Here is a 72089-nt window from a genome sequence, read left to right on the forward strand (position 1 = left end):
TGTTAATAGCTGATCATTTGACCATATTTTTGACACTTTGAGTTAGTGATAGATGATCCCTAAGTTATTCCATATGTTTGGGTTCCTTGACTTGTTTGATAGTGGGTCCTAATTCAAACAATTGAGCTTGTTATAATTTTTCCTTTTGTTCTCTTCTTTATTCTTTGAGTTTTGAACAATTGTGTTTCATGCCTTGAGATTTTGATTTTGTATCAACACTCTAATATGATTTCCACATACATTGCTTGCCTCATGATCACTAACTTGTTACATCTAACCTCCTAACATTTACTTTATGCACTTTACATTCATGTCATTTACATTTTTACCTTTCACTTTTTGCTTGTTTTTCTTTCTTATTTCCAAAGAACAAGAACATGATAAAATGACTGAAACCCTAAAAAACTTTAATTTGATCTTATGGAGCTTGTGTTACTATCTCTTGCTTGAGGTGTATTTTGGACTTTGGACCTTAAGCACTTATTGCTTTACCCTTGCTTGGAGTACATCTAATACTTAGTGGTGTCTGAGACTTTTTGATCCCTCTGAACTCTTTGATCTTCAATTCAAGAATTGGATGCTTCTTTGTGGTTCTGTGGCTTTATTGTTCATCTGGATATTTTGATATTCATCTTCTCATGTGATTTTATCTTGTGGCTCAATCCAAAGGGAAAGGAATACTTGTTTTGACCAATATCAAATGCCTTTTCATCTTGTGTTTAGTACACTTGCACATACAAAGGATTTCTCTTGGACTACCTTACAATGATACTTTTTATTTCATGTTATTTAATTTTTGCTTTAGGATAGTGTAGTTGTAAATTCATGACGATCAAGTCATGGATAAGCTTAACGTCAATAAAACCAGAGTCGCCACCGCGCTTTTATTGTTTCCAAAGGAAAAGGGAAAAGTACGAACAAAACGCAAAGATAAGAAGTTTTCAAATCAAAACGAATAAAATGCTAGAGATTACAGGTAAGGGGGTTGGTTACATAGAGGGAAGGTGTTAGCACCCAAAGTGTCCTAGGTACTCCTAGGGAGCCCTTTTTTATGTGCGTATGTATTTTTGGTATAAAAGATGTTTGAGAAAAATAGAGTGTGGGGATGGGAAAAGAATTCATTAATTATATTTTTGTGTTTGACAAGACCTTCGGAGTTGTGCCTACGTGCCAACATAAAAATGAGATATCAAAACCTCGTAGTTCATGGTAACAAATTCAAAATGAATGAGTTGCTTTTAATCAAAGTTTAAGTTAAAAGAGGCATAAAAGGGCCACAAGTTTGAATGGGTGTTAATTCTTTTTGTATTTTTAAATTTTAAGCCAAATATGGTTAAGTTCATTTGCAAGTTTGATTTAAGAAAAGAGTTTGAAAATTCAATGGCATAAGGCCGAAGTTTCTATTTTTATAGTAAACTCAAAGTTTCAAATCACAAACAAAGAAGGTTTTTGAAAAGGGGAAGAGTTTGAAATTTAAGAAGTGGGAGGAGATGAAGAGACTAATCCTAAGCATAAAATTAAAAGTTAAGAGTTGAAAACGTCTGACCAATGGGATGCAATTTAACAGACAAGAATGTCATATAAAAAACCCACTTTCCCTTTGGACTTTGAATCAAGCAATTATCAGCAAGCAATTAGCAATATTAGACATCATAAAGATCAAGGCATCAAATAAAGATAGCCACATCCAAGCAAGCAACTCCATAGCTAGTAGTCTTTTTTGTCTTCTCATGTATCAGATGAAATACTCATTGATTAACTCAAAATAAAACATTAGACACAAGATCAAAATAACAGTTGCATCAAGATCATGTAGCAGATAAGTTTAAGTGGATCCCAATACTTGTATCAGATGAAAGCTCAAATCACAATAACTTGGTCTCAAAATGTTGGCATTGGCCAAGTCCTTTTGCATAGGGAATGTTGCCTAATCCTAAGTCCAAAAGTTCAGATCAAACCCAACAGTCCACACAAACATTTTTAGGGTTTTTGTTGTTCATTAGGTATTTTAAGGTCCTAAGACCATAAACACAAACAAAATACACAAACAAATATATACAATCGCAATATATGGCTCAAATGAGCAAAGTGAAAATGACATAAACATAAACAAGTTAAATGATATGTAAATGACAATGAATGGTAAATGACTTGAAATTAAATTGCATAAACTAAATGACTTGAAAGTAAAGCAATATTAATAAGAATTAGTCAAATGTTAGTCAAAGTTAATTAAATGTTAGTAGTGTTTTGCTTTTCAATTGATTAAGTCATTCTTTGGAGAACACTCAACCATCTATTCACAAGCATGGATCCTTGAACTAAGACATCTTCTAAAGGAAGGAAAAAAGGCCAAGTTTCCACACAATACCATGAAAGATGGGAGACTTACAATCTCACTTACTAGAATGCTATTCCTTTAGGGTCAAATTTAGCTTTATGTTAAGCAATCGTAATTGGACTTATGTAGAAGTCATAACTATCTGAGGTCGGGCAATAAAAATTTAGGTGCTAATGCATGTTAGAGATTTGATATAATGAACCAAACTCCTAGAATATACCACACACTAAAATAAAATATCACAAGGGATTGACCTATCTCATCCATACTTATATTGGTTCATCTGACACAAGGTCATTGATAAACCAATTAGCCTTAGGATATTGAGACTTCATTGGTTAATGAAAAGGATGAGAAAGAATGGGGATGGAGATGAAGGAGGAGTGTAATGAGAGAAACACAAATTGGTCATGGGAGGAATTTTATCAAATTAAAATCATTCGTTCATTTTGGGAGATGAAATGTACATTTCATCAATCCCCTAAATCCAATGATTTTAATCCAACAAAAGTCGAATCAACCTTCACCAAGGCCCAAACAAATAGTCAAACATCACAAGACCATAAAAATGACTCAACATAATTTTTACACAATTAATCAATTAAAAATCAAATAAAAATGCATTAAAATACAATTTAACTTGGTAAAAACCTAAAATCTCTTCAAAACACCAAATAGATGGCCAAGAGATTTATCCTAGGTCAAACAAGGTCAAATGACCTTAGACAAAAAATTTCATGATTTTTTAAAAGTCAGAAGTATTTTTAAAGAATTAAAAATATGTACAAAAACATTTAATTCATGAAAAATATCAAATGAAATCCAAAAAATAATTTTAATTCAGAAAATCAAAGAGGAAAAATATTTTAAGATTTTTGGTGAAAGTCCCATATTTTTTGGATTAAAAATGAAATTAATATGAATTAAACAAAAATAAATAGATTAAATGAAAAATCAAAAACTAAAAATAAATTCAAAAAAACAAGGGCCGTCAGATCTCCCTCATTAATTGAGGTGGCAAATCTGATGGCCAAGCGCTCACTTCCATCATGTTCTGAAGTCAACGCGTGTACACGCGTGGTAACCAGGAAGAATGACTCAGATTAAAACGTTGGACCAAGGTCAGATGGTTGGAAATCAGCCAACACACCACCAGAGCCCTAACTCCGGTCATCTTCTCCAGTGAGGACCATCGGACTGGGCCAACCAAAACTTCATGAAAAATAAAAAATGAATACACTAATTTAAAGAGAAAATGCTCAAGAGCACAAATCTGACATCCATTTCTTCCAATTCCAAGTATATTGAAAGACACATGGATTTGAAATTTGAGCTTCATGATCTGAGTTGCTTCGATTTGACCTCAAAGCAACTCAATCTTGTTGCCTACATTGGTAGGACTTCAACAAACCAAAAATCACAAAGAATAGTGGAGAATTAAGAGATAATCAAAGAGATGAAGTTTCTGAATTTTCACCTTCGAGTTGCTTCAAATTTGCTTGATCTTGATCTGGATTTGCTTGATTCCTCCTCCTCTTGCTTGCAGTGATCAATTGAGATGAAAAAGGCAATGAATTCTTGGAGTTTGAACTTCAAAATAGAATGTGAAATTCAAACTCGATTTCAATTGAAATCTTCAAGAATTCTATGGAATGAGGGGTTTGAATTGTCTTCGCAAAGCTTGGGCAAGGTGTTGATGAAGTTCTGAGCTCATTGCTCTTGTCTTTATAGAGTTATCACTTGCTTTCCACACACTTCCATTTGAAAATCCAAAAATAGAAATTTGCATCATGATCTTGCATCGGTGTGTACAAAGCCCAAAGAATTATTGGAAAAGGTCCAAAATCATGCACATGAGATGCTGAAAGAAATGCATTAAGCCATGCAATGTTGAAATGAAATTGAACATGAGAAACTTCCAAATGGTACCATGCATTACACCCATGCGCAAGTCCTTCAATATTTATCCAAATGAGATGATCTTGGACTTTTTGGAAAGGTGAGATCAAGGGGAACAACTTTCATGTTGAACATGTTTCCATTTGAAGCTTGGATCATGATTAATTTTGAGGTGGAAGTTTGGAAAATCAAACATAAATGAAACTTTTCTAAGTATCAAGTCAAATGTTCACTTCTTCCACCTTGAATAACTTTTGTTATGGACATCAAATCGAAACATCTCCTTCATAAAAGTTGTAGATATTTCAAAACTCTTCAATTTGGTACCAAATTTGACCTCATTTGGATTTGGTATGAAGACTTTATGCATTTTAGAAGTTGAGGAAAATCACTTGTTCAATGTTAATGGCCCAAAATGACCTATAATGTTTCCTCTTGGCACATGCATTTGCAAGTTGAATTTAAACTTATTCTAAACACCAAAGTTGAAGAGTACATCTTGAATTTGATCATGGAACTTGAATGGATTTAATATTATAAAAATTTAGCAAGTTATGGTCTTGGGAAGTTGACCTCCTAACAAGGGTTCAGGAAAAATTACCTATAATCTTTCACCATACAAAATGACTTTCCAAGCAACCTAGCTCTAGACTTCAACATGAAAGTTGTTTGGAATGTCATTATGAGTAAATTTAAGCTTGGAATCATTTTCATATGACAAATATTATAGGAGATAGGGTCTAGGGGACCCCAGTTTTGACGAGTTGACTTTCTTTGGTCAACCACCATGAACCAACTTACAAACTTGAAGTTCTCTTGATCTTTTGGACTCATGGAGGATCATATATATGTAAGATGATGTAATATTAAGTATCCCTTTAAATATTTGATCAATTTATGAAGAAACTTGTTGAGGAAATCACACAAGATACCCAGATGAATTAGGGCTTCCAAGGCAAACAAGCTTCAAACTCTTGATGATTTCTTGATAAAAATGATATGTGAAGATCATGGGGACTCATGTATGATGTCTAAAGTCAATGTGAGTCCTTTCTTGATTATTCTCCTTGCATTGAGGATCTTAGACCCTAGATATGAGCTTGATGAGGCATTGGTGAGCATACACACTACCTACAAAAGAACAAAGATATACATAGACATATTTTTGGTATTATTGTTAGTAAATAATGAAAAAAAGTATGATACAATCAAATGTGCTTGGTGATCTCTCCCAATGCAATCCCAATTAATGATGGGTAAGGAGGATGCCAAGGTGTGATCCTAAAGCCAATGCATATGATGATATAGCATGAGGGATCTTAGGGTCAAATTTTGGGTCTTATAGATAGTCTCTTCCTCTCCTTCCCATTTCTTCAATTTTTAAAACTTCTCTCTATTTAAAAAACTTCTTATTTTCAAACTTCACACATTTTCTTAATAAACGTTGACTTTGTCAAGAGACCAGAAAATATTTTTTTCTCAATAAATGCTAAAATACTTAAGGATACTTAAACTTTTTTTCAAACTTCTAAAAAAGAAAAACTTCATCAAACTTCTTTTTGTGCCTTTGTGAACTTTCCTTTAAGATCCTTATTTTAGAAATATTGAATGTTAGTCTATTCTTGTAGTGATGCAAACCACTATACTTTACAATATTTCGAGAAATGATTGACATTTTCCACTTGAATGTTGAGACGTGATTATGAGAAAGTCCAAGTAAAAGTTATCCATATCAAGATGATGAAAATGTTCATTTCCTCATACTTTTGGGTAGTAAGCTGAGTTTTTCCACTCCAATATGACAAAATGCCTTTTCAAATTAAAATCATTCAACAAACAATCCAGCTTTTTCTAAAACACAGATTTGCAAGTGGTTCTTATGGAGTACCATAGATATGAGGGGTGATAATACCTTCCCCTTGCATAACCAACCCTTGTATCCAGATGTTCTCTTTTGTTTTACCTTTTTGTGGGTTTTGTTCGTCCTTTTTCCCATTCCATTTGGAAATAATAAAGTTCAGTGGTGACTCTTGCTTTTATGAGTTAAGTTAATCAATAGATTAATCTCAAAAAATTCCCGCCGCAACACATGTGAGTAAGCGGGTGAGAAGTGAAGTTTGAATGGTAAAAGATTTGAATACCTGATAATGTCGCGCTCTCTTCTTTAAATAAGAGAATTGGTTGGGAACTGAACGCGTGCGATGAGGCATACTATGCGATCAATTGTTGGATCAATTTGGACAGTTGGAATAATGCTTATGAGGGAGATATTCTACTCCGAGGGGGAGAAAGATCCACCTGTTCTTCGTTCGACATTGCTCCATCTATTATTGGGCTTATGTATCCTTGAGCTATGTGGACGACCCAAAGAAAATGCAAATAAGTGGAGGAAGTTCATTGGGAGACGAAAAGAGAAAACATTTAACATTCATTATTCATATCAAATACATTATTTAGTTAATATGATTTATATGCAAACATCATTTATAATATCACTTTTTTTAATCATGTATATTTATTAATTATGTCTAAATTATATAATATTGTTAAATTAATCTTCAAAACATGTTCAAACATATAACCACGACTTTATCATGTCTCATATATTGGGTGTGAACATGAAAGTATAAAAATGGTCTAGAGTGGGTTGAATATACCCAAATTAAAAAATTCAATCGTTGTTTTCTAAATTAGAGTGTTTTCAAAAATAGTTGCGAGTGGAAGGTTTGATGCGAAAATGAAAATTATACAGTTTGATTATTGATCAAGTCAACACGTATCATTTTACAAATATTATATATTTATATGATGAAATGCTTGGAATGGATTGATTCAATTGTGTAATGCACGAGAAGTGTTTACACAATGACTCAATAGATAGAGTTCTAAGTTCAATTCGATTCATATTATTATCAGCAATATAGCTTAACCAATTATCCAATTCCAAGAAAACCTAATGCTTACATAATAAATCGCTATCAATGAACAAACAATATAATACGATGAAATTGAAAAACCTAAGCATGCAAATACTACGGATTTAAATGCAAGAGTAAGAGAGAGAGAGAGAGAGAGAGAGAGAGAGAGAGAGAGAGAGAGATGACACTGAGATTTATAGTGCTTCGGCGTTCGTCCTCGCTTTGCCTACGTGCACTCCTCAATCGTTTCCTTTTGGAATCTGCATAGTTCCTTGTTATTTGACAAATATTTCCAAGAGTTCATTCAATCACCAATCCATAATACAAATGAGAAAATAAATCTCCTATATGGATCTTGACTTGTATACAATACACTTGCCAAACTCTTTTATATAACCTTTACTCAAATTATGTTTCTTGAATCTTCAAATATCATTGTTTATGATCCAAGCCTTCATACGTAGCAACAAACCCCTTGATCCTACTGATTCCTTGAGTGGTGAAATTTTCCAAAGATCTTAGAAGAACTCTGCCTTATCCGTAGCCTTCCACGCAGTCACTACTAAGGCAATTATGGAGAGAAAACATACTTCTTTTCAATGGAATGCGTCAACACCATTGACAAACACTTCGATCTTGCTAACAACTTGAAACACTCAACAAGATCTCTAAGAACGATTAGTTTCAACGACGCGCCTCCTTCAATCAATTATAGAACTCTTGTTATCAAGATCTGAACTCAATTGAAGTTGAAGATGCAAGAATTTTGTTGCAAGACTTTGAACATTCAAAACAGAGGAAATTGATTTTTCACTAAAACCACACTGAAAATTATGAACAGGATGATAAATATTATATGAGAAATGATGACAAAAAGGTTTTATGTGTTTGAGATTAAGCACACAAACTGGTTGAAAAAATCAGTTAGATTCTAATCAAGTATAATAAATGATTTGAATCAAATGAGCAAGTGTATTGGAATAAAAGGAAAACATACCGGTTGATTTGAATTAGGGAAAAATGATTTGAATCATGAGCCACGTTATTCAAATCATGTGCAAAAATTGATTCGAATCAAATGCCACAACATTGACGGTAAATTATTTAAAAAGCGAATGATTCGAATCATGTTCAAAAATTTATTCGAATCAAATCAAATAGAAAAGAGATTAATTACTATACACTGTCAGTGTAAAAAGTTTTACACCGTCGATTCATCACCATCATCCGTTTGTATTACTTTATAGATTTTTAAAATAAAAGTCAAACTTCTTTTAATGTTTGACGTCTATGACTAACTGACGGTGTAAAATCCTTTTACACTGTCAGTGTATTTCAATTAAACTCAATAGAAAATGGCATCAGGAAAATGATTTGATTCAAGTACAAAAAATGTTTGAATAAAATGACCAGGTTTCACCTCTGTTCAATTTGATAAGAATAAAAAATTGTGTAAAATTAATGATTCAAGTCAAACATGTAAAATCTTAATTTTTAAAATTTTTAAAATTTTTAAAGGCACTTTGATATTTACTTTAGATCAAACTTAAACTAAAAATATAAAATGTTTTCATTCCACTTACACATGCAATTGATCAAAAAATATCATGATCAAGATCAAATCTAACCAAAGTTTTATAAATGTTAAAAACGAATCTTTTTAAATTTGATTTCAAGAAATTCAATTATAAAGGTGATTCAACAAACTAAAACAAAAACTAAATTAAAAATAAAAGCGATAAAACAAGTAAGAAAATATTCGGATATAAATACTTTCCTTAAGTGAAATAGGATCATATAATTTAAATATATCATATATTTTATCATAATTCTTTCAAATATGTACAAAACTCATGAAATAACAAGATAATGATATCAGATTTCTCAATATGTATAGATCAAACATATGACCCGATAAATATCTATTTTATCACCATGATATTTTATTTTTAGTCACTAAAAAAAACTCTTTATTTATGCTGTATTTATTCTATCACGAGACAATATACTAATAGGCTGAATTTGACTCTAATCCTTTAAAACAACAACCTTTTATATTAGTTAGAAGTAGGGTGTTCGTTCCTCAGAGCAAACCCGAATTAAATTGAAATTTAAACTAAATTATAATGTTTAGGTAGTTTTTTTTTTTTAATTTAGGCAAAATTGAACTAAACTAAGACTATTTAATGTTAATTAATTCGAGCTTCGATTTCTAAAATTCCATTTGTGAATCCTTTTATTTGAGTCAATTATATTAATTTAGTTGATGTAGATCAGATATTTTTTAAAAATACTTTTGTACATTTGTTTTTAATATATCCGAACAATATAATCAAATCAATCTCTTGTATTTCGAATTGGTTCAATTTGGAATTTATCTTACAAATATGTAAATTTAATCTAAATCAATTCATATATTTCATATATTTATTATCAATTTGGACATTAAAACCTCTCGAAACCGAAAGAAACATGTACATAAATATCTCTAATTCGTTAGCTTTCCCATGCTTACTTTTTCTTGAAAAAATCCCATCAAAGATGATAATTTAGAAAACATAGTAGCATTGAATAAAAAAAACTTTTTTTTGTTTGTTTTTCTCTTAATGAACAATCTTTTGAAAAGTTTAAGTTTTAGAGGGTAGGGGTATATATTAGTTATTATGGGATACAATTTTCTAAATTATGTCTTATAATTTTTGTCAGATCAAACCCAGCCCAAGATGTAAATGTGTTTACATAATATAAACGGCCACATTATGCACCGGGCCAACCCAATAGGACAAACAATATTTTAAGGTGATTGTTCTTTTGAAAATTTTACCTTGTACCCCTACAATTAATCCCATACCCCTACAAAAATTTAAAAATTCCTATTTTACCCTTAATTGGTTTTAACCAATTTACCATTTCATTTTTACCATTCGGTTGAAAATTGCAAAAATTACACTTTCACACCCCTCGCACCGGAACTCCTGCAAAAAGACTTCCGGTATGTATTTTTCCAAACCGGAAGACTTTAGGAAAGACTTCCGGAACACAAAAAAAGCAAACCGGAACACTTAAGGAAAGAGTTCCGGTTCATATAGAAAAAAATATCAAAAAAATTTGCATACCGGAACTCTTCTCCAAAGAGTTCCGGTATGCATTATGTGTGTTCCGGAAGTCTTTCCTAAAGTCTTCCGGTACGTTTTTTTTTTAAATTTTTTTTTTTTTACAGAAATGGAAAATCTTCCCAAAATATGTGTAGATACTACTGATGCGTTTATGACGACGGAAAGATTTGATACACGAGAAGAGGTTATCAGATGGATTAAAAAGGTTGGAATCGACAATAAAGTAACTGTTATTATCAGTCGTTCAGATACTGAAACGGGGAAGAGAGGGAGAAGTAACAAAATAATATTTGGTTGTGATAAAGGTGGGAAACACAAGATTAGTGATAGTGGTACCCAAAGTGCGTCCAAGAAATGTGGATGTCCATTTAAAATCAGGTCGACTCCGGCGAAAGATGGATCTGGTTGGAAGATTGATGTAAAATGTGGGTTACATAATCATGGTTTACCTGATAGATTAGAAGGTCATTCGTTTAGAGACATGTAGCAACATGTCGCTGATTTGGCAAAGAGACATGAAGCAACATGTCGCTGATTTGGCAAAGAGACATGTAGCACCTAGAAACATTTTGCTTTCCTTGCAAGACAAGTTTCCTGAGAATGTCACTCGGATTACGCAAGTATACAAGCATAAGAGTGTGATAGAAAAAGAGATAAGAGGTCCAAGGAGTGAGATACAACATTTGTTTAAGCTTATTGAGGATGCAGGATATGTGTATTGGAGTAGAAAACAGGATGACTCGGAAGTGGTGAGAGAGATATTTTGGGCACATCCTGATTCAGTTAAGTTGTTGAATATATTTCTGATTGTGTTAGTTATGGATAACACCTACAAGACAAACAAATATAGACAACCTTTGTTTGAAATTGTTGGCATGACATCGACTGAGTTGACTTTTGCTGTTGGATTTGCGTATATGGAGTCTGAGCAAACAGAGAATTTTTGCTGGGTACTGGAGAAATTAAAAGAGTTGTTTGTGAAGAAAGACATGTGTCCACAAGTGATTTTGACAGATAGAGATCTTGCTTTGATGAAAGTAATTGAAGTTGTGTTTCCCAACTCGATTAATTTGCTATGTAGATTTCACATTAACAAAAACGTTGGTGCCAAATGCAAACAACATGTGGTGAATGACCTGCAAAAGACGATAGACACATTATGGATGGAAGTTGTCTGGGCTAGTGATGAGGTTGAGTATGGTCAGCGGTTGCATCAACTTGAGCAAGCATGTGTTGATTATAGTGGATTTATTAATTATGTGAAAGACACATGGTTGACTCCACATAGGCATAGATTTGTTGGAGCATGGATTAATCGAGTCCTACATTTGGGTAACACAACGACTAATCGGTACGTCTTATAATTTTGTATGTGTTATTTTTATATCTGATATTATTTTTATGTTTTTTTTATGTGTTATTTTGAATATCTGATATTTTTAATATTTGATATTTTCAATATCTAATGGTATTTTTTATATCTGATATTGGTAGAGGGTAACTAGTGCAGCTGCTCCCCAACTATATCTTGAACATCCATCCAAGTCCCTAAACAGGAGGAGGTATCGTACCTCTACAAGTGTAAAGGTCTTATCAGCAAATATGGTGGAACCCACCAACATCAATAGATATGCTCTAGTCGCATATGCCCAGCTGGAAGCAGCCCTATGATGTACGAATATATCATATAACCACTCCAACTTGTAATACGACCCCCTGCAGCTCCGAACATGTGACTGTGCCTGACCCTGTGACACTCCTAGGTAGTCAACAGCAAGTTCAACAGTTAGCTCTTCAGTCACATCCTGAGGACTCCAAAAGATACCCCTAATGGGCAAGTGAAGTAGACATGCGACATCATCTAAAGTAATGTTCATTTCACCAAACGGCATGTGAAATGAAGATGTCTCTAGATGCCATCTTTCCACAAATGCAGAGACAAGATTTGTGTCTATCTTGTTCAGACTCGTTCTCTGCAGTGAAGCTAAACCGGATCTAGATACCCAACTCTCCATCTGTGGTGAAAGATCCAATGGAACCCTAGAAGTCAACTTCAGTCCATGTCCGGCAACCTTCAACTCTTTCTTTGGTCCTCTTTCCTAAAAACAATTAAAACACATATTAGAAAACAAATTATAAAATATTCAACTATTATTCATTTTCAAATATAGCCCGTTTACTTACCTCACCGAACCATATATGTCGAGCAACATGATGCTCGTACTTCACCAAAAGAGACGTATCGTATGGCCCTCCTGGATATCCAGTTGGCTCAGCTGCAGCTGCAGATGAAGATGCACCCCGGTCTAACGTGCGGACTGGAATCCGGCCATCTGCACCTCTTCTTCGAACCACTGCAAAAATAATGTTAAAAAAAATAATTAAAAAAAAAAAAAAAATACGTACCGGAACACTTCCAAGAAGAGTTCCGGTTAGCAAAAAAAACAAAAAGCCTTCCGGAACACTTTCTTAAAGAGTTCCGGTATACATCAACCAAACCGGAAGTCTCGAAGAAAGTGTTCCGGTATACAAGTATACAAACCGGAAGACTTTCTAAAAGACTTCCGGTTCAGTGTCCATTATAGACAACAAACCGGAACTCTTTAGAGAAGTGTTCCGGTATACAAATATCCAAACCGGAAGACTTACTCTTAAGTGTTCCGGTATACAGTGCAAAAACGTCAAATATTTGTCTTCTCCGGAAGTCTTCAACGAAAATGGTAAAAAAAATTTGAAAGGAAAAATATACCCTATTTATATGAGGGTATTTTGGTCAAAAAAAATTTAATGTAGGGGTATGGGTACAATTGTAGGGGTATAGGGTAAAATTTTCTGCTCTTTTTCACCTTATGCATTCTAGTCAAAAACCAATAATATTTCTAATATTTTGTCCATTTCGAACCTATTTACTTCTTTATGAATACTAAGGAATACTTCATTCATCTAAAATAATTATTTCTTTTAGAAAACTCAAAATGAACGCTTTATTTTATTTTTCAATACAATTTAATGTTATTTTTCAGTTATATAATCTAATTAATACTACATATATCACTCCCAATTCTATATTTTTAAAATTATATTCATGGTAAAGATGAATGCACAAATACATGATAAATGTGATTTATGATGGTAGGATAAGTTATATAACCTCTTCATGTTTTAAGATGAAGATTTGGGATAGTTGATGATCGTCACAACACCTATAAATAAGCTAAGTGTTTCTATATATATAAAAAAATTAACATGTGAGGATAAAAAGAAATATAAATTTCATTATAAGAGAAAAACCATCATCCTCAAGACTATCAATTAGAAAAATATATTTTGATAACTAAATCACTAAAATCAAATACTATAAACATCGATAACTGAATGAATATGAATTAAAATGCATAAAATAGCATTTTTTATGATTGAATCAACAAAGATCAAAAGATTATGAATGTCATAAAAAAACTAACTTAATTGTTAAATTATATCTCTAATTCGAAGCTAGAGTCTTTTACTTTATTTAAGATCATTGTAATAAAGTGTATCACTCCCTCTATTTTCTAAAAGTATATATATACACATTCAAAAATATAGTTTTCAAACTTTATCCTTTTCAAATTATTTTGAAAATCTCTTTGGAATAACCAAAAAGATTTTTAGCTGAAGAATAATCAATTATAGAGTTTAGATAATCGATTATAAAATATTTCATATGTAATAATTATAGTTATATGCAAAACTATGAATATGTATATAGGTATGTATAATGTCAAGCAAAAATATTATGGTTCCTCGTAGCTACTCAGTCCTGCTCGGAGGTGGCACATGCATGAATGATAAGTGAGGGCACCTATTTGTGGGAGTTAATAATATTCATAAATTTTAAATATGGATCTTATATAAAATCTGATCAGCTTTGTATAGGTTCTCAAATTTCTCACATTTGAGGACCGAGAAGAGTAATATGGAACTTTATAAATGGCATATTATGTTTTATTCTCATTCCATTCTATTGGATTATTATTCAAGTATAAGTTTTTTTTTCTTCCAAGTTCATTGAATTCGGATCATACTTGAGTCTAGATTTAGGATATGATGTCATGATTATGATTTCAAAAGTATTGGGGTGTAAAAGAATATCTAGATTTTTTTAAGTATAATGTTTTACTTATAAGTCTATTTGATCTGTAAAATTATTCAATAAAAATAAATAAATGAAAGTTTTTTTGAAATTTCAACTTCTTTTGTAAGAAATATTTATACATTGAGAAAAATATTATAGTTTCTTTCTACTTGAAATTGGATATTTAAATTTGATATGAAAGCATGTCAGTTAATTTTGACATGTGAATCAAGTCTATAAGTGATCGGATTAGAAAGTCAGTCTTTCGTTCAAGATTTTAGTATTTTTCACATCCTCAATACGACTTAATAGAAATAGTCATCTCATAAAGTCGTGGGGAGGAAGGGAACCACCAATATCCGATAGAATTGTTTTATTCAAAAAAAGATTTCTAGGTCGGACTACTTAGTTTCTTCATTCTGCCTGAGATCTGATGCACATTCTTGACAACAGTTGGCAATGTCCTACTTAAGCCCACCAACTCAAAAATCTTATTGTATTTAAGAAGATAAAACTAATATCTAATTTATTTTTGAAGTATTTAAATATTGATTTCAAATAAATCTCTTTTGAAAAATGAACTTTGCATTATTCTTCGAATTTGAAAAGTGAGGAAGATTTGATCATCGGAATTAGATAATTATTAAAACTCATGGGTTTAAAGTATTTTCTTTTCGCATATGTGGAGTAAATATTATAACCTTAATGTTGAAAGAAGTTTGATTCTACATCTATATTTTTTGAGTTTTGATGATAACAAAGTATAAAGAACAATTTTGTACTTTAATAGTTGGTTGAGTGTGCAAAATAAATAATTCAAATGCTAGATAAAAGCAGACTCTAAATAAGTCAGACATTGAACAAAGTAGACTCTGAACAAGCCAGACGCTGAATAAAGCTGGACAAAACAAACTTTGAATAAGGCATACTCTGGACTCTGGACTTCATCAGACTCCGGACGTGGATTTCATCAGACTCTGAACTCTAAACACCATCATATTTTGAACCAAAGTTATAATATGAATAAATGCTTTACTTAAAGTCAACCTCTAGATATCCTAGTCAACGATTTTGAAGAAAACATCCAGAATTACTCTGAAAAATTCAAGCCTCATATTCACTAGACTTTGAAGTCTGATTAAGCTTCATATCATCTCTAATACAAAACCAATGATTTAGAGAACAATGATTGAAAGAATATTCCTGATAATCGTACATTCAAGCGACAAAATCAAATGTTTTCTTAAAGGAAAAATATGCTGGAATTGTTAAGGAATGTACTCCAACGATACTCCATGTTTCACGACTCAAACTCTTACCACTATTACAGATGTGGAATTGAAAAAATTTTCAATTATATCCTCCAACGATATTATTCAACCTCTAGATATCTCAGTCAACGCTTCTGAAGTAAACAATCCTGGATTACTCTGATAAATTCAAGCCTCATATTGACTAGAGTCTAAAGTCTATCTTCAAGGCTCTGGACTCTGATGAAGCTTCAAAACATCTCTAATACTAAGCCAATGATTTATAGAACAATGATTGAAATAACATTCCTGTTAATCGTACATTTAAGTGGAAAAATCAAAAGTTTCCTTACAGGAAAAATATGTTGGAATTATTAAGGAATGTACTACCAACGGTACTCCATGTTTCACGACTCAAACTCTTACCACTATTACAGGTGTGGAATTGAAAAAGTTTTCAATTATATCCTCCAACGATATTATTCAACCTCTGGATATCACAATCAACGCTTATGAAGTAAACAATTCAGAATTACTTTGATAAATTCAAGCCTCATATTGACTAGACTCTAAAGTCTATCTTCAAGGCTCTGAACTCTGATGAAGCTTCAAATCATCTCTAATACTAAGCCAATGATTTATAGAACAATAATTGAAAGAATATTCCTGATAATCGTACATTTAAGCGGAAAAATCAAATGTTTCCTTAAAGGAAAAATATGCTTGAATTATTAAGGAATGTACTACAAAGGGTACTCCATGTTTCACGGCTTAACCTCGTACCACTATTATAACTGTGGAATTGAATAAGTTGCCAATTCTATCCTCCAACGGTATTATTCAAAATCTATATAAAGAGGACAAAGAATGTTGAGAAAACGACGAACTTTATTGAATAAACATATATCTGAATGTTGCAAGAATTTCAATAGAGAAAGTCAATATCGAGAAAGAGAAAACAGAGAAAAACACTTAGCGCTCTATTTCATATATTCTTAAGTGAAAAATATTTTTATCACTTTTTGTATCTTCTTATTTAGAAGTAATATTGTAAATACAAAACATGTATTTAACAGTTGTTAAATTCCTCGAGGGACTAGGTTTAGTCAGAATCCTTGAGAAATCATTGGCTGCTAGTCTTTGAGATTGTAATTAGTTTGATTAGTGGATTACGTCCTTGTGAGAAAGTGAAATCACTCTGGCGAATAGACTAGACTAACCTAGTTAACAGGGAACCAATATAAAAATCATTGTGTGTTTTTATCTTTGTTTTTTGTGTCATTGGTTTGTGATTGGTTTTGAAAAGTGACCATTACGGGCATGCTACCCTGCGTGCGCGATTCAACTTTTAATGCCCTTTCGAGTGCACCATGTTGCGTGATGATGGACGTGATTATTTCCGAAGCTTCACTTTTTTTGCTCTTTTTTCACTCAAATTTTCACTAAGTCCATAATTTGCATACTTAGCTATTTTCCCCTCATTATTTGGCCATTCTTCCTCAAATTTGCTCAACTTTCACTTGTTTTTCACCAATTCTTCGACTAAATATATGCAATGATGGACTGTCATCACAACCCCAAACTTGAATCGTTACTTGTCCTCTAGTAACTTGCCTGCAACTGCACATTTCAACAGATAACAAGTCGCACAATAACAATCTAACATCATCAAATTAAATATTTATTTTACCTGACCATGGCTCTAGCTCCCAAATTATATCTGACGAATTCGGAAAACATCCTCAACATTGACAAGTATTGAACCTATCTCTCAGCTCACTATAATTCACTCAATGGATAGGGTAATCACTCAACTGACATGCACAATCAATTAAGCTTAGCTTGATTATGTTCTAATTGAGTTCATCATAGAAATCACAACAAACACATTAGAGGACTTTCCAGTACCCCAACCCCAAACTTAAAACTTTGCTCACTCCAAGAGCAACCCCAAAATTAATATTTTTCATATACTTTAAGAATTATACTTCTACCTAACTCCAAAAAGAGGGTGGAAAGAAAAGATCTTTCAAGTAATATGGCTAAAAAATTTAGACTATGTCACCAAAAGAAAGGCTTAGGCTTAAAGTGTTTAGCAATAGATAAACCTATTACTAAAGGGTGGTTTACAAAGGCTCAAAGTCATAAATAAAATATTTGCCACAATGTATGTTGTTCAAACCAGATAACTAAATTAGAAATAAATCAAACCAGATAAAATAATAATGCATCGATACACACATAAAGAAAAAAAGTGAACAATTGAAATATTTGGCTCAAACCTTACTAGGTGAGGTATCTGTAGGTTGAGTACAAGTTCGTTGAATCTTTTCTAACCCTTCGCCTTCAAGTTTCTAGTTCTATTATGATGATCAAGTTTCTTTTGAATCATTTGTTTAATGCTAAAGTTCTAAACTTGCAATCTGGAAAAAAAATAAAATACTACAAACTTGTTTATTAAAGACAATTGAGATCTTCATGGAAAATTTATGCTTGAGTAACTACTTCCTCTTGATATGGGCTTGAATAGAAATAAAATAAATTCTACAAAATGATAAATAATTAAAAATTGATGGGTTGCCTCCCATCCAGCGCTTCTTTTTCGTCAATAGGTTAACGATAGAAATCCGGGGTCAGACAAAATTAGGGAGGTGTTTCCACTTGGAATCTATCATCCATAACAATGCTTAAGCCGTTGTCCATTCTCTTTAAACTTTCTCGTGTAATCCGGATCTTGAATTTCAATAGCCCCGCTTTGACAAACAAACATCGGTAATTATAAATGGTCATGACCACTTGGACTTCAGATTTCCCGAGAATAATCTCAACCATGAATTAAACAATAATACTTCTTGGTCCACTTGGAAGTTCTGACATGCAAGTTTCTTGTCATCATATGTTTTTGTCATGTCCTTATAAATCAACGCATTTTTATACGCATACACTCGCATCTCCTATAGTTCATCCAACTTCAATAACCTCTTCCGGCCATCCAAATATGCTTTATATTCCAATTCGATCGGACGGTGAGAAGCCTTGCCATACACTAGTTGATATGGATAAAAACCTAAATGAGTTTTGAAAGCTATTCTGTAAGCCCATAAGGAGTCATCTAATTTTGTTGACCAATTATTTCTCGATGATGCCACAGTTATCTCTAGGATTTTCTTTAGTTGTCTATTTGATACTTCTAATTGACCGCAAGTCTATGGATGATATGGTGTGAACACCTTATGTTTAACATTATACTTCTCCAACAGAAATATCTATTGCAAAAATGCATCCCTCTATCACTGATAAGGACCCTGGATACACCGAACCTGACAAAAATATTCTTTTTCAAAATGTTAATAACTGTTCGGACATTATTAACACTACAAGCAATGGCTTCCACCCATTTAGTGACATAATTAACACATGCTAGAATATAAAGATACGTATTTGATTGGGGAAATAGACCCATAGAATCAATTCCCCAATAATCAAATGGTTCTTCTTCAAGCATAATATTCAAAGGAATTTCGTCTCGTTTTGAGATGTTACCCGTTTTGTTACATTTATGGCATGTAGATACATATAAATTACAATCATTAAACAGGTTAGGCCACCAAATCCCACTTTATACTATCTTAGATATCGTTCTCTCTCCACTATGGTATGCCCCATACGATGAGCTATGACAATGCCATATAATGCTATTCGCTTCTCTACCTACAACACACCTACAAAGTAAACCATCAGGGCTTTTCTTGAAAAAATATGGATCATCCCATAAATAAAAATTCTCCTCTTTGCAAAAGCGTTTCCTTTGCTGCCAAGTGTACTCTTCTGGGATGACATTTGTTGCTTTATAATTTTCTATATCCGCGAACCAAGGTCTTTCACTAATTGCCATCAATCACTCATCCAGAAATGTCTCCATAATACATTGGTTATATGTGGTTACTTCAACATTTTCCAACCTTGAAAGATGGTCGAACACCATATTTTCTACTCTTTTCTTGTCTTTGATTTCCAAATCAAATTCTTGTAACAGAAGCACCCATCTGAGCAATCTTGGTTTGGAGTCACTCTTGTTGAATAAGTACTTTAAAGCTGCATGATATGTAAAAACAATAACTTTGGAACCAACTAAATAAGGGGAAAAAAATTTCCAAAGCGAATATACCGCTAGAAAAACTTTTTTAGTGGCAGTGTAATTAACTTGATTATCATTTAAAACCTTGCTAGCATAGTAAATTGCATGAAACATTTTTGCATGTCTTTGGCCAAGAATTACGCCAACTGCATAATCACTTGCATCACAATTTGGAGACACAATCACAATGGCGGGTTTCAATTTTTTTTTATGACGGAAAACGAGTTGAGGCATTCTTTATCAAAGTTGAATTCATTTTATTAAATCATAAGGTAACACAAGGGTTTTGAAAATTTTGAAATATCTTTAAAGAATCTCCTATAAAAACCTGCATGACCCAAAACATTTCTCACCCCTTTAACATTCACCAAGGGTGGGAGTTTTTATATTACTTCAATCTTTGCTTGGTCGACATCAATGCCTATAACATAGATTTTATGTTCAAGCACAATGCCTTCAGATACCATAAAATGACATTTTCCCAATTTAAAACCAAGTTTGTCTCGGTGCATCTCTTAAGGACATCGCTCAATTGATCAAGACAACAATTAAAAGATTTACCAAAAACTGAAAAATAATCCATAAGTACCTCTATTGAGTTTTTAACCATGTTAGGAAAAATAGAAAGCATGCACCATTGAAACGTTGTTGGCACATTACATAAGCCAAAAGGCATCCTCCTATATGCAAAAACTCTAAATGGACAAGTGAATGCGATTTTTTCTTGATTAGTGGGATCTACAACAATTTGGTTATACCACAAATATCCATCTATTAAATAATAGTAAGCTCGTCCAGCTAATCTTTCTAACATTTGGTCCATAAACGGCAATGAAATTGATCTTTCCATGTAGCTAGATTCAACCTGCAATAATCAATACACATTCTTTATCCTATAACTGTACGGGTTAGGATTAATTCAGTTTTTCATTACGAATAAAAGTGGTGCCACCTTTTTTCGGAACTACATGCACTGGACTTACCCACGAACTATCATAAATAGGATAAATCATACCTGCTTCAAGTAACTTAAGTACCTATTTTCTTACCACTTCTTTTATGGATGAATTTAAACGTCGTTAAGGTTGAATAACCAATTTGAATTCTTCCTGTAGTTTTATCTTATGCATGCAATATGATGGACTAATTCCCTTCAAATCTACCATATTCCACCCTAAAGCTCCTTTGTTTTCCTTTAGGATTATAATCAATTTTTATTCTTCAATTTTTGATAATGTACTACTAATAATTGCGGGATGCCTCTTTCCTAGACTTAGAAAAACATATTTCAAATGCTCGGTGAGTTCTTTAAGTTTTGGTTCCTTTTGTTTTTACTCACTAATTTCCCCTAATTCTTCAAATTTCCTATAACCATGGTCCAACTACACTGCTTGCAATTGTAGAACAAACTCATTTTCCTCAATATAATTGTTACCTTTCCCTATTCCATAAATAGATTGTACCAAATCGTTCTCTAGTGGAGATGAGAGGTTTTCTTCCCTCGAAACATTTTCTATTAATTCATCAATCAAATCAATTTGGTAGCATTATAACTCTTCATGAGCATCTTTAATGGCTTCAAACACATTAAATATTACAAGTTATTCATTAAACCTGAGAATTAATTCTCCTTTTTCCACATCAATCAAAGCTCTGCACGTGGCAAGGAATGGTCTCCCCAACAATAATGGTGTTTCGGAATCTTCCAGCATATCCAAAATGACAAAATCCGTAGGAATAGTAAATCATCAACCTTTACCAACATGTCCTCCAAGACTCCATAAGGATAAATGACATATCAGTCGGCTAGTGTCAAAGTCATTTTCGTAGGTTTTGGCTCCCCACAATTTAGATTTCTCATCAAAGACAGCGACATCAGATTTATACTCACTCCTAAATCACAAAGTTCCTGGCCAATTTTTAACGAACCTATAGAGCAAGGGATTATAAACCTACCCGAATCTGTTAATTTAGGTGGGAGCTTGCGCTGAATGATAGCACTACACTCTTTTGTTAGGACCACATTTTCATCATCTTTCCATTTGTGTCTACCTTTTAAGAGTTCTTTCATTTTCGTAGGTTTTGACTCCTCACAAAATGGAATATTAACTTGTAAAGCTAAGAAGGGTTTGGTTCCATTTGCGTCTACCCCCATTGTTCTCTTTGGTTTCTTTTTATTTAGCAGATACAGTGGTTTGATGTAATAAGGTAATGAAGGGTTTGGTTCATTGATGATTTGATATTTTATTCTTTGAAAAGGTGATTCCTTATCAATGAATTTATCAAGTGTTTCCCCCTTTTAAAAAATTTCATCAGAAACCCCATCTTCATTAGGTATTGATTTTGGTTTGTCAATGATTGGTTTTGGTCTACTGGGAGAAGAAGGAATTGTGCGGTTCCTTAATTCTATCACGTCATAATTTCCCTTTTCTTATGTCACTAATAAAATCTGATGTGTTAGGTTAGATATTTTCCCTCCCAATATTTTCATTGACTCCTCATGATTTTGTTTCAACAAGTCCTGCACCCTGTTCATATCCACGAGTTTGTTTTGTGTTGTCAACATAAATTGAGTCAAAGTCTCTTCCAACGACGAGATCTTGAATTCTGTCTCTTTTTGTGTTGCTCTTAGATTGGAACTCGTAGTTATAGCTTGTACGTCTTACTTAAATATTTTTTCGGTACAAGTCAGAGTCACTTCCAAAATGTTATTTCATACTGTCAGTACATAATAAAAATATTACATCACTTGAAGATTCATGCATGGTGCCTGATGTGTCACACTTTTGATTTAATACTTCCAGCATGGTGAGGAATTCCTCGTATCCTCCTAAAGTTGATTCACCATGAGAATTATTCTTGGTTTCCAGCATGTTCAACCCTCTGGTATTCACAAAGTTGTACTCATTTAAACTCCTCTTCTCTATGATCTCTTTTACCTACGGTTTAGTTAGTGTTCTTATTGTACCACCTGCTAATGCATTTAAAAGCATTTGAACTTGTGCTTGGAGTCCTTTGACAAAATTTTGCATTGCTCCATATTACTCATATTATGATTAGGGCATTTGGGTATTGAAGCTAGATGGAATATGCTCACCGAACACATCACATGTTCGAAGGTACAAGAGAGTCACCACCAAACTTTATTTATCCCAAAAGAGGGAAGGGAAAACATCGATAAAATCCAAGGGGAGAATAGATAAATGGGTTAGGAAGTCGGTTATGCAAGGGGAAGGTATTATCACCCCTCAGATCCATGGTACTCCATGGGAACCGTTTTGAATTCTCTTGCTTGGATGGGTGTTGCTATATTCATGTACCTATAAAACAAAAAAGGGTTAGAAAAAAGGGTGCTCGAGGAGGATTGTGGCCCTCATGCCTACATATTCTCATAGTGAAATGAGAAAGTCATAGCCTCGTAGTTCAGAGAACTAGAGAAAAAAAGGGAAGAATAAATAAGAGTGGAGAAATTGCTCGCCAAGGACTCACATCCTCGTGCTTATGTACCCTCATAGTGCAACGAGGAAGTCAGAGCTCCATAGTTTAGAGGACAAAGATTGAAATAAAGATATGATTGGGGGTGGTGTTTAAACCAAAGAAAGGAAACTTGTCAAAGCCGGAGACTCACATGATAAGGGTCTTACTAAAACATTGGGTGAAACATGGTAAAGAAGAAAAACAAGAACTTGTCAAAGTCGGAGACTCACATGATAAAGGTCTTACCAAAGCAATGGGTCTAACATAGTAAGGGAAGAAAAGCGGGAACTTGTCAAATTTAGAGACTCACATGACAAGGTGTAACACCCTCAAACTACTACTACTCAAATACAACATACAATTGCATAATCAGAGTAAGTTAAAACATGCATACACGAGGGCATCACATTTACTTCTGCCAAAAACAACACATGCCATGGTCACATACAAGTAACACGAATTATAAATCAAAACCAAAAAACAAACATGCAAACTCACACAGCGGAATAACATCTCTCTTCATAAATGGTAAATAGTGATGATTCCCATAAATCATCTACCATAAAATATCGTTTTAGGCTCTAAGGCCACTCAACATCAAAACCAACATATCCAAATAACAAGATAAAAGAGAACACAATAATATCTCTAAACATCAAAACAAATACAAATAATCCCATAAACCTAAGTGTTACATGACTAGAGCACTATAGACTACCTAGTCAAAACACAACAAGAACTAGCCTCCGAATCTAATCCTTGTGCGAAGCACCACTATCTCTGGTACCTGAGCGATGTCGCGATAAAACATCATTCCAACATAAGGGTGAGAATTTAATCATTATAGAAAAACATAATAATATGAAATGTATGACAAACATACAAATATTATTAGAATTCATCACACTTCATACAAACATGCATCATATCATCTTATTAAATAATCACATGTTTATCATCATACGACATGGCTCAACAATCCACAAGTATTCATTTATAAATACTAAACGATGTACAAAAGTCATATCTCATAACATATCGATTTCATGTACCAGAAACCAGAAAATTTACAAGTTTTTCAAAATGCTGTCAAAAACCAGAAAATTTGCTGTTGCGAAAATGCTGTCAAAACCAGAATTTTTTTGCTCTTGCGAAAATGCTGCTGTCCAGCACAAATTTTCATCATAAAACCACATTAATCCATCATTTTTCATGAAATAAATAGTTATACAATCTATATATATATATATATATATATATATATATATATATATATATATATATATATATATATATATATATATATATATATATCATATATCAACTATTAGGATCATAGAAACAAGATTCTAAGCTCCACTAATTTTCACCGAAATCCCAAATCAACCATTTTCAAGTGAAGCTCAAACATGCAATTATACACCAAATCATGTTCTATATGCATACCCATTCATGGAATTCAATATATAAACATCATAACATAACATAAACATCAATTTCATGGATTAAAACATAAACACATGTTAGGGTTTCTCAAAAATCAAAATCCTCAAATCCTAAGTTCATGATATCTAACCCACATACATTACATACACTATATTTACCCATAACCACTTGAAATCCCACCCTTACCTTAGTATAGCTGAAATCTCTAGGTCCTTCTTCTTCTAGTTTCCTCTTCTCCTTTTTCTCTTCACTTCTCTTCTATTCTCTCTTCTTCTCTTGTTTTACAAAACTAACTCTAATCTCTAAAACCCTTACTATCTTTTTAACTCATAATGGGCTTAACCCACTTATCCACCCATTCTAATTAATTAGGCCCATTACTAGACAATTGTCATTTCTATTCATAAAATTTAATTATTCAAATAATACATATATTCAAATAATTCAAATAATCACCAGAACACATATTTAATTAATTATCAAACCAAATAATGATTAATTAAAATAAACACCTAATAAATAAATACGGAAATTAAATCAGGGTGTTACAACTCTCCCCCACTTGAAATATTTTCGTCCTCGAAAATTACCTCAAGCAAATAACTCGGGATATGAATCCCTCATTTGACTCTCAAGCTCCCACGTCGCATTTCCACCAGCCGGTCCTCCCCAAACGACTTTCACCAAAGCGATCTCTTTACCACGGAGTTGTTTCACCTCTCTATCTTCTATCCTCATAGGTAATGTCTCCACGGTCAAATTATCTCTAACCTCAACATCATCTAATTGGACAACATGCGACTGATCCACAATGAGTCTCCTCAATTGAGACACGTGAAACACATCATGGAGATTAGCGAGTGACAGCGACAATGTAATCCGATAAGTCACATCACCTACTTTCTCAGAAATCTGATACGTACCAATAAAACACAGCGTCAACTTACGCGACTTCAATGCTCTACCAACACCCATTACTGGAGTAAGTCTTAAAAACACATGGTCATCTACCTCAAACTCAAGTGCTTTCCTTATCTTGTCATGATAACTCTTCTGACGACTCTGAGAAACCTTTATCTTCTCTCTGATCATTTTAATCTTATCAGTAGTCTGTTGAACTATCTCAGGTCTAACCACATCACTCCCTCCAGATTCGTACCAACACAAAGGCGTCCTACACCTTCTACCATACAAAGCTTCAAACGAAGCCATACCAATATGATGCATGCAATGCTTGTGCATATGATTTATTTTTATTCAGAGGAACCTTTAGAGATCTACTTGCAAATGTTTGGAAAATATTAATCTTTTAGACATATAATGGAATATTCATATCAATAATATTTGGAAAAATTTTTACAACAAAGAAGTACAGTCTTGGTAACCAAATACAATACAAGAGAGGAGGAAAAATAACATCCTATGGAACCCTAGAAACCATCGTTTAAAGCTCTCGATACCGGAAGATAAGCTGCACGTAGCCTCTTCACCTCTCTCTCATAGGCTGCCTCCATATCCGCCTTCTCTTTGGCGAGTCGATCATACTTCCTCTTCCAAAACCTGGATGATTGAGGAGGAAGAGAAGTAACCACATCATCAGGCTCGTCGATAACCTGATGCTCTAGAAATTCTATCAAAGCATCCTTATCTCTGAGTTGCTGAAGTAGCTCCTCTCGCTCACGGACCCAAGCACGCGAACAGTCTTCATCTCTCAACTCCTCTACTCCTTGGTTAGGGAGGGTTGAAGGCCCGACCATAACCATAGGTGTAGGTCTCGGATAGTCATAGGGCATTCGGTACTCAGAAGCTCTCTTCCTCACCCACGAGGTGTAGGGTTCCAAAGCAATACAATTCTTCAGACCAAGCTCTTTCCTTCCCTTCCTATGAATCTTGCGCCAAGCGTGGACCATTCTTCCCTTCAAGTTTTGGGGATCTTTACCCTCTTGAAAGAACACACCTTCCAACAGAATGTTATTAGGTTTATCCTTTAAGGGGAACCCAAGTTGACGGTGAGCGAAAATAGGGTTGTAGTTAATCCCACCACATGTACCAAGAAGAGGCACATTGGAGAATTTATCATAAGAATCAATAATCTGCACACCATCGTACACACGGTTGTACCAAAAGATATCATCATTAGTGAGAGACATAAGCCTCATGGACCACCGTAGACATCCTTTGTTCTCCTTGAAGGCGTGCGTCTGCGGCAAGTGCGAAATAAACCACTTGTACAACAGAGGCAAGCAACACACAATAGTACCACCACCCTTTGCATTCCTCATATGCAAAGAGAAATAAGTGTCACCTAACAGAGTAGGGACGAGATTAAGAGTAGAGAAAATCCTAATGGCGTTCACATCTACAAAATTGTCGATGTTGGGGAAGAACACTAGCCCATAGATGAGAAGTACAAATATGGCCTCAAAGGAGTCCTCACTCATGGCCTTCCCAAATAAAGTAGCTTGAGCAATGAGGAAATCAGATGGGAGACCTTGAATTCCACCTTTGGTAGTCATATGAGCACCAATATCAGATACATCTATGTGCAACAGATCAACAATCTCTTGGGAAGAAGGAACTCTCTCCAAACCATTGAACGACAACTGATCTAAGATAGGTATACCCACAAGATAGGCATATTCCTCAAGCGTGGAAAAAAGCTAGAAATCCGAAAAAGTGAAGCAACGGTACAGAGGATCATAGAACTGCACCAACACACTCATCAGACCTTCATCCACCTGAGTAGCAAGAATAGACAAAACCTTCCCATGGCGAGCTTTGAACTCCAAGGGATCTAATACATAGGATGTCAAACTCCTTAACTCTTTCAAGTCGGGTTGTCTGAAACCGTACTTCTTCGTATTCCTTCTTTGCTTATCCATGTCTGAAAATTTGCAAATAGACCTCTTAAGTTCCTTAAAATTTTCTCATTGTTGATGATATGGATGCAAATGAATGCATGAATGCATGGACGCAACAATCACACTCAAGGATCAAGCAAGTCACACCATACAAAGGTCACGGGATGAATCAAGTCATCCTTATAATCAATCATCCATTTTGGTGGATTATGGTTTACACCTTATCAACACCCAAGTTCCATTGATATTAAGGATATACGAGAACGAATCAACCGCGAATCAAAGGTTTGTTGCAAGTCACGAGCATGGAGTCTCGGTTAAAAACCACCCAATGGGAGTGTACTATGGTTAATCCTGACAATCATGTCCTACAAGAGGTTCTCATAGTCATCATCTTATCTTTCGGATATTATCGGATAAATGACTACTCGTATTCCAAAAATATTCTCAAGAGAGACTCTTATGAGTGTAGTATCGTGTAACAATCGTATCAAATCTTACACTTGAACGATCTTCGCACTACATCCTAAAATAGGCCAAGATTGGCTAGGTAATCTAAGGTCCTTGGCTTCTAAGGTCTATATTGGAAAGAGTAATGCCTAACCACGACTACTCGTGTGACATTATTGATCCTAACATAACCTCCACCAAGTGAATGGGCTTGCAAAAACTAATAAAAATGTCAGAGATCTGGGTAAGGGGGTTGGTTATGCAATGGGAAGGTTTTAAGCACCCAAATCATCCTTAGTACTCTAAGGGAGCCCTTTTTGCAAAGTTGTATGGTAGGTTGGTATTTGTGAAAATATTTGTGCAAACATGATTGGGGAGAGGAGAAAAGAATATACAAATTATTTACAACTTTGTTGTTTGAATGGATAAAACCATTGCCTACGTACCATCACAAAGGTAGGATCAAAACCTCGTAGTTCGGGGTAAAAATCTCAAAATAAGTTGGTGAATTGGTTTGTCAAAAGCCTTAAGGTATTTTGTTATAAAAGGGAGAAAACTCAACCTAAACCAACAATCCACCATGTGAGGAGAGCTTCAACATACTAGTGATGGATCCACCCTATAATAAGTATGGAAGACTTATAGTCCAATCACTAAGGATAAGGCGAGGTTTACATCAACCACTATGATAACTCAAACCTATGGCTAATGTTTATAACAAAAAGTTTGTAACAAAGGTGGTCATTGGAACCACAAAAAACAACTTGAGTGATTTGTATTTATAAATTAGAAGTATTCACAAAATGAAGTCAATGTTGACTTTAGGTTAATTCAAAATAAGTATTAATGAAAAGAGTTTGAAAAATCAAAGGCATAATGCCTAGGTTTCTAGTTATGAAAACAATGTCAATGTTTGCACAAAAATGAGTTTGGCTTGGGTTAGAGTGGAGAGAAGAGGAGAAGGACTAGTCCTAAACATGCAAAGATGAGAGAAGAGAATAAAACCCTTGTAGTTCCTTTCTTGAGATCATAAAGATGATCCAAGATGCTCCTTTCCTTTGGACTTAGCAATTAACTCAAGCAATCAAACAAGTATTCAATCAAGCTCCTAGGATCCTCCAATTGGCTTGTCTCTCTTAACTTGGATGCTCATGACAATGGTCCTTCTAATTAGCTCAAGTTTGGAATCCCAATCACACAAGAACAAACAATCAAAAAGTTTAAAATGCAATAAGAAATGGACAAAGAGAGAGTTTGGATTAGGGATCCTTTCAAGTTGTCTTCAAGATGTAAGCATTCTAAAGGCATGAGGCCTAGTTGCTTTTCAATCAATTTTAGCATTCTAAAGGCATGAGGCCTAGTTGCTCTTGAAACTCCATTAAGCATAGGTGAGGTCCTAGTTCTAAGTCCTTTCTCCTTTTTGCATTGGGTTCACACAAACAAAGACAAAACAAGCACAAGGCAATAATATATTTACATAATAATGTGCTCAAGTGAGCAAAAGGAAAATGGCATAAACATAAACATGAGCTCAAATGAGCAAAGGGAAAAGACAATATGAATAAACGAGCAAGAAATTAAATTGCATTAAAGTAAATTTCAAGAATTAAAGGCTTGAATTAAAAGTTAGTAATTAGTAGTTAGTGTCAGTGTGCCATAAGGTAATTTAGCGCTATGTTAAGCAATCGTAAGTGGACTGATGTAGTAGTCACACCTATCTGAGGTCGGTCAATCAAACTATAGGCAAATAAACACAAGTTAGAAACCATGTCTAGTAAGCCAAGCTCCTACAACTTGCCATGCCAAAAGAAAAGAAGGATGGCCTTGTATGGATTTCAGGTTCTTTGCTTGACCAAGAAGCAACCTATCTTGGACACAAAGCAATTCACTTGATCTTTGATCAAGTTGAATTTGATTTGGATCAAAGAAGGTTAAGCCCCTCATATGTCAAGTCTACCCACAAATAATTAACTCATTGGTCAAAAGAAAAAGATGAAGAAAGGAGATGAAGATGAAATGTACAAAATGGAAATTCAAATGACATAATCAAAACATAATGATCAAATGTGAATGGAAACATCATCAACCAATGATAAACAGAAGTGAAATGAAGATTAGAAGTCAAGAAAGGTCAAACATATTTTTGGTATTTTTTGGAATTAAAATAATACATAAAATAAAAGGAACAAAGTGAGGTCAAACTTCAAATCCAATTCAAATCAACTTGGATAAGTCCAATTGGATCATCATAAGTCTAACATGGTCAAACTAGGTTTGACAAATTTTCTCAACATTTTTTGAAAACAGAAACTATTTTAAACAATTAAAATTGAAGAAAAATAATATAATTGGACTAAAATCTCAAATAAATCTCAAATCAATTAAGAAATTGATGAGAATATTTTTCATAGACTTATCATCATCCAAAGATGTTAAGAAAATATTTTTGGCATTTTTGAATATCAAAAGGTATTTTAAATGAATTAAAAACAATCAAGAACAAAATAATTTACAAAAAAAAATGGTATCACAAAAATAATTAAAAATCATATTATGAAACTAGAATTTAAGAGAAATTTTTTGCAATTGGTCCCATATTTTTGTGATTCCAAATAAAAGAGTTATGAATTTTTGAAAATAAATGGAATAAAAGAAAATAAAACAGAAATTAATAAAAATAGAAAAAACCAGAGGCGCACGATCCATCTCATTAATTGACGTGGACATCATCAACGGATCAGAGGCGCGCGCTTACCATGTACATTAGTTAAGCGCGAAGTATCATGAATTAAATGAAGTCAAACATAACAAAGGTCAGGATTAGATCATGGCTAATGGATCCAAGGGCCAAGGGACTTCCACGTGGGGACGGTGGTGGAAACCACCGTCTTCTCCGGTGAGTAAGTAAAGTCCGACCACCAGTTGCAGGTTTTGCAACCTCAACCAAAACAAGCGATCCTTATACCAAATTAAAGCTAGGGTGATGTACACCACCCCTGTAACCTTGGATTATTCTCTAGATCTCTATGGAAGGAGAAATCAGAGATGGAAAATCCAGGTACTTGATATGAAGTTCAACAATTCACAAAATTAAAGCCACCATTGGCTTTCCTCTCACACGAGGACTTCAGAAAAACAAACCAACACAAGCAATGCACAATATATAGTGAGATTCAAAGCAAAACAGTTCAGATGGAAACCTTTGAAGTGCAGCTTTGATAAGCACGATCCAACCAAATGCTTGCTTGCAGCTTGATCTTGATGTATGGTATGAGTGCAAGGCTTAGGAATTAGTATTGAAAATCAACTGATGTTGTTGAAAATCAAACTTGAAAAGTGAAATGAAAACTCAAAATTCCTTTGGTGTGAGGTTGGGAAATGATTTCAGCAGGGTTTCAGGCACTTTCAGGTTGATTATTCAATGAAGTGATGCATCTATTTATAGCTGAAGCTGCAAGGAAAGTGTGACAAGCTCGTGTGCATGAGAATTGGGTCCTCCATGCATGGGCCTGTACAGGCGTATGTGAGGCCCAAAACCAATTGGAAATGCAACCTGAAATGATTTGAAGCAAGTTTGCACATGCAGATTGAATGGCATTGGCTTGTGCATGAAGGTTTCACTTGGATTCCATAAATGGTCACAAATGTTCTCCTCTTCGAAAGTCATACATAGAAATCCCAAACATAGGCATGTGGGTAATGGTTGGAAAGGTCTTGACATAAGGAACAAAATCTATGTTGAACAAAAATCCATTTGGAGTTTGGAAAATTGTGAAAAAAGGCCGTGAAGTTCAAGGTACAAAACATGTATTTGAGAAATTTGCCAAAAATGACCAATTTCAAGCCCTTATGTTTCAATGATGCAAGCCTCAAATGCCAAAACCTCCAACCTTAAAGTTGTAGATCTTTTCAAGAAAACCAATTTGGACTTAAATGTTGTATCATTTGGATTTTTTATGAGAAAGTTATGGGCACTTGAAGTTTGACTTTTTCAAGATTCAATGGCTTTGGTCCAAAGTGACCTATAATGTTTTGTATTATCACATGTGTTTATTTTAGGATTATGGAATTTTATCCAACATAACATTTTAAGTAGACATCTTAAAATTTCCAATGCACTTGGTATCTCCTCAAAATAATAAAAAATGAAGGAGTTAGGTTCTTGGGAAGTTGACCCAAAATTAGGGTTTCAGTCAAAATGACCTATAATGTTTTGAAATGAATAATGACCTTACAAGTTTCAAATGATTTTTGATGAACATGAAAGTTGTTCATATTGTTCTTAAGAACATATTTTCTCTTGGGGTCATCTTCATTTGACAAACACATCGAAAGTTAGGTCTCAGTGGATTTCAATTTAGTCAGATGATTTGACTGGTCAACTTCTCAAGTCCAAACTTCAAACCTTGATGAATGAATGATTGAGGGGACTTACATAGGCTCATATATGCATAAATGATGAATGAAATAACTTTAATTGATTTAATTTGATCATAGGTTGAGGTTGCTTCATGAGCAAGGCACAGTCAATGTTCAAATGAATTAGGGTTTCCTTGGGAAACAATCCTCAAGCCCCTTGGTTTATATTGATCAAATTTACAAATTGAGATACTTGGGAGATATATATGATGATTGAGAGCTTTGGGGACCATTTTCATGCTTGCTTTCATCTTCATCTGGCCATTTTATTGGGCATGGGGCCTCTTAGGAGCCTTGGATCACATGACTGCTTGAGCTTCAAAATCAAAACAAGTTAGTGACATATTTTTGTACTTTTGGTTAGTAGACAAAATAAGAAAATCAATAATATACAATTCAAGCATGCTTGGTGGTCTCAACCAACTCACACAAGTCCCAATCCTAGGGCAAGGAGCCAAGATGCTATGATCCTTGAGGCAAAATGCAATGAGCAATGATGTGATGCCATGAGGGATCTTAGGGTCAAAATTAGGGTCTTACAGATGCCCCTATTTAAGGTCATTCTATCCGGAGATATGAAGGTTAAAATCTTCGTCTCGACGAGGTAGAATGGGCTTAAATAATAACAAAGAGACGAATTTTGGTCCCTAAGAGACCTCATGATGCAGATGTGGTGTATGCAAAAGTTAGTACTCTGTGGGGATATATGACCACAAAGGAAAAAGAAATCAGGAGAAACTGAAAGTCCGCGGGAGTATAATACATTCCATAAGGAAAACTCACTGGGAGACAGAGACTCTAAGGGGATAAAGGGAATAAAATGCGTGAGCAGGTGACGACTTGAAACTTGTTGGGAGACACGAGGGGATTCCATGAAAATAAATCAATGGAAAGACTCGAGCTAACGCAAAGGCGTATGTATTGGGGAATATGCCAATACAGCAACACCATCCACAAAGGATACTTCGGATAAAAATCCGGACTCAGGCGGGGATGTCCATTAAGGACTCAGATGAGGAAACAATAAATGAGGTATTACCGGTTACTGGGTAATAAAACTCAAAAAGAGACATGTGATCCAAACACCAGTATAAGGGTGAGAGAACAACATGCTCAGGGAGAAAGAATATCTAAGACCGGTATAAGGGTGAGAGATATCAATCATCCAAAATTTCTGAGGAGGACCTTGAAGGTATAGTTCAACTCAGGAAAATCTGACTCCATAGGAGACAAAAATTCATAATAGGGAGCAAAAGGAAGGGACACCAGGGATACTGGTTACTGGGCATATAATAGGTGACCAACCAGACGTGAATTGTGGAATATTTCCAAGACACTCATCATCCAAAAGGAGGGCTGAAAAAGCAAACTCGATTTACAGGATGGGCATTCGATTCCATAAGGAAATACAAATCTTACTCAACTGGGGAAGAAAAAGGCTTCGACTGAAGAGCGCATGAGATATATTATCTATTACCGTCAGAACATAGATAACATACTCGCATGGAAGATTATCCATAACCAGTTACTGGGTTAATAAAGGATAAATCGACCGTAAAGAAAGGACATCAGGATACCGGTTACTGGGTATATAATGTTGACCAATCGAGGGGAGAAACAATCATTACCAAACAAAGGGTAAATGAAAGATGACTCACTGGGGATATATTGACAAGAGCAATGATCCCGGAGATATATCACCGGTTACTGGGTGGTATACTCAAAAACGAAGGAATATCAATATCGAATATTGGATAAAGATAACCAACAAAGAGGGGATTACATCTACCGGTTACTGGGTAGAAAACCACATAAATATGACTTACAACTATCGGTTACTGGGTAGAAGGCAGAAGATCCACTGGGGAAAAGATGAACGATTATTGTTTACCGAGAAATTGATCACCTGAACCACAGGGGACTACAGGGGAGAAAACAAGGAAGGGGTCAATCTAGGAACAAACCAGAAAGACACAATCAAACAAGACTCAACCCAATGAGGATATAACTCAGGGGAGTAATTCCATCCCAATACATATTTAGGGAGGACACTGAAATAATAATCATCCACGAGGACATAACTCAGTGGGAAATATAGAAGGAAAGATAGACACTTTCTGCCTATGGGGCTGACTCTATATGGAGAGATCAGACACAAACATCTGCTTGGGGAAGAACATTTCACCTAAGGCAGGAGATAACAAGCAAAGATATATGGCAAATAATGCCACATGAATATCTGAATGCTATGATTATGCATGTATATGTGTGGTTTATGTATGATTAATGCTGACAAACAGACATATCTAACATAAACAGGTCTAGGAATCAATGGACAGACATCCGGTATAACATCTCAAAAGAGAAGGCCAGGCCCACAGGAGAAAATCCAATATGGTGGGGAGCAACAAATACCAGGAAACACCAATCACCACTAAGGATCAAGCAGAGTCGCTGCCAGGGATAAATACCATCACTGGGGATCAGAGACTGCTGTTGGGGATGAGCGAAGGATCACAGCTATCCATCTGCCGGGGATCTTCCAACAACACGCAGAAATAATGATAAGATCAGTCAAAGAAGAACTCTACTAGGGATCTTATCAGGCAATAATATGAAATTCTGTGGGGAACAATCACCAAACAGAAACACATCAAATCTAACATTCTCTTCTAAACGCTGAAGAAATATCTCTGCTACCGGGAGAAGGAACAAACTCCTCTGCCGGGGAAGTCATAGAGTCACCGCCAGGGATTTGCTGTTTAACAGACAACAGATCTGATGTAGAGGAAACTCTATCGGGGAGCTCAACATGGACAAGATCCATTGTAGAAGAAACTCTACTGGGGAACTTATCAGGGGGGAGGATATGAAACTCTGTGGGGAATAAACCACCAAACAGAAATTTCAAAAATCAACATATTTCCTTCTATCTGCTGAGAAACATCTCTGCCGAGGAGAAGGAGACAACTAATCTGCTGGGGAAGGAAATAAACATCTTCAATACCAACTCTGCTAAGAGGAAACTATCCAATCAGGAGGGGAAAACAAATATCAGGCTTTGATCAGGCAGCTCCACTGGGGAAGACTGAAGGTGATCAAACTAGGGATAATCATGCTGGCGACCCAACTAGGGAAATCTAACGTGAGCAACCCTACTGAGGATGGGTGGTAAGCAAACATGAGGAGAGACTTCAAGCCAAACTGCTGAGGATTTCCACTCATGCTGGGAATTCCTGCTCACTCTGCGGGAGTTTTCCATTTACGCTGAGGGAAAGACCAACTTCCTCGAAGAGATAGCATATCAATTTTCATCAATCTATAAGGGATTTTAGGTCAGTCTACACAAGGGATGACAACCATATAATTGATAAAACAAGGATGCTAGACTCAGACTCTCTGGGGATCTGAGGATGGAGGTATACACATCTCCCCAAAAGATCAAGGCCAAAACTCCGAATTCCCTGGGGTCTTGATGACATATCACCCTTCTCTGCGCTCATGGAGGAGACAACCTGAAAGATGATGAAGAGAAATAAAATATGCTAGGAATATGAACAAATGTCTTACCCTTTTGGAGATCATACTATCCTTGGGAGAGCATTGAGGACATTCCATTTATCCTTCCAGTCATTGTGAATGTTCACTTTGTTTAAAACAGTTTATAAAACTTTATTTTAAAACAATGACATTTATCAACTAAAACATGCAAACATTTGTTAAGCAGAAACAAATAAGAATGCCAAGAATTGGATAAAGGCTCAAATTTATTTGATGGAATGGTAGTCCGCAAATGGCGAGACTCCATGGATCTTTACAAATTTGAAATTGGTGATATATATTGGAAAAAGGGCTACATTGAACATAATGACCGTTTCTCCACCAACTCCGAGTCCAATGTACTTGAAGCTTCAGTTGACAATGAGTGAGCGAGAATCTTTGATAGATGATAGCTAAAGAACAAAGTCTTGTCAAGATGCAGTTACTTGCCAAATCCCTAATTTTTGCCTAGATTTCCCCAAGGTGAGGTACTCAATCTAGCGGGATATATATATATTCATTTTTTATGTCTCTAACTTTTGCCTGGATCGCCCTTTCGGGTTTTCAATCCATCGAGACACTCATTTTTGCCTAAGTCACCCTTTTGGGTTTTCAACTTAGCGAGCTATTTTATTTTTAATTTAGGCGAAGTATTTCTTGACTGCATCTGAATTCACAGAACGAGTGAAATCCTCCCCATCCATAGTTGTAAGTATCAAAGCACCGCATGAAAAGGCTCTCTTAACAACATATGGACCTTCATAGTTTGGAGTCCATTTGCCCCTGGAATCGGGCGCGAAAGACAAAACTTTCTTGAGCACGAGGTCACCTTCTCAAAACAAATGAGGCTTGACCTTCTTATCAAAGGCTTTCTTCATCCTTTGCTGATACAGCTGACCATGGCACATGGCAGTCAATCTCTTCTCTTCAATTAAATTTAGCTGGTCATAACAACTCTGAACCCATTCAGCCTCAGTCAACTTGGCTTCCATCAAGACTCTCATTGGTGGGATCTCAACCTCCACGGGGAGCATAACCTCCATGCCATATACAAGAGAGAAAGGGGTTGCCCCTGTTGAAGTGCAGACAGATGTACGATAACCGTACAAAGCAAATGGCAGCATCTCATGCCAATCTTTGTACGTAACAACCATCTTCTGAATGTTCTTCTTGATGTTCTTATTAGCAGCTTCAACATCCCCATTCATCTTGGGTCTATAGGGAGAAGAATTATGATGTGCAATCTTGAACTCGCTACACAGCTCTTTCATCAACTTGTTGTTCAAGTTAGATCCATTATCAGTAATGATCTTGTCTGGCACACCATAATGGCATATGAGTTGATTCTTGATAAACTTCACGACCACCTGCTTGGTCACATTCGCATATGTTGCCGCTTTAACCCACTTGGTGAAGTAATCAATTGCTACGAGAATATAACGGTGACCGTTCGACGCCTTTGGCTCTATCATGCCAATCATGTCAATTCCCCACATGGAGAAAGGCCATGGTGATGAAATAACATTCAGAAGTGTTAAGGGAATATGAATCTTATCCGCATAAATCTGACACTTATGGCATTTCTTCACATATTTGCATCAGTCAGACTCCATTGTCAGCCAATAGTAGCCTGCTCTCAACATCTTCTTTGCCATGGCATGTCCATTGGAATGAGTACCAAATGAACCCTCATGGACTTCAGTCATCAACAGGTCTGCTTCGTGTCTATCCACGCATCTGAGAAGAACCATATCAAAATTCCTCTTATAAAGCACATCACCATTGAGGTAGAAACAACCAGATAATCTCCTCAAAGTCTTCTTATCTTTAACAGATGCCCCAGGAGGGTAAATCTGACTCTGAAGAAAACATTTGATATCATAATACCATGGCTTATCATCTTTCACTTCTTGTACTGCAAATACATGAGCTGGTCTATCCAAGCGCATCACAGTAATATTGGGGACTTCATTCCAGAATTTCACCACAATCATCGAAGCAAGCATATCAAGAGCATCTGCCATCCGATTCTCATCTCGAGGAATATGATGGAAGTCAACCTTGGTAAAGAAATTTGAAATCTTCCTCTCATAATCTCTGTATGGGATGAGGCCAGGCTGATTCGTCTCCCATTCACCCTTAATCTGATTAACAACAAGGGCCGAATCGCCATAAACATCAAGATGTTTGATCCTAAGGTCAATACACTCTTCCAAACCCATAATACAGGCCTTATACTCCGCCATATTATTCGTGCATTTGAAAGTTAGCCTTGCTGTAAAAGGAAAATGTGTACCCTGAGGAGTAATAATCACTTCCCCAATACCATTTCCATATTGATTAACAGCGCCATCAAACACCATGCCCCATCGGGAACCAGGCTCTGGCCCTTCATCGAGCGTAGGCTCATCGCAATCTTTCATCTTCAAATACAGAATCTCCTCATCAGGGAAGTCGTACTGAACAGACTGGTAATCCTCAATTGGTTGATGTGCCAAGTGGTCAGCCAAGATACTACCTTTAATAGCCTTCTGAGCTCGATACTCAATATCATACTCACACAACAACATCTGCTAACGGGCAATCCTCCCAGTTAAAGCAGGCTTCTCAAAGATATACTTGATTGGATCCATTTTGGATATCAACCAAGTGGTATGATTCAACATATACTGGCGTAAATGCTTAGCAGCCCAAGCCAAAGCACATCATGTTTTCTCAAGCATTGAGTATCGAGACTCACAGTCAGTGAACTTCTTACTCAGATAGTATATAGCATACTCTTTCTTCCCCGATTCTTCTTGCTGACCCAATACACAACCCATAAAGTCTTCAAGAACGGTCAAGTACATATTCAAGGGTCTCCCTTCAACAGGCGGGGACAGAATCAGAGGTTCAGACAAATACTCTTTAATACTGTCGAAGGCTTTTTGGCAATCCTCGGTCCAATCATGACGCTGATCTTTCCGGAGGAGCTTGAATATAGGCGCACATGTGGCAGTCTTGTGGGATATAAATCTGGAAATATAATTCAAGCGGCCAAGAAAACCTCGAACTTGCTTCTCAATTTCGGGCACAGGCATCTCTTGTATTGCTTTGACCTTGGCAGGGTCAACTTCAATACCCCTTTCACTGACAATAAAGCCCAATAACTTTCCGAAACGAACTCCAAATGTACACTTGTTTGGATTCAGGCGGAGTTTGTACTTCCTCAAATGCTGGAAAAGCTTCAACAAGTGCTCTACATGTCAACTTCCGTTTTCGACTTCGCAATCATATCATCAACATATACCTCGATCTCCTTGTGCATCATATCATGAAATAAGGTAGTCATAGCTCGTTGATACGTGGCTCCGGCGTTCTTCAAACCGAAGGGCATCACTCGATAACAGAATGTTTCCTAAGGTGTGATGAATGTTGTCTTCTCCATATCCTCGGGTGCCATTTTAATCTGGTTATAACCGGAAAATCCGTCCATAAATGAGAAGACATTGAATTTAGCTGTATTATCTACCAAGATATCAATGTGTGGTAGAGGAAAAGCATCTTTTGGACTAGCTTTATTCAAGTCTCTATAGTCCACACACATTCAGACTTTTCCATCTTTCTTAGGCACGAGCACAATATTAGCCACCTATTGAGGATATGTAGAAGTCACCAGAAATCCCGTATCAATTTGCTTTTGAACTTCTTCTTTAATCTTCACTGCCATATCAGGATGATTTCTTCTGAGCTTCTGCTTCACAGGCACACACTCAGGCTTCAAAGGCAGGAAATGTTGCACGATATCTGTATCTAGACTAGGCATGTCTTCATATGACCAGACAAAGACGTCGACATACTCTCGTAGCAACTTGATCAACCCCTTCTTCACAGATTATTCCAGGAGTGCTCTAAGCTTCACTTCACGAACTCAATCTTCAGACCCCAAGTTGACTGTTTCCAGATTCTCGAGATGCAGCTGAATGATCTTCTCTTCATGCTCAAGCAGACGGGTAATCTCATCAGGAATCTCTTCAACATCATCTTCTTCTGCCTCAAATACAGGGAACTCAAAGTTGGGAGATGGCGTTGGATCATTATGTTCAATGGGTTTGATCAACCTGCATAATGATTTTGGATATAAAAGAGATTTCAGATCATTATGCAGATGAAAAGATTGATTTTATTCTCTTTTTAGGGTTTTATGGTGATCACCAATTTCATGAAAAAAGCAAAAAGTGAAAATAATTTGGAAAAACAAACATTTAACATGTAATTTTGAATGAATATCATTGTATTAATGTGCCAACAATGTCATCACTCCTCCTTTTGGCATGGGAGAAGGGTTTTTAAACAAAAGTGAACACATTACATGGACTTATGGACAACTGTTGGAACATCAACAGCGACCCAATTATTGAAGATTCCTCTAGGGATGACAAAGTTGCCAGAATCCTCTTCTGCATCATCTTCCACTATAGTTGCAGCCTCTTGGTCTTCGACTGTGTGGATGAAACCTCCACTCTGGAACAAACTGTGCTCATTGAAAGTGCCTGAAGAGTACCCTATGCTAGCCCGGGATTTATTGTCTTCCAGCTTAATCATTTGTCCTAAACCAGTAGTTGCGTCATGCTTAATGGCCAACTTCGCATCATTGTAGGACGCAAATGAAGAAGGTCCTTTCCTTAAAGGCTTAGCAATAGATAAGGCTTGGAACGGAGTCCCAACCTCATCCTCAGCGTCTATGTAGGAAAAGGAAGACAAATGGCTTACCAAGAGAGCCTTCTCTCCCCCTATCACCACCAACTTCTTATTCTTAATGAATTTTAACTTCTGGTGTAGGGTGGATGTCACGGCGCCTGCCTCGTGAATCCATGGTCTGCCAAGCAAGCATCTATATGATGGGTGAATATCCATGACCTGGAAAGTTATATGGAAATCACTAGGTCCAATCTTGATTGGGAGCTCAACCTCGGCAATCATAGTTTTCCTCGACCCATCAATAGCCTTAACAACCTCTCCACTCTGCCTCATGGGAGGCCCCTGATAAGAAAGTTTGGCCATAGTGGATTTTGGCAACACATTTAGCGACGATCCTGTGTCTACCAGCACATTAGACAAGGCATCATCCTTGAAATTCATGGAAATGTGTAGCGCCAAATTATGGTCTTTTCCCTTCTCGGGAAGATCAGCATCGCAAAAGCTCAAATTGTTATAAACAGTTATGTTTGCAACAATGTTGTCAAACTCTTTAATTGTGACATCGTGATCCACGTATGCCACGTCCAACACCCTCTGCAAAGCTTCGCGGTGTGGCTCAGAATTCATCAGCAAAGATAAGACAAATATCTTTGATGGAGTTTGAAGCTGCTGATCAACAACATTATAATCACTCCTCTTGATGAGCCTCAGCATCTCATCACAGTCCTCTTTCAATATGCCATGCTGGCCAACAGGGACAGGAGTTTTAGTAGATTTATCAACAATAAGTGCTGGATTCGGAGAAGGAGAAGAAGTCCCCACAGGGGTGGCATAATTATCAACAACATTAACTCTTCTCATGTCAACCTGGGATTTCGGCGGCGCCGAGAAAACACGACCATTGCGGGTCACGCGACTGACATCAAATATACGTGTAATAGAGGTGGAGGGTGTCGCATCACGCGAAAAAACCGGCGGGAAAACAAGAACAACAGAGCCGCCACCGTGCGTTATTTATCCCAAAAGAGGGAAAGGAAACGCTCAGAGTAAACCTGGGAAAGAACGTGGTCTCGTGACCAAAGAGAATGGGTTCGGGAGTCGGTTATGAGAAGGGAAGGTATTAGCACCCCTACGCATCCGTAGTACTCTACGGGATCCACGCACAAAAGGAAGGAAAACGGTTGCTAAAACACTGCTCACACACACACACACTGGCTGAAAGAGACAAAAGAAACTGACTGAAACTGACTCGGCGGGATATCGCATCCTGGGCCTACTTAGTCTATCAGGCATAGACATCAGAGTCGAAGTAGTTCGGACTGGGGAGACAACACATGCTCGCTAGGATATCGCATCCTATGCATACGTATCTTCTCGGACGAGAGAAGAATCAGAGCATTCGTAGCTCGGCTAACACGCACACGAACAAAACACAGGCAAAGGCAAACGTGGAGCCTGAATGCCAATCACTGGACTTATATCAGCATCCGAACCAAAACACACACAAAGAGGCAAACGTGGAGCCTGAATGCCAATAGCTGGGCTTACATCAGCATCCGAACCAAAACACACACAAAGAGGCAAACGTGGAGCCTGAATGCCAATAGCTGGGCTTACATCAGCATCCGAACCAAAACACACACAAAGAGGCAAACGTGGAGCCTGAATGCCAATAGCTGGGCTTACATCAGCATCCGAACTAAACACACGCACACTGGAACCTAACTGCCACTCGATGGACTTACATCAGCTTCCAAGCACACAATAACGCAACAAGTTAATAGGGAGTCGGGGACTCGAGCCTATAACTGTCAAGCACACACTCAAACAGACAGACAACAAATTGCTAAGGAGTCAGGCACTCGAGCCTAGCAACTGTCAAACAACACACACAAAAAAGAAAAAGGGCGCCCGGAGAGATCAGCTCAATCTCCTGCCTACATACTTCATCTGGTATGAAGATCAGGGCGATGTAGTTCCCCTACAGAGGGATAAAGGACTAGCCTAACCAGATAACAGAGGGAGACACAACTAGGGAGACTACGACTCGAGCCTAGATGTTATCATGCAAAATCATCCCTAAGTTAAGGTTTCTAGCTAACTGGCACAGGGAGCCAGCCTATCCTAATCATGACTTGCACAGGAAGCAAGCCACACACCCACTTAACTTGCACAGGAAGCAAGCCAAGTAAAACCTACTTGCACAGGAAACAAGTCTAAACTAAACCTAACTTGCACAGGAAGCAAGTCAAACAAACCTAACTTGCACAGGAAGCAAGTCAAACAATCCTAACTTGCACAGGAAGCAAGTCAAACAATCCTAACTCGCACAGGAAGCAAGTCAAACAAACATACAAGCACAGATAGCACACACTATACACAAGCAAGGGGCTCAAACAAGGGTTAGGTTTTAGTTGAGGGGTCATATCAACCTCAACAAACAAACCTCTGGGACTGGGTAGATGTTGCTCTTAACCTTGCCATTGAGGGGCTAAGGTGAAGCAGATGAAAGGTGAGTGAAGATAAGACTTCACAGCTCTTATCCCTGGCCTGGGAGAGCTCAAGACAAGAATGTGTGGGTTCAGAAAGTGGGAACCCTTCTACACATTTAAAACTGACTCAACTGTACAATTGTACAAGATCTTGGGTTCGTATCTACAATGCATCAACACAGTGGTGTGAGCAAAGCAGATGACACACAGAATAGCAGGGGATAGATTGCATATCCCTTGGGTTCTGCCAATTGCCTCTTCACTTAGGAGGTCTTTGACTCTATGCAAGGACAAAATTAAACATCCACAAACATTGCCTCTTAAGGAGGACTTCAGACAGTTGCCTGGCCAAGTAACAGGCCAGGTCTTCCAGACTACATGAAGTTAGGAAGTTATACCTCAATGCAAATTGCTCTTAAGCAAAGCAAAGTTCACAAGGAACTAAAAGCAACTAAAGTACCTGAAATCAGTCAAGCACAATTAGTATACAAGTTAAAGTTAAATCAGAATGAAACAAAGGTTAACAGTCAACACAAGCAAGTGAATGTGCAAGGCACAAGGCTTAAGGCGTGTGAGCCAAGCCACCTACAAAACAAAGAGGTTAGCTCATGATAATCAAATGAACTCAATCAAATTGTAGTGATCTCTTTGAAGCATTTGCAGCTTAACCTGAAAACATGAACTCAAACATAAGCCACAGGACCACTAGGACAAGCCTAGGGTCAAAAATGAATGAGAAAGCCAAAACAGCAAGCAATGTCTAATCAAAATCAAATTCAAACATTTAGGAAGCAAACCCAATTGGTTTCATGCTCATATCATGCATCATCATCATTTCATAAGCAAAAGAAGTCAAAGCATGGCAAATGAGAGCTCATAGAAGTCAACAGCAAGACTTGCATCAAAAGTCAACTCAAACATTTCCAAAAACCACCAAATAAATCATGATCAATCACAACCCACAGCATGGTAAGCATGTCAAATTTCATCTCATTTGGACAAGTGGAAGGCAGTCAACGAAAATCAGAAAGTCAAGGCAATTTTGAACATGCTCAAAGAAGTCAACCAAACATGCATCAACTTAGAAAAATCATAAATCAGAGATGGTGTATGATAAATGAATAGGACTAAAACCATGGCAAATATGAGGATGTCTAGTTATCTCATGTAAAATTTCATGTCCATCTAATAAAGTATGAGAATTTCACAAATGAAATGGGAACAAGTGTCACAAAAAGTCAACATATGACCAAGCAGGGGAGAAAATCTCAAACAATTAGGAAATGCCACAAATTATTCCAAGAAAATCCACATGTAAACTAGACATACAAGAGTAGGTTCATGCAAAAAATCAGATCAATTGGAGGTCAAGAAGCATGGTATCAAAAATCATCAAGTTGGACATCAATGGTGTGACACAAATTGTCACACCCTAATTCAAAAAATCATAACTCACAAACCAGCAATGATAAATTCACAAACTCTACACCAAAATCACCATGAGTGTGTCTAGTTTAAGCACAAAAAATTTGGGAGCCATTGGATAAAGTATCACCATTTCACAAATGTTTTGGCAAAGTGTACAAAATATGCATACATGTCACAAACCCTAGCACCATTTAAAAAACCACTCATCCAAAAATTCTGAAAAAAATATGATTAAAAACTAGAGATTGTGATGAACATTTGGCAAAAAATCTCATTAAATTTGGATTTGAAATGGATGATTTATGGATTTTCAAAGTTGGAGTTCAAACAAAGGAAATAAAATGAAGAATGGCAATTTAATTCAATGGGACACATGCCCCGAGTGGCAAACTTGTAATTCCTGAACCCACTTATCAAAACGGCCGCGTTTTGGCCAGGGAAAGGGAATATTTTGATTGGCTCTGGGTTAATGGGGCATGCAGCACGTGAGAGAAAGCCAGTTCTGGGCAAGGCATTTGAAAATAGGGTTTTCTGGGCAGAGATATAACCTTCATCTTCCCCAAATCGTGTTTTTTCATAAAATGCCCAGAAATCTCAATTAAATATACACAAATGACCATCAAGGCATGGCAAACACGAATCCATCATCACTTTTCATTAAAACATCACACACATCATGAATCGAGCACAAACATAAATCAACATCAAACTTGTTTTCAGCATAACTCGAGCAATAGTCAATCATTTTCAAAAACAAACACACCACGAGACTCAGCATGGAGAGACCCACCAGAAACATCTCATGATTTTTGAAATAGAGAGGGTCGAAATCTTACCTATTTTTGAAGCAGAAGGAGAAACAGTTGTTGTTTGGTCTTTTAATGGTGAAACAGATGTTCTATGGTCCTCCACATGATGGTTGGTGAAGGTGCTTTAGCTTGCAACAGCTTGGAAAGACTTTAAACAAACTCTGCCATGGCTGTGCTATTTTGAAAACAGCAGTGTTGTGAGGCTTTACAGATGGAGGAAAGTGGTTGCAACAGGTCCATAATGTTGCTTGAATGTTGTTTTTGGCAAGGCAATGTCCAGTTCTTTGAGAGTTTTGGACAGGTTTTGGAAAAATGCAAAAGTGTGATTTTGAGAGAATGAGTGAGCCAAGGTTTTTTCAGTTGGTTATGTTGGCTGCTACTGATTTCATGTGACAGGAAATGATGTTTTGATCTTCTGTTTTTGTGTTGCTTGTTGTTTTGGATAGAATTTGCAATTTTGTCAAAAATGCCAAATGAGAGAGAATGAGGATTTCTGTGGTTAGAGGCTGCAATTCTAGGGTTGGAATGACAGAAAAATATGTTAAGATTTTCTGTTTGATGATTGCTTGTGGTTCTCAATCAAAGGCCATGAAAATGTGGAGTATAGTTGGTGAGAAGTGTACTTTCCTTCCAAGTTTCAAGCAACTAGGCATGGGCTATGTGTACTGCATAATTTTGACTTTGCAACATGTCTCAAATGCATTTTCAGATCATATTTGGATAGTAGGAATGGTGGGAAATGATTAATTTAAAACTTCACTTTTTCACCTTACTTAAAATTAATTCAAGTAGGTCCAAAAATGCCATTTTGATTGGTGAAGTTTTGGTACATGAAAGTTACATTTTTGGAAAGAGGGGATCAAATGTGACTTGTAGGAAAAAACCCCACCCAAATTGGCCAAATGGTTTGAGAGATATGGCCTTTTGAAGTTCAAGAATTTCTGAAAATGATTCGATCATAACTTGCCAACCATACATGGGAATTGAGAGTTCTTGGACTTTTTGGAAATGGGAGAACAAGATCTTCAACTTTCATGTTGGGCAAAAATTCATTTGAAGCTTGTATCATGATGTAAGTTTGAGGATCAAGACTTTCCATTTTTGGTAAGTTTCAGTTACAGGTCCAGTTTCCATTTTTGGAAATTTCTGATCTGGCTTCAAATTCTTCCATGATGATGTTTGACATGATGTATGAGGCCTATTGGGACATGAATAAGCTCTCTCAAACCATTTCCATTCATCAAATCACTGATTAAATGGACAGTTGACCAACAGTTGACTTTTAGGGTTTCTGACTGACTATGCATTGACTGATGACTTCTGATCATCCAATCCTTGACTAAAACACTTCAAATGGATCCCCAAGTCATGTGAACATGTTGGACCAACCCTAGGGCCTTGGCTCAATGGAATTCGTGCTTGCTTGCTTGATTGACTGATCTCCTGATCAGTTTGACCTAATTTCTTGATTGGCTTGCACTTGAGGCAAATGGGACAATGCAATGCTATGCAGTGGACCATGATATGCTATGACCTAATATGCAAATGTATGTACAATGATAGGTGCAAATTTGAGGTGCTACAGCTGCCCCTATTCAATCAGCTGGGAACCCGAATGGATGAGAGCAACGGCTGTCAGACTTTCAGGGTAAACAGGGATTGAATACCAAGAACCGTAGAATTTGCACAATACAGGGATCCACCAATGGAAACGTCCACTGGGATTTGATTTTTTATTACTGGGTATATATTTTGGTTTTTGTTTTCAAAGGGTACGACCACATCCAGACATCGCAACGACGATGAATGGGAAAAGAAATCACAACTAGATGCCAACGGACAACTAGGAAAAACTCAACGTTTACCAAGACCAACGGAGAGGTAACCAGACATTAATGAATGACTGGAAAGGATACAACCATTCGTCGACGGACGAAATGGGAAAAACTCAACGTTTACCAAGACCAACGGAGAGGTAACCAACTGGGGACGACCAGGAAAAACTCGACGTTTATCGAAACCAACGGAGAGGTAACCAACTGGGGATGACCAGGAAAAACTCGACGTTTATCGGAACCAATGGAGAGGTAACCAAACATCTGCTGATGAATGGGAAAACTCGACCAGACATCGACGGATGAATGGGAGAAAACTCGACGTTTACAGACATCGAAAGATGATGTTTACAGACACCAAAAAAGATCGACCAGACATTTACTGATGAATGGGAAAACTCGACGTTTACAGACATCGAAAGATGATGTTTACGGACACCAAAAAGATCGACCAGACATTTACTGATGAATGGGAAAACTCGACGTTTACAGACATCGAAAGATGATGTTTACGGACACCAAAAAGATCGACCAGACATTTACAGATGAATGGGAAAACTCGACGTTTACAGACATCGAAAGATGATGTTTACGGACACCAAAAAGATCGACCAGACATTTACAGATGAATGGGAAAACTCGACGTTTACAGACATCGAAAGATGATGTTTACGGACACCAAAAATATTGACCAGACATTTACTGATGAATGGAAAACTCGACGTTTACAGACATCGAAAGATGATGTTTACAGACACCAAAAATATCGACCAGACATTTACTGATGAATGGGAAAACTCGACGTTTACAGACATCGAAAGATGATGTTTACAGACACCAAAAATATCGACCAGACATTTACAGATGAATGGGAATAAGAGAAACACAACCAGACGTCAACGGACGAATGGGAAAAACTCGTCGTTTATCGAAACCAACGGAGAGGTAAGTCCACATGGGGAATGGCACAACTAGACATCATCGGATGACTAGGAAAAACTCGACGTTTATCGACACCAACGGAGAGATGGAATTTTCACTATGGAAGGGAGGCCGACGTTACGAACATCGAAAGATGATGTTTACAGACATCAAAAGAAAACCAGACACTTACGCATGACTGGGAATCACCGAAAGATGGTGTTTACCGACACCAAGGAAACAACACACGCGGGTGCTGACAGGATACTGACATTTACAGGATGACAGGGCAAGGCCGAACACTTGTAGGGGGTCTCACTGGGGAGAAACAGGCTTTTCTTTCACCAACGGATGAGGAAATAAATCTCTATGGGGATTATCAACACCAATTGTTGACTGGAGCAACTGTAGCAAATGCGTTGTACGGGTTGAACAAAAATTCGTCTCTGCAGGGGATACGGTCTGATGCGGTTTCGGACACATGAATGCATATGTTTGAATTTTCGATGGCGTAATGCTCCATATATAAATGGAAATGCTACGCGATTTTTTGAGGATGCAATGATCACTACATGCAAAATGCAAATGAACTCTGGCTAAGGAGCCAAAAGATCAGGTACTCCAACTCTGTGGGGAGACCCTGACTGAGGAATACTCTGCGGGGAGCTCTGCTTGGGGAATGGCGAAGCGACTTCGCTGGGAGGAAGACCCAACCAATCTTCAGATAGGGTAAACCCTGCTTTGGAGAATGTCTGTTACTCCGCTGGGGATAACCCACGCGATCCATAGGTAGAATCAACTCAGCCGGGGATGCAGATACCAGTCTACTACAGAAACTCGTCCAATCCATTGGTAGGATGAACTCTGCTGGAGAAATAAATGCTACTCCACTAGGGACGACCCAACCAATCCATATGTAGGAGAATCACTGCTGGAGATGTATTTCATGGGACCCGCTCCACTCGGGGAGCTTGCTGAGGAAAAACCACACCATTCTGCTGAGGAGAACGATCCTAGTGGAGAGAACAACCATAGTGGTGAGAGTAATAACTCTGTTGAGGACGATAACACGTCATATCATACTGGAGATGAATTCCCACAAACCTGCTGGGGATAAATACTCACGGCCATACTGGAGATAACAGCATCACAAACCCAATTGTTGGGGGACACACAAACAGTCTACTGATAAACTCCACTAGGGGACTCCCAGGGAAGATGACTGCCAGGCGCTCAGTGGGGATTCTCAACTGGGGAAATCTGCAAGCATGGGCCTGCTGGGGATAAACAATCCTTAGATCTGCTGGGGAAAGAAGGTACTGTCCACAGACACCTTTGTAGGGGAAAATAACTCTGATAGCTTTAATACTGGCTTGGGCTGGGGAGACGTCCTCCACCCTGAGAAACATTCTGCCCCTGCCCCTGCTGGGGACGTGATAACCTTCAGGCTTGCTGAGGAGACAACGATCTCGAATCTGCCAGGGAGATCACACCCTCAATCCTCTGGGGAGATACAGCTTGTTTGACAGGGATGTCGGTCGACTCGTCGAACACTAGTATCCATCATCCACCCATAGTGTTAACTTTCCACTTTTAAGAACTCCCAGACTCTTCTGGACTTTTTTGCTCCATCATCTTGTATTCCCAACTCGTCCGTACTTCACGGAGACCAAACTCCTGGGATTTATACATACTTTCCAATCATCAGACTTTGAAGAGTCTTCTTGATTAACTCTCCAGGATCGTCGTCGTAACTTTCATCGTCTTTTCACCGCTCAACTATCCGTTGCCCCTAATCAGGCTCTGCACAAAAGATCGTCAGATAAAAGCGTGCCCCAGGTATGCCCCAGATGTTCTGATATTTCAACACTTAGGTCACTCAAACTTCCGAATAAGATTTCCAGATTTCGATCTCATAAGCATGCATCGGAGGGGACCAGTATGTTTCAAAATGCAAATATTCTTATCAAAATAAACGGATTTTTCGTAATCAAAACGGTAATGACACAAAAACAAAATTTATTTGACTGAACACACGCTTTATTGACTGGAACAAAAGATGACTCACAACCGAGCAACACACAGGAAGCAAACCCTGGAAAGAGGTGATTGCACACAAAAGGAAAAATCTATCCTAATGGCAACGTGAAACCGTGATCTCATCGGGTTCCAACTCAGTTACACCTCATATGCCCTCAAGACTTTTCACACTTTCTGTCTTCTGAATAAGACGCTTCCGATTGATCTCTGTCGGAGACTATCCAAGTCATCCAAAGCACAAACGATCATGCTGGACGCAGTTGTTCGTTTCAATCCCTCTTTTGCCTGGACCGCCCTTTCGGGTTTCAGTCCACCAGGATACCCTTTTTTGCCCAAGTCGCCCTTGCGGGTTTTCAACTTGCCGGGTGTACATTTCTTTTCTTTTATTATCCCTAACTTTTGCCCGAACCTTTCTCTTTTTCTTGGTTCGCCGGGATGCCCATTTTTTGCCTGGACTCTTTATTCTTTTTTGTCCAGCGGGTTTCTTTCACGAAGTATTTTCTAACTGCGTCCGCATTCACAGGGAATGGAAAATCGTGGTCATCCGTGGTCATTAACAACAAGGTTCTGTCAGGGGAAACCTTCTTGACCACAAATGGACATTCATAACTGCTCATCCATTTGCCCCACAATCGTCTTGAGGAGGAAGGATCTTTTTCAACCAACTCTTCTACGTGGTACACGCGAGGTCACACTTCTTGGTTAACAACATGCTTCGTTCACCGGGTACAACTGCCCCATGCCAGGTAATTGTCAGCCCTTTCCTTCAGCTGGGCTCAACGTGTCATTCCGAGTCCTTATCCATTCAGTCTTCTCTGATTTCTCATAGACCTGTGAGGAAGTCACTGCCCCAAGTAGATGCACATCCCAAGGTTTGATACCCAGGATACAGACTTCATGTTCAGCCACCATTGTTGGTGCAACCAACTGTGATCCGGGAAGCACTACCTTATTCACCTCATCTCCTTCCCCCTCAGACATCGGAATCCGTTCGGATTCGGGGTCGGACCCCTCCTCCGGGATCAGTCACTCTCAATCTTTCGATTTGAGTACCTCGAGATGTCCTCATCAGGGACCTCAAACTTCTTTGGTTGATAACCTTTCCATGGGTTGCTACTAGCTTCTTAAACACATATTTGATCAGATCCATTTTGGACATCCACAAAGTGGTATGAATCAGCATGCACTGTCTCAGTCGGCGAGCAGCCTATGCCGAAGTACATCAAGTTTTTTCGAACAGTGAGTGTATTGTTTCACAGTCGATAAACTTTTTGCTTAGGTAAATTGCATACTCTTTTCGACAAGACTAGTCATGCTGACTCAATACGCACCTCGTAGACCCCTCGAGGGTTATCAAGTACCGGATTAACAGTTATTTCTTTCACTGAGGTATCGGAATCAGAGGTTCCTACAACTTACCCTCTTTTTTTTTTTTTTTTTTTTTTTTTTTTTTTTTTTTTAGCAGGATCGACCTCGATTCCTCTGATTCGCTCACAACAAGCCTCGGTAGCTTGATGGACAACACTCCATAAGTGCACCGATTCAGACTCAAAAGTATGAGTTATCTCAAACGGTCAAACAACTTGCCCCAAGTCTACCGGATGCCCCTGTCTTCTTTGGGACTTTGTCATCATGTCCTCAACATGGGATTTGCTTTCACGATGAATCATATCATGAAACAAAGTCACTGTAGACCTCTGATACGTGGCACCGGCTTTCTCGAGACTGAACGACATCACCTTAGAACAAGAAGGTGCTTCTTGTGTGATGGACGTGGTTTACTTCATATCATCTGGTGACAATTCAATCTGGTCTTGGCCAGGAAGCCATCCATGAAGATAAACACTGAGACCTGAGCTGTGACGTACCGGGAATTCATCATTCAAATTAGCTCCATTCACATCTTGGTGGTCCATACACATTCTCTCTTTTCCTTATCCTTTGCCGGCTCCAGCTTCTGCACAGTCTCCTTTTGATGGTAGCCTATGCCCCAAAACAATGGTATCCCACCTTGGTGTATCTAGATACAACCAGGCACACATATCAACCTTCTCTTTCAAAGGGCTACCATTCTGCTCTTGACTTGCCTCTGAAACGACCTCAGCTTTTCGCTTTCTAACCTCGGCGGAGCTTGGAGTAACAATCTTGAATCGCTCCTCGTGTGGTTGAATCACCCTCTCCTCTTGTTTCAATGACCTGGCTAATTCCAGCAAATCACAATCTTCTTCGCCTTTTTCTCTGGCATGATAGATCGAATTGTCGAAGTCATACAGAGGTGTAACCAAATCGTTATCGGTGAGATCAGGAGAGTAATCACTTTGGAACGAGACAAAATCAAAAGGAAAGAGAATGAAAAAAACGTTGCCATTTTTATTTGTTTTTTTCCTTTTTTAAATTGCAAAATTAAATGAAAAATAGGGAACACCGCCTTTAACTACAAAAACATCCATTCATCACTGATGCAAAATGTTGCAAAATGAAACATGAGGTGGCCCTTACAATGGACCATTACGTGTCGGGCAACACGTATGGCTTTCATGCAAACAAAATTAAAACACAGAAATACTACACTTCCGGATGAACGACAGTGATGCTTTCGGAGGCCCTCCAATCGCCTGGCACGCACGACTTTATCCACGCCTCAAGCTCACGGTCGCTGTCAACATCTTCACCCATTGAACGGGCATGGCCAGGATCCAACATCCCTGCACTGACGAAGGTGTAAGGTGGGCGACATCCTCTATTTGATCTAGACGACTCTTGACCCGGCTGATAACCGACCCCAAACATGTCTGCTTTTATCACGATGTCAATAATCCTTCCCCAGCCTTGGGCCTCTTTGTTCTTCACCACTTCCAGAGCTTGCTTATAAGAAGAAATGGACAGCTTCTTCTCTTTCTCGGCGACAAGAGCGTTCTCCACCTGGACGGTTTCGACTGCCAGACTGGGTGCTTTACATCTTTCATTGTCCATTTCTACTTTCTTCATCTTCTGGGTCGGGTCCTTCATCAATACGCACCCTTTGGTAGTGACAGTCGCACAAGCATTATCAATAGCAGGGAAGGCTCCATCCCGTAGCAGAAGTTTTGGAACCATAGCCATTGGACCTTTTAGCTGACCCTCTTCAATCACTTCTATTCCTTTCTTGACCTTTTTCATCATCTTTACCTTTACTGGTCCCTGCCTGAGCACGGGGTTGACATCCTCATTCATTATCTGTGCCAAGCTGATAGCCTTGGAGTCCACCAGATCTTGGACAATATGCTTAAAAGCTCTGCAACCTTCAATGCTGTGTCCGGGTGCCCCAGAGTGAAACTCGCACTTGGCACTCTCATCATAGTTTGCATGCCTCCGCTGCTGTTCTATCGGAATCAAAATCCTCAGTCGAACTACTCCTAGATCCCTCAACCTCTGGAAAAGAAGGGCATAAGTCACAGGTGGTTCCTCAAACTGACGATCCCCATTCTTCTTCCTCACCCGGCTCTTAGCTCCCGGTGTCTTCTGTTGAGGTGGCAGTTGTTGCTGTTGAGCAGGTGGATTGCTGACAGGAGTGGTTACAGTGGCAGCATAAGGATGATAACGATCTTTGCTGCGTTCTTTCTTTGCGGGCGCACCAACTGGCTCAACTTCCCTCTTGAATGAACCACTGTCGGAGGATTTCCTTGCTACAGTACCAGAAGGTTTGTTCACTTCGGAGGACGGAGCCTTCCCCTGAACCTTCTCTACTATCAGCCATTTCTCAATCTTTTCCAATCTCTCAGACATGGCCTTCTGTCCCAAGGCAAGCCCTTGCACAACACTGAACAACTCCCTCATCATCTCTTTCAATTCAAGGATGTCGGCGTTGGGAAGATCCATCAGCTTGAATTTGTTGACCCCCAGCAGGTTATCCGAACAGGCGAGTTATGCGCACTGGTTGAATACTGAAACCTACAAAACAGCAAATGGGTTAGTATGACTCACACATGCAATGTCTGTCCGTACTAGGAATATTCAGTCCTCTTTTTTTTCTGGTTTCGTTGAGACAGATAAAATTTCATCAACAACATTTTGACATCTGGATGTCTCTCAACCGGGGTTTTTAATTTAAAAATAATGGACCCTGAGTACGGACAGACATAAGTTGAATGCAGATGAATGCGAGATGATATGATGCAAATGCATGAATGCAGGCCCTTGTGCCACCAAGTCAACTGTAGACCCTCTGCTTTTCTGAACCAGTCAATTTGCGGGACCAAGTCACCATAAATCCAACTTGGGGAGTTCCGAAATAAACGGAACCGGAGATTACATCACTAACTTCACGGGAACAACCACTGAACGGGTGACAGACAGATCCTCTGAACGAGTACTCTCAACTCAGCCCGGGGATCCGAAATAAACGGAACCCGCTGATAAACCACGGACAGAACTCTGGCGTCCCAGAAATAAATGCCCCATAATTCACAGTCACCATCAGTACCAAGAGTCACCAACAAATCACCAACCAATCAGCAACTGTACCTGTAATGATGATCATTCCCTCCCCACTCACGGGTGTCATCTAGGCCAGGGTAAGGTCAAGAGAAACGCAGCATAAATAACCTTTCGCAGAACATCATCATATACACACCCGAAGTATGTAACGATAATGTCCCACCAGGGTCTGAACTGCTCGTGATATCAATGTTCCGCTAAGTGGCGCAATACCACCCGCTTCCCATGAATCACTCTATTCCTAAGTATCCTAGATTTCACTCATGGCCTGGGTATTGGGCCTTTTACCTCATGTAAATCCCACCCCAACAGAGAGAAACAGACAACCAGCCAGGTGAACAGATGAATATGAATGCAAACATAATTACAAACATAAATGCAAACAATAGACAATGAATGCAAACAGTAAATAATGAATGCAATAAATAAACACAGCACAAAGCAACCAAACCCTAACCTAGAGAGCGCTAGGAGAGACTCGCTTAGGGAAGATGGACCAGCACAGGTCAACTTCTCTAGGTCCCCAGCAGAGTCGCCAGCTGTCGCATCACGCGAAAAAACCGGCGGGAAAACAAGAACAACAGAGCCGCCACCGTGCGTTATTTATCCCAAAAGAGGGAAAGGAAACGCTCAGAGTAAACCTGGGAAAGAACGTGGTCTCGCGACCAAAGAGAATGGGTTCGGGAGTCGGTTATGCGAAGGGAAGGTATTAGCACCCCTACGCATCCGTAGTACTCTACGGGATCCACGCACAAAAGGAAGGAAAACGGTTGCTAAAACACTGCTCACACACACACACACTGGCTGAAAGAGACAAAAGAAACGGACTGAAACTGACTCGGCAGGATATCGCATCCTGGGCCTACTTAGTCTATCAGGCATAGACATCAGAGTCGAAGTAGTTCGGACTGGGGAGACAACACATGCTCGCTAGGATATCGCATCCTATGCATACGTATCTTCTCGGACGAGAGAAGAATCAGAGCATTCGTAGCTCGGCTAACACGCACACGAACAAAACACAAGCAAAGGCAAACGTGGAGCCTGAATGCCAATCACTGGACTTATATCAGCATCCGAACCAAAACACACACAAAGAGGCAAACGTGGAGCCTGAATGCCAATAGCTGGGCTTACATCAGCATCCGAACCAAAACACACACAAAGAGGCAAACGTGGAGCCTGAATGCCAATAGCTGGGCTTACATCAGCATCCGAACCAAAACACACACAAAGAGGCAAACGTGGAGCCTGAATGCCAATAGCTGGGCTTACATCAGCATCCGAACTAAACACACGCACACTGGAACCTAACTGCCACTCGATGGACTTACATCAGCTTCCAATCACACAATAACGCAACAAGTTAATAGGGAGTCGGGGACTCGAGCCTATAACTGTCAAGCACACACTCAAACAGACAGACAACAAATTGCTAAGGAGTCAGGCACTCGAGCCTAGCAACTGTCAAACAACACACACAAAAAAGAAAAAGGGCACCCGGAGAGATCAGCTCAATCTCCTGCCTACATACTTCATCTGGTATGAAGATCAGGGCGATGTAGTTCCCCTACAGAGGGATAAAGGACTAGCCTAACCAGATAACAGAGGGAGACACAACTAGGGAGACTACGACTCGAGCCTAGATGTTATCATGCAAAATCATCCCTAAGTTAAGGTTTCTAGCTAACTGGCACAGGGAGCCAGCCTATCCTAATCATGACTTGCACAGGAAGCAAGCCACACACGCACTTAACTTGCACAGGAAGCAAGCCAAGCAAAACCTACTTGCACAGGAAACAAGTCTAAACTAAACCTAACTTGCACAGGAAGCAAGTCAAACAAACCTAACTTGCACAGGAAGCAAGTCAAACAATCCTAACTTGCACAGGAAGCAAGTCAAACAATCCTAACTCGCACAGGAAGCAAGTCAAACAAACATACAAGCACAGATAGCACACACTATACACAAGCAAGGGGCTCAAACAAGGGTTAGGTTTTAGTTGAGGGGTCATATCAACCTCAACAAACAAACCTCTGGGACTGGGTAGATGTTGCTCTTAACCTTGCCATTGAGGGGCTAAGGTGAAGCAGATGAAAGATGAGTGAAGATAAGACTTCACAGCTCTTATCCCTGGCCTGGGAGAGCTCAAGACAAGAATGTGTGGGTTCAGAAAGTGGGAACCCTTCTACACATTTAAAACTGACTCAACTGTACAATTGTACAAGATCTTGGGTTCGTATCTACAATGCATCAACACAGTGGTGTGAGCAAAGCAGATGACACACAGAATAGCAGGGGATAGATTGCATATCCCTTGGGTTCTGCCAATTGCCTCTTCACTTAGGAGGTCTTTGACTCTATGCAAGGACAAAATTAAACATCCACAAACATTGCCTCTTAAGGAGGACTTCAGACAGTTGCCTGGCCAAGTAACAGGCCAGGTCTTCCAGACTACATGAAGTTAGGAAGTTATACCTCAATGCAAATTGCTCTTAAGCAAAGCAAAGTTCACAAGGAACTAAAAGCAACTAAAGTACCTGAAATCAGTCAAGCACAATTAGTATACAAGTTAAAGTTAAATCAGAATGAAACAAAGGTTAACAGTCAACACAAGCAAGTGAATGTGCAAGGCACAAGGCTTAAGGCGTGTGAGCCAAGCCACCTACAAAACAAAGAGGTTAGCTCATGATAATCAAATGAACTCAATCAAATTGTAGTGATCTCTTTGAAGCATTTGCAGCTTAACCTGAAAACATGAACTCAAACATAAGCCACAGGACCACTAGGACAAGCCTAGGGTCAAAAATGAATGAGAAAGCCAAAACAGCAAGCAATGTCTAATCAAAATCAAATTCAAACATTTAGGAAGCAAACCCAATTGGTTTCATGCTCATATCATGCATCATCATCATTTCATAAGCAAAAGAAGTCAAAGCATGGCAAATGAGAGCTCATAGAAGTCAACAGCAAGACTTGCATCAAAAGTCAACTCAAACATTTCCAAAAACCACCAAATAAATCATGATCAATCACAACCCACAGCATGGTAAGCATGTCAAATTTCATCTCATTTGGACAAGTGGAAGGCAGTCAACGAAAATCAGAAAGTCAAGGCAATTTTGAACATGCTCAAAGAAGTCAACCAAACATGCGTCAACTTAGAAAAATCATAAATCAGAGATGGTGTATGATAAATGAATAGGACTAAAACCATGGCAAAGAAGAGTATGTCTAGTTATCTCATGTAAAATTTCATGTCCATCTAATAAAGTATGAGAATTTCACAAATGAAATGGGAACAAGTGTCACAAAAAGTCAACATATGACCAAGCAGGGGAGAAAATCTCAAACAATTAGGAAATGCCACAAATTATTCCAAGAAAATTCACATGTAAACTAGACATACAAGAGTAGGTTCATGCAAAAAATCAGATCAATTGGAGGTCAAGAAGCATGGTATCAAAAATCATCAAGTTGGACATCAATGGTGTGACACAAATTGTCACACCCTAATTCAAAAAATCATAACTCACAAACCAGCAATGATAAATTCACAAATTCTACACCAAAATCACCATGAGTGTGTCTAGTTTAAGCACAAAAAATTTGGGAGCCATTGGATAAAGTATCACCATTTCACAAATGTTTTGGCAAAGTGTACAAAATATGCATACATGTCACAAACCCTAGCACCATTTAAAAAACCACTCATCCAAAAATTCTGAAAAAAATATGATTAAAAACTAGAGATTGTGATGAACATTTGGCAAAAAATCTCATTAAATTTGGATTTGAAATGGATGATTTATGGATTTTCAAAGTTGGAGTTCAAACAAAGGAAATAAAATGAAGAATGGCAATTTAATTCAATGGGACACATGCCCCGAGTGGCAAACTTGTAATTCCTGAACCCACTTATCAAAACGGCCACGTTTTGGCCAGGGAAAGGGAATATTTTGATTGGCTCTGGGTTAATGGGGCATGCAGCACGTGAGAGAAAGCCAGTTCTGGGCAAGGCATTTGAAAATAGGGTTTTCTGGGCAGAGATATAACCTTCATCTTCCCCAAATCGTGTTTTTTCATAAAATGCCCAGAAATCTCAATTAAATATACACAAATGACCATCAAGGCATGGCAAACACGAATCCATCATCACTTTTCATTAAAACATCACACACATCATGAATCGAGCACAAACATAAATCAACATCAAACTTGTTTTCAGCATAACTCGAGCAATAGTCAATCATTTTCAAAAACAAACACACCACGAGACTCAGCATGGAGAGACCCACCAGAAACATCTCATGATTTTTGAAATAGAGAGGGTCGAAATCTTACCTATTTTTGAAGCAGAAGGAGAAACAGTTGTTGTTTGGTCTTTTAATGGTGAAACAGATGTTCTATGGTCCTCCACATGATGGTTGGTGAAGGTGCTTTAGCTTGCAACAGCTTGGAAAGACTTTAAACAAACTCTGCCATGGCTGTGCTCTTTTGAAAACAGCAGTGTTGTGAGGCTTTACAGATGGAGGAAAGTGGTTGCAACAGGTCCATAATGTTGCTTGAATGTTGTTTTTGGCAAGGCAATGTCCAGTTCTTTGAGAGTTTTGGACAGGTTTTGGAAAAATGCAAAAGTGTGATTTTGAGAGAATGAGTGAGCCAAGGTTTTTTCAGTTGGTTATGTTGGCTGCTACTGATTTCATGTGACAGGAAATGATGTTTTGATCTTCTGTTTTTGTGTTGCTTGTTGTTTTGGATAGAATTTGCAATTTTGTCAAAAATGCCAAATGAGAGAGAATGAGGATTTCTGTGGTTAGAGGCTGCAATTCTAGGGTTGGAATGACAGAAAAATATGTTAAGATTTTCTGTTTGATGATTGCTTGTGGTTCTCAATCAAAGGCCATGAAAATGTGGAGTATAGTTGGTGAGAAGTGTACTTTCCTTCCAAGTTTCAAGCAACTAGGCATGGGCTATGTGTACTGCATAATTTTGACTTTGCAACATGTCTCAAATGCATTTTCAGATCATATTTGGATAGTAGGAATGGTGGGAAATGATTAATTTAAAACTTCACTTTTTCACCTTACTTAAAATTAATTCAAGTAGGTCCAAAAATGCCATTTTGATTGGTGAAGTTTTGGTACATGAAAGTTACATTTTTGGAAAGAGGGGATCAAATGTGACTTGTAGGAAAAAACCCCACCCAAATTGGCCAAATGGTTTGAGAGATATGGCCTTTTGAAGTTCAAGAATTTCTGAAAATGATTCGATCATAACTTGCCAACCATACATGGGAATTGAGAGTTCTTGGACTTTTTGGAAATGGGAGAACAAGATCTTCAACTTTCATGTTGGGCAAAAATTCATTTGAAGCTTGTATCATGATGTAAGTTTGAGGATCAAGACTTTCCATTTTTGGTAAGTTTCAGTTACAGGTCCAGTTTCCATTTTTGGAAATTTCTGATCTGGCTTCAAATTCTTCCATGATGATGTTTGACATGATGTATGAGGCCTATTGGGACATGAATAAGCTCTCTCAAACCATTTCCATTCATCAAATCACTGATTAAATGGACAGTTGACCAATAGTTGACTTTTAGGGTTTCTGACTGACTGTGCATTGACTGATGACTTCTGATCATCCAATCCTTGACTAAAACACTTCAAATGGATCCCCAAGTCATGTGAACATGTTGGACCAACCCTAGGGCCTTGGCTCAATGGAATTCGTGCTTGCTTGCTTGATTGACTGATCTCCTGATCAGTTTGACCTAATTTCTTGATTGGCTTGCACTTGAGGCAAATGGGACAATGCAATGCTATGCAGTGGACCATGATATGCTATGACCTAATATGCAAATGTATGTACAATGATAGGTGCAAATTTGAGGTGCTACAGAGGGAAACAGCACCTCCTTCCCATCTTCCAACATAAATGCGCTATACCTGTAGGGAACATCTCTATTTGAAGAGTAAGGGATAGGGCTCGCTGGCTTGATAATAAGAGATGGAGAAACCTTTTTCTTGCTGCCATCATATCTGACAACAACAGGTTATGGTATTATGAATACAGGGGATATAACATTCACTTCATCCTCATCACGATTCTGAAGTATCTCGATCACACCCTGATCCGACATCTCTTGGATATCTTTCCTGACTTGGCGACATCCTCTCTCGTTGACAATGCACACTCGGCATCTGTCACGGTCATGCTCATAATGACTGTATCCACACAATAGTCTATGCATCTCGACTAGCGACTGCCTGATGTGACTGACATACAGGACTTTGTACTTGCCAGGGCAACCCTGGACCATGTTAACTGCAGCCTTCCCATGCTCAGGCAATGGGTTTCTTCTTAACATTTGGACCTACGTCCTCGAAAAACAAGATCCCACTTCTAAAAAGGTCTTGAACCCTGGTCTTCAGGGGATAGCAGTTCTCCACATCATGTCCGGGAGCACCAGAATGATATACACAATAAAGCTCAGCATAGGTCATTGGAATTGGATCAAAAGCAACCCTCTTCCTATCATAGCTAGGGCTGCTATTGTTGTTATTTCGAGGCTGGTAGGCCTGCTGTTGCGGACGATGCTGTTGTTGTTGATTTTGTTGATGTTGTTGTTGCTGATGCTGATAATGTTGAGATTCCTTGAAGGCAGGTGCTATATGATCCACCTGGTGCTGGTTATTGACAGGGCGGACAGTATTCCTCTTCACAGAGGGTCTTCGTTTAGTATGGGAAGACACGACATGTGCTTCTCCCTCCTTCTTCTTCGCAAAAGCCCCATACCGCTTTGTAGAAGATCCTTCATCCCGGGTCAGACGTCCTTCACGGACTCCTTCCTCTAGTCGCATCCCCATGTTCACCATTTCGGTGAAGTCCGAGGGAGCACTAGCTATCATCCTTTCGTAATAAAATGAACTCAAGGTCTTCAGAAAGATCTAGGTCATTTCCTTCTCTTCAAGTGGGGGCACAATCTGTGCGGCCAATTCACGCCACCTCTGGGCGTACTCCTTGAACGTTTCCTTCTCCTTCTGGGACATAACCCTCAGCTGGTACCTATCGGGAGCCATATCAATGTTGTACTTGTACTGCTTGACGAAAGCTTCGCCAAGGTCGTTGAAGGAGCGAATGTTCGCACTATCCAAACCCATATACCATCTGAGTGCGGCACCGGACAGGATGTCCTTGAAATAGTGGATGAGGAGTTGATCGTTGTTAGTCTGAGTTGACATCTTGCATGCATACATCACAAGATGGCTGAGAGGGTAAGTGTTTCCCTTATACTTTTCAAAGTCAGGTACTTTGAACTTGATGGAAATCTTGACGTTGAGCACGAGGCACAACTCAGCAGCAGATTTACCGAAGAGGTCCTTCCCTCTTAGAGTCTTCAGTTCCTTGCGCAGCTCAAGGAATTGGTCATTCATAGCATCCATTTTCTCGTAAAGATTTGGGCCCTCAGATGGCTCAGAATAATAAATGGTGTCATCGACTCTCGGTAACGTGTGCACAACGGGAGGTGGCACAGCAAGGACCGGGCTAGATGCCGGTATAGAAGTAAAGGTTGGAGTGAGACCCTCTGGCAAAAAGTTCACGGACATCCCCCAGGGAAACCCGGATGGCATAGCAGAAGGAGCGAAATGAGCAGTGGCGGCATGCACAGTAAAGGAAGCTACCTCTGAGATGATTGTCCTCTGGGGAGGAGTTACAGGCATTGGAGAAGACTGGCTTTGGGCGGCCAGGAATGACTCCATCAGGGCAGTCAACCTAGCTACCTCTTCAGTAAGCTCTCTATTCTCTTGTTCAAGATGATCCATCAACTTTGAAGAATTGGCCCTGGTGTTGTACCGGTGCATCAATTTGTCTTTGAAATAAATGAAGAGCACATAGTTAGACCATTGATCAAGAAGCCCTGAACAAAACCTGCTTATGCATATGATGCATGCAATGCTTGTGCATATGATTTATTTTTATTCAGAGGAACCTTTAGAGATCTACTTGCAAATGTTTGGAAAATATTAATCTTTTAGACATATAATGGAATATTCATATCAATAATATTTGGAAAATTTTTTACACCAAAGAAGTACAGTCTTGGTAACCAAATACAATACAAGAGAGGAGGAAAATGAACATCCTATGGAACCCTAGAAACAATCGTCCAAAGCTCTCGATACCAGAAGATAAGCTGCACGAAGCCTCTTCACCTCTCTCTCATAGGCTGCCTCCATATCCGCCTTCTCTTTGGCGAGTCGATCATACTTCCTCTTCCAAAACCTGGATGATTGAGGAAGAAGAGAAGTAACCACATCATCAGGCTCGTCGAAAACCTGATGCTCTAGAAGTTCTATCAAAGCATCCTTATCTCTGAGTTGCTGAAATAGCTCCTCTCGCTCACAGACCCAAGCACGCGAACAGTCTTCATCTCTCAACTCCTCTACTCCTTGGTTAGGGAGGGTTGAAGGCCAAACCATAACCATAGGTGTAGGTCTCAAATAGTAATACGTCATGCGGTACTCAGAAGCTCTCTTCCTCACCCACAAGGTGTAGGGTTCCAAATCAATACAATTCTTCGGACCAAGCTCTTTCCTTCCCTTCCTATGAATCTTGCGCCAAGCGTGGACCATTCTTGCCTTCAAGTTTTGGGGATCTTTACCCTCTTGAAAGAACACACCTTCCAACAGAATGTTATTAGGTTTATCCTTTAAGGGGAACCCAAGCTGACGGCGAGCCAAAATAGGGTTGTAGTTAATCCCACCACATGTACCAAGAAGAGGCACATTGGAGAATTCACCACAAGAATCAATAATTTGCACACCATCGTACACACGGTTATACCAAAAGATATCATCATTAGTGAGAGACATAAGCCTCGTGGACCACCGTAGACATCCTTTGTTCTCCTTGAAGGTGAGCGTCTGCAGCAAGTGCGAAATAAACCACTTGTACAACAGAGGCAAACATCACACAATGGTACCACCACCCTTTGCATTCCTCATATGCAAAGAGAAATAAGTGTCACCCAACAGAGTAGGAACGAGATTAAGAGTAGAGAAAATCCTAATGGCGTTCACATCTACAAAATTGTCGATGTTGGGGAATAACACTAGCCCATAGATGAGAAGTACAAATATGGCCTCAAAGGCGTCCTTACTCATGGCCTTCCCAAATAAAGTAGCTTGAGCAATGAGGAAATCAGATGGGAGACCTTGAATTCCACCTTTGGTAGTCATATGAGCACCAATATCAGATACATCTATGTGTAACAGATCAACAATCTCTTGGGAAGAAGGAACTCTCTCCAAACCACTGAACAACAACTGATCTAAGATAGGTATACCCACAAGATAGGCATATTCTTCAAGCGTGGGCAAAAGCTGGAAATCCGGAAAAGTGAAGCAACGGTACAAAGGATCATAGGACTACACCAACACACTCATCAGACCTTCATCCACTTGAGTAGCAAGAATAGACAAAAGCTTCCCGTGGCGAGCTTTGAACTCTAAGGGATCTAATACATAGTATGTCAAACTCCTTAACTCTTTCAAGTCAGGTTGTCTGAAACTGTACTTCTTCGTATTCCTTCTTTGCTTATCCATGTCTTAAAATTTGCAAATAGACCTCTTAAGTTCCTTGAAATTTTCTCATTGTTGATGATATGGATGCAAATGAATGCATGAATGCATGGATGCAACAATCACACTCAAGGATCAAGCAAGTCACACCACACAAAGGTCACGGGATGGATCAAGTCATCCTTAATATCAATCATCCATTTTGGTGGATTATGGTTTACACCTTATCAACACCCAAGTTCCATTGATATTAAGGATATACGAGAACGGATCAACCGCGAATCAAGGGTTTGTTGCAAGTCACGAGCATGGAGTCTCGGTTAAGAACCACCCAATGGGAGTGTACTATGGTTAATCCTGACAATCATGTTCTACAAGAGGTTCCCATAGTCATCATCTCGTCTTTCAGATATTATCGGATAAATGACTACTCGTATTCCAAAAATATTCTCAAGAGAGACTCTTATGAGTGTAGTATCGCGTAACAATCGTATCAAATCTTACACTTGAACGATCTTCGCACTACATTCTAAAATAGGCCAAGATGGGCTAGGTAATCTAAGGTCCTTGGCTTCTAAGGTCTATATTGGAAAGAGTAATGCCTAACCACAACTACTCGTGTGACATTATTGATCCCAACATAACCTCCACCAAGTGAATGGGCTTGCAAGTCAACTTGCTAAGGAATAACTCCACACAAGTCAACAAGACTATGCCATTCTCCTATTATAAGTGCACTCGAGTTCGGGTATAGAACTCATATCACAAGAGACCGCCAAGCACACAAGCAATTGATATATCAAGCAATTCACATATTACAATCAATACAGTCATCCCAAATTTTGCACAAAAATATGTCACAAGTAATATAAACATACAATAAAACAAAGGCAAAAAGTAGGCTAAACCCACTAGGAAGAGTGTTGTTCCCCAGCAGAGTCACCACTTTTCTGTAGCGGGGTATTCGTTACCTTTAGATTTATTGACTAAATCAAAACTAATAAAAATGTCAGAGATCTGGGTAAGGGGGTTGATTATGCAATGGGAAGGTTTTAAGCACCCAAAACATCTTTAGTACTCTAAGGGAGCCCTTTTTGAAAAGTTGTATGGTAGGTTGGTATTTGTGAAAATATTTGTGCAAACATGATTGGGGAGAGGAGAAAAGAATATACAAATTATTTATTACTTTGTTGTTTGAATGGATAAACCCATTGCCTACGTACCATCACAAAGGTTGGATCAAAACCTCGTAATTCGGGGCAAAAATCTCAAAATAAGTTGGTGAATTGGTTTGTCAAAAGCCTTAAGGTCTTTTGTTATCAAAGGGAGAAAACTCAACCTAAACCAACAATCCACCATGTGAGGAGAGCTTCAACATACTAGTGATGGATCCACCCTATAATAAGTATGGAAGACTTATAGCCCAATCACTAAGGATAAGGTGAGGTTTACATCAACCACTATGATAACTCAAACCTATGGCTAATGTTTATAACAATTTTTTTTTAACAAAGGTGGTCATTGGAACCACAAAAAACAACTTGAGTGAGTTGTATTTACAAATTAGAAGAATTCACAAAATGAAGTCAAAGTTAACTTAAGGTTCATTCAAAAAAAGTATTAATGAAAAGAGTTTGAAAAATCAAAGGCATAATGCATAGGTTTCTAGTTATGAAAACAATGTCAATGTTTGCACAAAAATGAGTTTGGATTGGGTTAGAGTGGAGAGAAGAGGAGAAGGGCTAGTCCTAAACATGCAAAGATGAGAGAAGAGAATAAAACCCTTGAAGTTCCTTTCTTGAGATCATAAAGATGATCCAAGATGCTCTTTTCCTTTGGAGTTAGCAATTAACTCAAGCAATCAATCAAGTATTCAATCAAGCTCCTAGGATCCTCCAATTGGCTTGTCTCTGTTAACTTGGATGCTCATGACAATGGTCCTTCTAATTAGCTCAAGTTTGGAATCCCAATCACACAAGAACAAACAATCAAAAAGTTCAAAATTCAATAAGAAATGGACAAAGAGAGAGTTTAGATTAGGGGTCCTTTCAAGTTATCTTCAAGATGTAAGCATTCTAAAGGCATGAGGCCTAGTTGCTCTTCAATCAATTTTAGCATTCTAAAGGCATGAGGCCTAGTTGCTCTTGAAACTCCATTAAGCATGGGTGAGGTCCTAATTCTAAGTCCTTTCTCCTTTTTGCATTGGGTTCACACAAACAAAGACAAAACAAGCACAAGGCAATAGTATATTTACATAATAATGTGCTCAAGTGAGCAAAAGGCAAATGGCATAAACATAAACATGAGCTCAAATGAGCAAAGGGAAGAGACAATATGAATAAACGAGCAAGAAATTAAATTACATTAAAGTAAATTGCAAGAATTAAAGGCTTGAATTAAAAGTTAGTAATTAGTAGTTAGTGTCAGTGTGCCATAAGGTAATTTAGCGCTATTTTAAGCAATCGTAAGTGGACTAATGTAGTAGTCACACCTATCTGAGGTCGATCAATAAAACTATAGGCAAATAAACACAAGTTAGAAACCATGACTAGTAAGCCAAGCTCCTACAACTTGCCATGCCAATGTAACACCCCAAAATTTGCCCTCCTCATTCATGCATTCATTTTTAGGTCATTTAACATTTCATATTGCATTTCATCATGTCAATCAGAATCAGATCCAAGAAACTTTACTAAAAAATAAATAAATAAATAAAGTTAAAAAAAATAATTAATTAATTAATTAAATAAATAAATAAAATATAATAGAAAAATCTCAGACTTGTACCTCTCTCAAAAGCCCACTAAGCTACAAATATTAGCCTATAAATACTAGAGTTTCATTAAAACAAAATAGACAGAAAAAGGAAGAGAAGCAAAATACTCTGAGGTTTCCTTGGAACAAAACCCTGGACAAAACCTGGAGAGAAACCTGACAGAGAACTCAGAGCAGCCTCTGAACCCTGAAGGGAACTCAACTGCACAGAATCACCTCTGCCTCACATAAACCCTAAAGATTGTTTTGTAAACCTCACGGGTGCAACTATATTTCAATCAAGCTCTCCAATCAGGTTTGCCCTTATTCCCATTACCTTTATGCTCTTAATTTGGATCATCTGAATGTATGAGGTATGATGGATGAATTTCATTAGGTTTTTACCCACGGGTTTTAAATGTATATGAATGTATAAATAATGCCTTGAATGCTTAATCCTTATCGTGTTTCACTAACCCTTTTGTTGAGTTTTTGTGAAGGCTCACATGACTTTTGCAGGGATAGCTCGCTGGATATTCCACTTTGCTCGTGGGATACCATTTGGGAGATTTATTCTGATTGCCTTGTTGGCTCATTTACTTTATGCATGTTTATTTTGTATGTGTTCGTATCCCCACAGGTAGCGCGGTTCCTTCGTCGAGGACTGCCCTTTTGCCCTTGAGCATCCCCCAAACCCTAAAACCCAAAGCAACACGTTAACTTCGTCTACTACAGGCGAGTAAGTCTCCAAAGGTCGAGCATCCGGTAGATTGCGTAGTAACGTCGTTCGTCCAAAACCCAATCCATAACCCCGTAGTTAGCCGAACTACGGCTTGCTCTTATTCTCATTCTAGATGAGATACGTAGGCATAAGACACGATGTCTTAGTGAGCACAATTACCCTTAACCCCTAGGTAGCCGAGCTACGAAGACTCTGATTCTCATATTCAGATGAGATACGTATGCAGTGGATGTGACATCCGTGCGATTCATTTTCTTTTGACCCTTTTTTTTTAGTAAATAACACATTAGATAAACCCACAACCTTTAGACAAGAACTACAAAAGTGGATCCCGTAAAGTACTACGGATGCGTAGGGGTGCTAATACCTTCCCTTCGCATCCCTTCGTATAATCGACTCCCGAACCCAAGATTTGGTTGCGAGACCCTGTCTTGTCCTTTCCTATTTCCAGGTTTACTTCGAGCGTTTCCTTTCCCTCCTTTGGGATAAATAACCACGGTGGCGACTCTCCTGTCTTTCTTCGCCGGTTGTTTTTGTTCGCATTCCATTTTTCAGGTTGCGACAGCTGGAGATTCTGCTGGGGACCCGGTTTCCCCAAACGAGTCCCTCCTAGCTTTTGTAGGTTGTTTGTTTATTGGGTGTTTATTCTTTTTTACAGTTATTTATCTTTAAGCATTTACCTGCTTTATTGCATTGTGTACATATGACTGCCATATCTGCTGGTTTTGTTTGTGAGATGAGTTCTATACCCGAACTCGAGTGCACTTAGGATAGGAAAATGGCATAGTCTTGTTGACTTGTGTGGAGTTATTCCTTAGCAAGTTGACTTGCAAGCCCATTCACTTGGTGGAGGTCATGTTGGGATCTATAATGTCACACAAGTAAGTTGTGGTTAGACATTACTTTTTCCAATATAGACCTTAGAAGCCAAGGACCTTAGTTTACCAAACCCATCTTGGCCTATTCGTAGGACGTAATGCGAAAGTTGTTCAAGTGTAAGATTTGATATGATTGTTATGCGATACTACACTCATAAGAGTCTCTCTTGAGAATATTTTTGGAATACGAGTAGTCGTTCCTCCGATAATATCCGAAAGATGGGATGATGACTATGGGAACCTTTTGTAGAACATGTTTGGCAGGTTTAAACCTTAGTACACTCCCTTTGGGTGGTTCTTAACCTAAACTCCATGCTCGTGACTTACAACAAACCCTTGATTCATGGTCGATCCGTTCAGGTATCCTTAATATCAATGAAACTTGGGTGTTGATAAGGTGTAAACCATAATCCACCAAAATGGATTGTTGATATTAAGGATAACATGATCCATCCCATGACCTTTGTTTGGTGTGCTTTGCTTGATCCTCTTAATTTCTCTCCAGGCAGTGCAACCTGACAGATGTTCAAGCGGATCCAGCAATTCTGATTGACATGCTGTTGCATTGCATAACATCATCTGCATATTTGCATCCAACATCTCATGCTTATTCATTTGCAGGGTATTCCCTTTTTAAGGGGGGGCCTTAAAATCAAATAATCAGTGCATCGCATACCATGCATACTAACCCTTGTTTGTTTTGCAGGTGTCACCGCAGTGTCTAATGTTTGTTCCCTGTTTCAGGCAGTTATTGGTCCCAAGCGAGTTCACAGGTACCCGACAAAGGAAAACCGTCCACGACTAGCAATGGACCAGATACAGAAAGAACTGGATGATATGCGTGAAAGGATGGATCAGTTCATGACATTGATGACTGGTATGGCAGAAGGCCAGGCGAAGCTGAAGGAATTGGTTGAGCAACCGAGGCCCGATCCAGAGGTGGAAATACCTAGTGCTGAGGGGAACCCTGGTAACCCTGGGAACACTGGTAACCATGGTAACGCAAATGCTGATGGAAACCCGGGTAATGTTGGCAATACGGGAAATGTTGGGAATGGTATTGGTGGAAGATACAATGTGAATCAAGGGATTCGGATTAACGGGCGCCCCATTACTAAAGATTGTCAGTATGATCAATTTTCTTTGCACGACGAGGCCCTCGAGACCACTCGCCGTATGGATGAGCTTGCTGAGAAGCTCAAATCTTTGGAGTCTCAAAATTCCTTAGGTTTTGATGTCACCAATCTTGGTCTGGTTCAGGGAGTAAGGATCCCTCACAAGTTCAAACCACTTACTTTTGAGAAATACAACGGGGCTTCTTGCCCACGCACTCATATCCAATCTTATCTGGGAAGGTTGGGAGCTCACACTGAAGATGAAAAGCTGTGGATGTACTATTTTGAAGACAGTTTAACTGGAGCTTCTCGTGAATGGTATTCTCATTTGTCTCGTACTACCATCAAGAGTTGGAAAGACTTGGCAGAGGCTTTTATCAAGCAATATCAATACAACTTGGACATGGCTCCAAATCGGACCTTGTTGCAAGGAATGTCTCAGACTGCCAAGGAAACCTTTAGAGAATATGCTCAGCGTTGGAGACAGATTGCTGCATTCGTCCAACCCCCTATGTCTGAAAGGGAGATGGCGGACATGTTCATGAACACTCTTCAAGGCAATTATATCGAGAGATTGGCTGCTTGCCCGTCAATCAACTTTGCAGAGATAGTGATTGCTGGAGAAAGAATCGAGAGTCTGTTGAAGATGGGCCGAATTCTAGACAACAGTGCTTCCAACTCATCAGTTCCCAAGAAACCGTTTGCTGGTAACGGTCAGCGAAGAAGAGAAGGTGAGACGGGCGTTGTATATGCCGACAGAGGCAGGGGCAGAGGACGCCCTAATTATTATCAAGATCAAGTGGCCGTAGTCACTATTCCAACACCTGTTCCTCAACCGTAGTATCATCCGCAACAGCAACCCAGGTACAACAATCAACAACAAGGAGGTAATCCGGGTCAGCAGAGACCCTATCAACAACGTCCAAGGCAGGCGGACCGGGTCATTGAGCCAATCCCAATGCCTTATTCTGTATTACTTCCCAAGCTGATTGACATGAATCTGGTTACGTTGAGAACTCTGGCCCCACCGGTCGATCCCAACAATCTGCCTAGAGGTTATGATGTCAACGCCAGATGTGCTTTTCACTCCAACGCACCTGGCCATACTACAGATAATTGCAAGGCTCTCTAGCTAAAGGTATAAGATTTGAGAGATGCCCAGGCCATCAATTTTTCTCCGGTGCCTAATGTTATCCAAAACCCGATGCCAGCTCACGGCGGGCAGAGGATTAATGCTGTTGATAGTGGGGAAACTTTGAATTTGGTTTCTGATGTAACTAAAGTGAAGACTTCGCTATCGGTGGTCAAAGACCGACTCTTGAAAGGGCGGATTTTCCCGGGCTGTGGGGAAGAGTGCAGAAATTGTCAAGACGCCGAGAACGGATGTGATAGTTTGAGAAGGGGTATTCAACAACTAATAGATGAAGGTTGTCTTCAGTTCGATCAAACTCGTCCAGTGAAGAATGATGTGCCGACAGTAACGTTTTATTTCACTCCTGAAGAAATATATGTTCCCGAGAGACCCGCTCCGACAACAATATATTTCCCAGAAAGTCCAGCACCAATTTACTCTGATAACCCTCAACCGACTTTGATTGGTCCGGTCACCATCACGGTACCAGGACCTGTTCCGTATGAGAAAGACAATGCTATCCCGTGGCACTACGGGGTTGATATCTACTGCCAGGGGCAGAAAGTTAATGAAGAAGACATTTACATTGGTAGCTCCGCTGTAGACAATGTTGGAGGAATTGGTGGCTTCACTCGCAGTGGACGCCTATTTGCACCATCAACATTGCGCACGAATGCTGAAGCTGAGGCAGCTGCCAAGGCTAAAGGAAAACAGGTATCCACTGAAGAGGTTACTATCAAGGAAGCTCCTCCTAAGACCGCATTCGAGAAGGAAGTGGATGAGTTTATGAGGATTATCAAGAAAAGTGACTACAAGGTAGTCGACCAACTAAATCAGACACCCTCAAAGATCTTCATTCTCTCACTATTGATGTGCTCTGAGGCACACAGAGCAACCTTGTTGAAAGTACTGAATATGACTTATGTTCCCCCAGAGATAACTGTTGACCAGCTGGAGTCGGTAGCTGGAGTCGGTAGTTTCGAATGTACACACTAGCCATGCGCTAGGTTTCACCGATTATGACCTAACATCTGAGGGCAGGAATCACAACAAAGCCTTGCATATCACAATGGAATGCAAAGGGACGGTGCTTTCCCATGTTTTGGTTGATACAGGTTCTTCTCTGAATGTCCTCCCAAAGAAAGCCTTAACGATGTTGGATTGCGACGACGCCACCCTGAGGCCGAGTAATTTGGTTGTGAGGGCTTTTGATGGCTCTAAGCGAGCTG

The 72089-nt window shown here is 38.5% G+C and overlaps 1 protein-coding gene across 1 annotated transcript; it reads right to left on the minus strand.

The window, feature by feature from the left end:
- Positions 1 to 25293: 25293 nt before the first annotated feature.
- LOC127122533 (uncharacterized) lies at positions 25294 to 25794 on the minus strand. Its single transcript, XM_051052852.1, has one exon. The coding sequence runs from the start codon at positions 25792 to 25794 to the stop codon at positions 25294 to 25296; it is 501 nt and encodes a 166-aa protein (XP_050908809.1).
- Positions 25795 to 72089: the final 46295 nt, after the last annotated feature.

This window comes from Lathyrus oleraceus, chromosome 2 (genome assembly GCF_024323335.1).
Source record: "Lathyrus oleraceus cultivar Zhongwan6 chromosome 2, CAAS_Psat_ZW6_1.0, whole genome shotgun sequence".
NCBI lineage: Eukaryota > Viridiplantae > Streptophyta > Magnoliopsida > Fabales > Fabaceae > Lathyrus > Lathyrus oleraceus.

Excerpts from the sequence above, each read along its gene's own strand:
- LOC127122533 (XM_051052852.1), bottom strand. The coding sequence starts at position 25,794 with ATGATCAGAGAGAAGATAAAGGTTTCTCAGAGTCGTCAGAAGAGTTAT.